A 72,089-nucleotide genomic window follows, 5' to 3' on the forward strand; every position below is an offset into this window, starting at 1 on the left:
ATGGTTTAATCTAGCTTCGTTACTGTTAACTTTGATTAATGATGAGCAGTTCAAATTTACACTGAATTTTATAAACTAACACTCGGGTTTTTGGAAAACAGGTCATATACTCAGGTTCCAAAAACTGGGGCGTTACAGTTGGTATCAGAGCGAGTCTAGATAAACCAGGCCTTGGGAAAAACAGGACTTATATAACTTCAAATATGTCGAAGTTACATTGATAAAGCTAGAAACTTGAAACTAGGTTCCATCCCCTTATTTTTAGGGTGTTTTGTGAATTTAGGAACTTAAATTTTAGGGTCTCTTATAATTTTTAGGCTTAGCCATTTGAACTTAGAAACAAGAACTTAGGTTCCCTTGTAAAATTCAGTTGTGTAATATTGGGAACTAAACTCAGGAACCATAAACTCAGGAACCATAGGAAAACAAATACCCATCATGTTGTGCATTAAATCAAACATAAGCATCCTATAGACTTAAGGAATCATACTAGGATTTGTAATTTAAATCCCATAATCCATCTCTTTGTTTAGAAACAACATCTCTTGTATGTTCCAACAAATGGAAATAACTAATACTAAGAATATAGAATTTTAGGCGAAATTCCAGCCCTAGGCTAGGCTTGTTGAGACTAGCTTTGAAATCTTGGGTAAGTTTAACGTATATTAAACTCAAGCCCTCACGTAGAAATTTTAGACTCTCATGAGGATTTCTAGGATAACCATTGAGTTTAGAAATAAAATTTTAGGTGTTGTGGAAAGTTAGGTTAAGCACAACAACTCATAAGTTTAGACCCCTTGTAATCTATCTTGGAACACTAATGTAACCTTAAGATTATCGTAGGACCTCAATCGTAGGTTGAAGACTAGAAGACATGGGTCTAAGGATGCTAAAGGGTCACCTTAAGATCCTTGAGTCTTGTTTCACCTAATCGCAAGGGATAGGGAGTTGTTGAGTACCCATCGATGTGAACAGTAGTCCAGTCATACAATTCATATGATTTGTCTTACGATCTTAGGTTAAGACTTGTTTAAATTTATGAGGGCATAACCATAATGAATCTTTTCTTTTAACAAGATTATGGCCTCAAATTTCCATCGTTCAAGATCGCGAACTTCCCATTTGCTAACTTCGCTGACAGACAAGGTGGTTAGAGAAGGGAGTCCTGAGCACTCTCCTGCACCTCCAGTTAGGCCAAGTGGCGCTGAAAGAGAGCCTATGTCAGGAACTATCCCGTCTCAGTCGCCTGTGAGTCATGTGGGCACACCTCCACCAAACGCACAACCTGAAACCCCACCTGGTGATGTTATTAGTCAGCTGACTACCATTGTACAACAATAACAGGCTTCGATCTCCATACTGTTGGAGGCTCTCCAACATAATATGGGTGCATCGACCTCGAAGACAGAAGGAGTTAGTGGGGCAGAAATGTTTAAAAGGTTTTGAGGCTGAGGCCACCGTCCTTCTCAAGAGCATCATACTCAGTTCTAGCAGAACACTAGCTGAATAGAATGGCCAAGATGATGAGATCGTTGGGTTGTTCGGACGCCCAAAAGATTATTCTCGCCACTTATGCCTTGGAAGGCGAGGCCGATATATAGTGGGAAGGCATGCTAAGAAGAGTCTCATCTGAGTATGAGTGGACCTGGAATGAGTTTAAGAAAAGGTTCAATGAAAAATACTTTCCTCCGTGCTATCGTCACAAGAAAATATCCGAGTTTCTCAAATTGGAACAAGGGAATATGATAGTGTCACAATATGAAGCACGCTTCGATGAATTGTCACGATATGTATCAAAGGCGGTTGAGGACGAGGAATATAAATTGGAAAAGTTTAAGGAAGGCATCCGACCTGAAATCCAGTCAAGATTGTGCACCTTCGACTTTATTAACTTCACTGATCTCATGGACAAAGCCATGCGAATAGAGAAGGATTTCGAGCCGGGCCAGAACACGTGCTCTTATTCGAGGTTCGGAAGACGAAGCTAAGATGGCACCAATTACATCTCCTATGGCTGAAGAGAGGATGGAATTAATGTCTCACCCAACTCATTCTTTAGGTCAGGATAAACTTTGCTACTATTATGGAAGGCCAGGTCACTTCTTGAAATAGTGTTTTAAGAAATGACGAGATGAGAGGATCTTCCCTTCAGTACAATGACTTCAGCCACTAAGGTACAACCTTTATAAACCTTTCTTAGTAGTTACTAGATAGTTGGCAAGGATTATGAAATTTATGAATGCGTAATAATGCGATTATAACAATTAGAAATAAATGAACTATTGATTTTAGGACAGCACTCCAAATAGTTAAAAGGAAGTGTCAAAGCATAATGAACCATTTAGGCCTATTCCTTAGGAAAATAGGAAATTAAATAACATATCTCAAATGAATAAAATGATCGGGAACACGAATCGACGGAACCAGGTTTAAGCAAAGTATATGCGATTTGACGTGAATTCTAAATTCTAATGATTGTAATGATCTCAATGCCCTGATCAAGCAGAAGATCGATACTCACTGGGATTAAGAAGGATACTAGTAAACTCACTGCCCGGCTAGGCAGAAGTTTGGCGTACCAGGCTCAGGCCAACTATAACTAACTATTCGTGTTAACCCGAATGTTGAGAGCATAAACTACTATTCCTATTCTAAAATCATGTGAAATTGTCATTATGAATTTCAAATTCATATATATCAATAGAATAATCATAGTAATATTCCCCTTCACGTTATGTGAGTAAACCTTTAGTCCTAATCAACACCAAAAGAAATTGGTATGAGCATAATCGAATCTTGTGGTTGAGATTCTTCTTTAAGTGGGGTAGATTGTAACAACACTAGTCCTAGCAAACAGTCCTGAACACTTGTACATACAAACATAGTATACTGGGAAGGTAGTAAGTGATAAGGGACATGGTAAAATAGATTGTCCTCGTTCCTGTTTAAGGTATAAGTATTGAATTTTGAGGACAAAATTCTCTTTAAGGGGGGTAAATTGTAACACCCTGTACATTTCAGTACTCGGGTGTTACTATGAGAACTTAGCTTAATATAGTCACAAAGTCAATTCGTTTAAATATCCGCCTCCATTCAACTTGAATCCAACCATTAGAAGGATCTGCACTCTTAGATCGGGTCATTCGACCTTCTAAATATAGGATCGATGGTTAGATCTCCACTTATGCTGTCTTTAGGACATCTAGAACTATGAAAGAAGGAAGCTGAAATGGTTGCGTTGATAAGTCATAAAATCCAACTGTCAAGATGGTGGAGCAACTACGGGATTCGAGATCTACCGTCTAACTGAGATGTAGGGGAAAATAAATTATGTATATTATTTAAACTATATATATATATATATATACATATATATATATATATATATATAATATTGCATGCCAACACATTATCATATAATTGATGTATATTAACTACTATTTACATTTTATAATTTTAACTATATATTAATGTATTATACTATATATATCATATAAATACATCTTAATGTAAATTTTTGCTATATTGACATACGCACGTATAACCAAAGAAAAAAAATGCATCATAAATATTAATGATTGTAAATAAATACTTATCTATAACTATTAATGTATTATACTAAACAAATAGGTAAATGTATTTTTATTTACTAATGTTTATTATAATAAATATATAATAATATTGTATCAAGTAACTACAGTACACTTTGAATATTATTATTAATATTTACATATGCATAAAAGAATATATATATATATATATATATATATATATAATATTGAATACTTTATTAATTAATAACTAATTATTAATATAGAATGTACAATAAATACAATGTATTTTAAGTTGCATATATATTTATGATATACAGTATATTATATATTAATGTAATTAGCATTACATGATATATTATCTTTACACTAATGTTGAAACTAATGGACGGGCCAGATTTCACTTAGTGTCACCATGGGCCGCACAAACCACTAGTCAGGCATGAACTTGTCGTGTATGGCCTACCTAAGCCATAGATCTACCTCATTCTTTGGGTTGGGCCCTAATTTGACCTGAAAAAATGAATGAACTGAGTGGATCAGATCACAGACATCATTGTGGACCCCACAATTGCTGCGTATGCACAGCAGATACGTGCACCCGTTGTGCACTGAACCAAGGAGACCGGTCAGAGCAGCTTTGACCGAAAATTTCCTCAGAAGGAAATCCTTCCTTTCCTTTCCCGCAACCAGGCATTTTTGAACGGACGGACAGCTGTCCGTTTGTTCGAATTATGGCCCACGATCAAGACCTTGATGGACGATCTGAACTGTCCATCTTGTATAGGGCATGGAGAGGATGAAACTCTATCGAGTTTCAGTCGTTGGATTGCACACGTGTGCACACGACATCAGCCATAAATCAGGCTGAAAACACACCCACTTCCAAAAATGGAAAATCTCCGTTTTTCCTGCTTTCCACACGGGCGATCTGTGCGGCTGTACTTCCTTCCATCTCAGTCATTCACCACCATGCAATCCAAGCCCTTCAAGATAGGTTTTTAGAAGAGAAAAAAGGAAAGAAAAGAAAGAAAAAAGAAGAAGAGGGGAACAAGAGAAAACAGGTGCTGTTTCCTCCTTTCCTGCAACCGCGCCATGTTTCACAACGGCTCGCTGGGTGCGAGTTTACCGGCAAGGCAAGGGAGAGAAAGAGAAAGAGAGAGGGAGAATAGAAGCAGGGGGCGGAGGAATCGGCATCATGACCCAGCTCGACATTGGATCCAACATCAGGTATCACTGCTCACACCTTCCTTCATCTACAACCTTCAGAAAAAAAAAAGGGCTGAAACTAACCACTGATCAGGGCCGAGATCGGCCGCGTGTTTGGGCCGGAATCTGGCCATGATGAACCATAGATCTGGGCCGAGATCCCGGCCAGGATATAGCACTGGTCCGGAAGTGCAGTGGGCTGAGAGCAGGCCATGCATTGGGCTGTGGCATGGACTGAAACCAGGCCTCCAAAACTGGTCTAGGTCGTAGTCAGGGACCAGCCCCAGGTCGGCCATAAACTTTAGGCTGATCCATACTCCAGCTACAGCATGTGAGCCGAGCTCTGGCACCGTCCCAACTCTGTTGGCCTCGATTGAGATGCATCTCAATGCGCCACACCACATCGTACACGAGATGGGCTGCAACTGAGTGGGCCGCACCACATGCTCAGTGGGCCGCACTCTAGTCTAGATGCAACAGGCCACACCCTGAATGATGTGTTGGGCCGCACTTGAGACCGATGCATGGGTCGAATCTGTGCTAATCCCAGCCACAGGTTTGGGTCGAGCTAGCCACCTCTTGGGATGCTTTTGGACCATGGATCTGGGCAACAATGTGCAGCCAAATACTGGGCCCCGTCATGGAGTTGGTTGGGAGCCAATCTGTCCCATATATGGGCTTGGTTTTAGACCCACCGGCAAACACATACAACCCATCTCTCGGGCTGTGTAGATATTGCTGTGGCTGGGCCAGAAACGGACTGCCTAGCCCCATTTTCCCCCTTGTAGTAAAACAGCCGGGCCAGGACAAGCCCAGCCTGACCGGATTTTGTGGGCTGGGTCAAAGATCAATCTAGGCCAGCCCAGTTCTTGGACATCGATGTATATCACAACTCGGGACTTGTTATTGGACAGTTTCAGATCCAGTCCCGGCCACCTTGATACGGGCCCAATTTCATGTCTTTGGGGCCCTTACAATCTCAAGCATTCACAATAATTAAAATGCGTAGCCATTAGCAATTATCTATACTCATAATAGTTATTATGGACATTAATAATAATAATAATAATAATAATAATAATAATAATGTCATTATTAAATCTTAGTGCCTTGTTTTGTCACTCTCAAATGTTATTATTAATAGTAGGTCATAATAATAGTATCATCGTAACAATTGTTAGTACTACATTAGTCAATATAAATAATAACAATAATACTAATAGTTACTTCGTAATTATTAACTTTACATCATAGTTAATGGTACACCAATTAGGGTTCAAAATCCTAAACCTAGGTAATCCAAACCCTAGGTTAAAACCCTAACCCTAAATAGTGTGTAAGCTTGGGTCTGATTATACGATTTGCAATTGATGGTAGGAGTTGATTCCAAGAAAGTATGCATTTCTTAACGATGGTGCAGGCGGTTCAAGCATAAGGTGAGGACTCACCCTTTGAGCTTCCCACTCAAATTCATTGATTTAATCATAGGTGCTGCCTTAATCCCTTCCATTTAGTATCTCTTAAGTTACTTAATTGAGCTGCTTAACTTGATATATGAATATGTTAATATGTTACGCACCTGATTCCTGTGTTAGATACTGAATATATCTTTTTAACTACAGCAAGCATAGATGATTGATGATAAGATGCTTTCTTGAGTTGTACATTGTTAATTAACTGTATGCTTGATATTGTGATTTAGTGATGTAATGAATGAGACCTGTCATGAACTCACCATCTTGTGGTTCATATTTGACTTACGCGACTTGGATTGCACATATGCCTTATATGTCATGGACAACATGTTTGCCTTACGTGGGTTGGTTCGTTTATTTGCCCTCTGTGGCTTTGATGGGATGTTGACGCCATTCTATGGTTTGTTGGTTATACTTGTATATCTCGTTGATTTTCAGGTCATTATGCGGAGTTCGTTATTATTTTCGGGTGGAGCTAAAGTTCGCTTGTCGATTTTCTAGCCATCTTGCGGAGTTCATACGATTTTCAAATGACGCCAGAGTTCCCATGATTGGTTCTCTATTCATCTTGCGGAGTTCAATTGTACCATTATTTTCGGGTGGAGCTGAAGTTCGCTTATCAATTATCTAGCCATCTTGCGGAGTTCACGTACGATGTGATTTTCAGGTGAAGTAGATGTTTGTATGTTGGTTTCCTAGCCATCTTGCGATGTTCAGTCGTACCATGATTTTCGAGTGGAGCTGAAGTTCGCTTATCGATTTTCTAACCATTTTGCGGTGTTCACGTACGATATGATTTCCGGATGGTCTAGAGTTTATATGTTGATTGTCTCTTCATCTTGTAGAGTTTAGTCATACCATGATTTCTGAGTGGAGTTGGAGTTCGCTTATCGATTTTTTAGCCATCTTATGGAGTTTATGTACAATATGATTTTCGGGTGAAGCTGAAGTTCGCTTATCGATTTTCTAACCATCTTGAGGAGTTCACATACAAATGTGATTCTCGGGTGTAATAGAAAGTCGTATGGTTGGTTGTTTGGTTATCTGTACATATTTCCATGTATTACGATTGCTATTATATTTTTCTTATTTGATTGGTTTAATTTTTAAGTATATGAGTATGATTATGCAATGCTCTATTTAATATATCAAAATTTCATGAATTGTGATCTATATTGGACTATGAATGATGAGTGCACAATCTTAAAGGGTGTTCCTCACTGCAATAGCCATTGACGCTATCAAATTGTAACAGCTGATGCAGGTATAGATCGAGTCGATGCTGTTTACTGAGTTGCTAGAGCAGATTAGATAGCTGAGGAGCTAAGCGGGGTCCCTGCAGCCCATATTGACCCCCACCACTAGTTGATAGACTCATGCTTTTACTTACCTGAACTTTGTTATTTGAGATTGTATAAGTCTTGTAAGGGCACTACATTTGAAATTTTGTAATGACCAGAATATTTTTTTATACAATGCATGGTTTAATCTAGCTTTGTTGCTGTTAACTCTGATTAATGATGAACAGTTCAAATTTATACTGAATTTTATAGACTAATACTCCGATTTTTAAGAAACGGGTCATATATTCGGGTTCCAAAAACCAAGGCGTTACAACTTCAAAGATTTTTGGATGATGTGCAAAGAAGGTCAACCAAGTGACCTACATATAAGAACGATTTCCTCTTCAAAGGGAATCGATTGTGATCCCCCAAAGTTCTTTGAGGGAGTAGATTATTCAGGAGCTACATGGAGGTGGTCATGGTAGACACCTTCGGCGAGACAAGACGAGCTCTTATGGAGGAGTAGGATTACTGGTCGTAATTGGTACGTGATATGGGAAAAGCAATGCAATGTTGTCATGTTTGTCAGACCTCCAAGGGGCAATTTCAGAATATAAGCCTCTACACCCCGTTACATGTGCTTAACGACCCTTGGGGTGATTTGTGTATGAACTTCATACTTGGTCTCCCACAAACACAAGGTGGTAGGATTCGGTGTTCATGGTGGTAGATCATTTCTCCAAAATGGCACGCTTTATCCCATATAAGAAGACCCTTGATGCAACACACGTGGTGAATATATTCTTCAGAGAGGTCGTGTGGCTACACAGGGTTCCCAAGACCATTACTTCTGACCATGACACGAAGTTCATTAGCCACTTTGGCAGACCTTGTAAACTCGATTAGATACACGACTTCAATTCAGTAGCACCTACTACCCACAGACTGATGGGCAGACTAAAGTTGTTAATCACAAGTTGGGAAACCTCCTTCGATGTATTTCGATTGAAAAACTGAAGCAGTGAGATTTTGGCATTGTCTCAAGCGAAATTTGCATTCAACAAAATGGTGAACCGCTCATCAGGGAAGTCCCCGTTTCCAATTATTTATGGTCAGGTGCCTCGCCACACACTTGATTTGGTCCCTCTGTCTAAGCTCCCAGGCACGAGCATTGCAGCAAAATATATGGCAGATAAGATCACGGGCATTCATGCGGAGGTGCAAACCAAGCTACATGCCTCGAACGAGAAGTATAAGGAGCAAGCGGACAAGCATCGGCGACAAAAAGTGTTCGAGGTGGGTGACCACATTATGGTCTATCTACGCAAAGAGAAATTTTTTACTGAGACACACAACAAATTGAAGAATAAGAAGATTGGAGTGGTATTGATCATCTGAAAGATCAATGATACCGCTTACATTGTTGATCTTCCGGATGACATGGCAATCTCACAAACTTTTAACATCGCGGACCTGACCGAGTATCATGAACCAAAGAAGGACGAGTTCTTTTGAAGTGGAGGGGACTGATGTAGAGTGGGTCATGGACAGTTCATGGTCAAGATGGATTAGAAAAGGCCCGATCAGAAGCGAAGGTGATCCGAACCGTTAGAACTTAAAACGGAAGTATCTCACAAACCGGAATGAGATATTGTATGTACCATATATGATTTTGGGGTAGGACGAGCTAGTTTAGCCACCCAACCTTACCATGCTAGGTTACCATGAAAAATTTGTGAAATACCATCAAATCGATGGTCTAATCCTGTTTTAATTTCATTTTTATTATTTATGTAGTAAGTTTTAGTTCGAGTATAACTCTTCATCCGTTGGGCTTTAGGAGTTGCACCCAACTTGAAAAGTGCTTAGAATAATTAGGAGAACACTATGGTTCAGCCAAATATGACACTTACTATTTTTGGCTAAAAACTATGTGCACTAGTAGGAATCACAACGGTCTATAAATAGTAAGTTTAATATTTATAGTAAGTCACGAATTCTAGGAGTTTTAGTTATAGTTTAATTTTGAAACTTCTTCCATGGCTTAGTATCCCTATTTGGGTGTAAACTCATTTATTCATTCATCAATCAAATTACGAATTTTATATAATTTATTTTCTATTTTCCTTGTTTTTACCTCAAGGATTCAAGAAGTCTCTATGAGGAGTCCAGTGAAGCTCCATGGATTCGGAGTAGCTATCCTTGAGGAAGACGGTGATCGACTTCATCACGTTCATCCCTGCGTTACAACCTTGACCTTTAGCACATGAGAATATTGACCTTTCAAATGACAACCATGACCCTTACCACATTACAACCACGACCCTTACCACATTACAACCTTGACCCTTACCACATTACAACCATGACCCCGACCTTTACCACATTATAACTATGACACTTACCACATTACAATAACGATCCCAACCCTTATACAACCACGACCTTAACCCTTATAACATGACAACCTTGACCTTTAGCACATCAGAATATTGACCTTTCACATAACAACCTCGACCCTTACCACATTACAACCACGACCCTTACAACATTACAACCACGACACCGACCTTTACCACATTACAACTATGACCCCGAACTTTACCACATTACAACCATGACCCTTTACCACATTACAACCTCAACTCTTACGACATTATAACATTGACCTTTAGCACATGAGAATATTGATCTTTCACATGATAAACTGGACCCTTGCCACATGATAACCTGAACCCTTACCACATCACAACCATGACCCTTACACCATTACAACCACAACCCTAACCTTTACCACATTACAACCACGACCCTTACCATATTACAACCTCGACCCTTATCACATTACAACCACAACCCTTACCACATTACAACCTCAACCCTCAACCCTCAACATGAAAACCTTCACACTTAACACATGACAATATTGACCCTTCAAATGATAACTTTAACCCTTAACACATGACGACGAACTAAACCCTTAACAAATGACAACCTTGACCCTTAACACATGACCGCCTCAACCCTTAACACATGAGAACCACGACCCAAACCCTTAACACAACCTCAACCCTCAAAAAGATGATATTTGTTGCTTGTCTTCCGAGATAATACATTACAAAATTTAAATTTTATCTCCTTCATTGTCTTCCACATGATAACCACAACCATCCTTATCTATCTCAAATTCCTTTTGACATTCACTTCTCCCATGATAACAATAATCACTGTCATTCCTCTCTATCCACAACCAAAAGTAGCTTCCATCTATAAGAAAATGCTATTATAAAAAAATAAAATAAAGAATTAATTTAAAATATCTTCTATATATCAGTAGCTTGCCCATATGCTGGAGAAGTTGATGGCGGTGAATGTACGCCGGAAAATGCATTCAAAAGGAGTGGTGGTGGTTCATGGGAAAATATTTTTGAAAAAGAAGAAGAAGCCCTAGGAAAACTACAAAGAAAGAAGGAAAAAAAAAGCTTTGTACAAAGACTAAGTTTCAAGGAGGGGCAATTTAGTCCAAAAAAATTTCAAAAATCTATCAGATGACTACCCTCTGAATATTTGAAACTTCTTATCCATTTAGAGATTTTTACCATACCTCAATGCTAGTATGCTCAAAATCCCTTTTTTTTAAAAAAAAATGGAAATTATTATGGGAAAAATGGACCGACCAACTAAGGCAGGCCAGGTCACCACTTCAAACAGCTACAGGCGTGACCCAATGGTCTGACCCTCATCTCCCCGACCAAGTGTAGAGAAAGGTTGAGCTCGACCTTTCTGTGCAAGGTTGGAATAATCATTGATCAACCATGCTCTGAAAGAAACAAACTACTCACCTTACGTCGACACATCCCAGGTAAGCAAGACCCGCCCTCTATTGGATCTGACTTGACCTCAATTACATGAACTAGGTCAGATCGCCTCAGGTCAGCACATCCTAGTTCGGAAAGCCCCACCCTCCATGGGATCCGACTTGACTTCAATATCATCTATCCGTGATCTCAGCTGAAAATCTAGGAGACCGATTCTACTACGGATCTACCCGGGATTTTAGCCAAGGATCCAAAGAGATCCTCCGGCCAAGCAAGGAGTCTGAATCCTGCTATGATCCATTCCTATCAAAACGGGAAGACGCCCTCTATGCCACCGCCTCTCCCCATCTATAAATAAGAGTACCCAGGATGGTGAAAGATATGCACAATCTCTAACCTAAAGTTCTCCTTTCGACTAAGATCCAGATTCCATATTTGACTTAGGCATCGGAGGGTCCCCTGTACAAGCTAGGGTCTTCCTTTCTTGTTCTTTGTGCAGGTTCACGGGTCTAGGGAGGGCTAACCATATTTCTGCATCAATAGTTTAACATCATCTGTGGGAACGACATCGAAAGTCGTTCTCATCTCTCCAGGTCGATGCCGGTAAAAAGGAAGAAGAAGACAGCCCCCTCTGCCGCCACCCTGTTCTCGGGCCGCTAGAGCAATCCACTAGCCACCGAAATTCTTCTTCCCAACTTCAGGCTGATTCTGCGCTCGTGGGACCAATGCAGTGGTCTAGGAGCCGAGGAGGTTGCTTATCTCCCTCGAACAACAAGTTGAGGCTCTGAATAATAACTTGAACTCAATGAAGCGATTATTGGAATAGTTGCAACCTCACCCCATTCAAAAGACTGGAAAAGCTTAAAGACGAGCGACTACAGATGTCACGCCCCAAACTCGGAAACCGGGCTCACGAAATTTTCGATCACCGAATCCTGTGTCAACAGCCTCCGTAGTACCCCATTCTCGGGTCCCAACGTCCATACGCTAGATTCCGATCCTGGGATCCTACAAGGAGGATTTTCCAATATACATTTAACTCGTAATAAGCATAACCACAAGTTTACCCAAATCATAAAGGCAACATCATCATCACATATCCACTAATATAAACATTTGAATACAGTGCTGAAAGGGAAATACATATGTTAAAAATCAAAGCTCCAGAAGTCCGCTGCATGCTCCAAGCTCAACGCTGCTGCAACCTAATGCCACCTGCACGCATCTATCATGCATAAGCTTATAGAAAGCTTAGAGGGTGGTGAAAGTGTGTGCGCAAGGTAAGTGCTAAGAATGCAATACAATGCCATAAATCATATAACATCGGTAATACAGGCAAGATCATGAATCATACGATATCAGAGTAAGCGAAAATACTGACAATCCATAAATCCATGAATGCTATCAGCCATACCAAGGCTATGCGATGCAAAAACGTATTAAGCCAATATCATATGCTGAGAATGCGAGGCAATATGCAAATCATGCTAAGTCTGTCTAAGCTATATAAGTGCTGAAACATAACAACCCAAAATGTCATATGCCGCGGATGTAAAGTAATATGCAGTGCGAATGAAATGATCAAGCTGGAGTGAAGTCGGGATGATAATACGTAGTATCACAAGCTATGGGGTCTATCACAAAGGACTTCTATCCAAACCAGTCCCATACCTAAATTTAGATAGTCAAACCCAATGTGGTAGACTCCTGATCTTTAGGTTAGTCACGCGCCCAACCGAAATCCTGGCCATGCGAGGGTACACAACAATTAGTTGTGCACCACCAGCTCGAGTGGATAGTGAATGAAATGAATGCATGAGTATGCAACTCCTGCTTAATAAATCCACATATCAGTATGGTTCCTCTTTAGGAAATCATCGGGTTCTTTACACTCCAAACCAGATTGTCACCCCATCGCGTGCAACAAGGTGGGTGGAAGAGACCTCACTATTCCCCTGCCAATATCGGGCCCAACTCGTCGATAGCGGACCCATTCCTTGAACTGGTCAGACTCAGCCTAGCATTACTCCCTCCTCCCGAGTAGGTAAGGTCGTACCCCTTTCTAACCGACCATAACACAGTGGGAGATGAGGCCAAACGGTATACGGCCCTCATGCGCTCATGCATCCACTCGGTCTAGACGTTGGAGCAACCTCTTGAACCAAGAGGGTTCTGGGACTTTCACCCAGGGATATCTATAGCACTCCATGTAAAACAGATTTTTAGTGTCCCATCTGGCCATCCACGATGTGCTTGTGGAGGCTACGTCCCTGATGTCGCTAGGGTGCATGGTGGTCATCACAAAATGTGAGATACATGAGTCATGCCATCCAGTCATGCGTCAAACTCGCGCGTACCACGCGCTCATGTGGGGTAACTCCACCTATCAGGGAGTGCCATAAACAACCGACACTATGACATATGCAATGGTCAATCATATCTCATAACAAACATGCAGATGATGCGTATGTCATAATGTTATGCTATCACATACTCATAATTGGTATCAATAACAGGCTTCAATAATCGTCATCGACAATCGGCCTCGACACATTTAACCAATATTGCCCCCAAGGGGTGGCTCACATAGAGCCTAACATGTAGTGGACCCCTGGCCTCACAAAAGGGCCTTACATACAACACCATGGGCCTCCCTCAAGAGCTTATTACACATCACGATGGGCCTTTCACATGAGCTTAACATACATCACGATGGGCCTTTCACATGGGCTTAACATACATCACAATGGGCCTTAAACACGGGCTGAATACACATCACAATGGGCCTCAGATACGGGCCTCATATACATCACACAGGTCTCGACAATCGGCCTCGGTAATCGAAATTGGCCTCGACAATCGAAATTAGCCTCAACAATCGGAATCGACACTTGGACTCGGCCTCGACAATCGGAATCGGCCTATACAATTGGCCTCGACAATCAGAATCGGCCTCAATACTCGGCCTCGACAATCGAAATCAGCCTACACATTTGGCCTCGACAAATCAGAATCGGCCTCGATACTTGGCCTCGACGATCAGAATCGGCCTTGACAAATCAAATCGGCCTCGATACTCGGCCTCGACAAATTAGAATCGGCCTATATAATCGACCTCGACAAATCAAAATCGGCCTCAATACTTGGCCTCGACAAATCAGAATTCGCCTCAACAATCGGCACCGACGACCAGCACATAAACAAGGCGGGGTCGATAAAGGAATAATAGATCAACCATAATATAAAGATCGGCCCTCGGCCGTGGTTATATCAGATCCGATAGCATGGAGCCATCCGTCTATGGTGAATGGGGCCTAATTATTTGGGTTAACCCACTAAGAGAATGATGAGAATGAGCCTGACAAGGCCTAAGGGAAGGTCACAATATGGACATCCAACCATCATTGCCCATTAGTGTGGACACCTAACCAACATTGCTCCCAAGGAGTGGCCCACATCAGGGATTCATACACAATGTATCGGCCATGCATACATCACATTGGGCCCCATCCATAGGCCTCTCATATATCGTGTTGGGCTTCATACAAGGGCCTCAAACTAGTCACAATGGGCCACGCCCATGGGCCTCAAATACATCACAATGGGCCTCGCCCATGGGCCTCATCCATGGGCCTCGAATACATCACAATGGGCCTCGCCCATAGGTCTTGAGTATATCAAAATGGGCCTCATATGTCAAGTGAGCCACATCACATGGGCCGCATTATTTGGGCCACACCAATGTACTTCATGTATATCAAATAGGCCGCCCTGATGGGCCTCTTGTATATTAAATCGGGCCTAATCAAATGGGCCGAAAGAATGAGCCGAATCAAATGGCCAAGTCGAATGGGCCGAGTTGAATGGGCCGAGCCCAACTTATCTATTTTTTTGAAATCAATGTAGAGTATTATATAAAAATGAATCATATCAAAAGATCAACTGGACCATACCATATCTAACCGTAGTGATAATGTTTTCTATGGTTAAATTCCATTGGGTCCCATCATAGAGTTTATTTCTCATCCAGTCTGTTCATAAGGTCACGAAGACCTGGATTTAGGGGAAAAAAATATCATAATGGTCCAAGCTTTGAAGCTCAAGGGTTTAATGGTAGACGTTCAAACCCACTATTTTCTATAATGTGGTCCACCTAATCCTAGATCTGTCTTATTTTTTATCTCAAGCCTTAAAATGAGCTTGCCAAAGGGTTGGACGATTTGGATGCAACACATGCATCATGGTGGGTCCCATAGGGATGGACATCATAAATAAAGCACATACATCAGTGTGGGATACATACATCAGTGGGTCCCACGTGGGGCCCACCATAATGTTTATTTTTCACCTAATCAGTTGGTAAGGTCACACAAACCTGGATTGAAGAGGAAAAACAAATTTCATAATGATCCAAAACTTCTGTCAACCTAAAAAGGGTTTCAATGGCAGACGTTCAATCCTCACTGTTCCCTGTGATGTGGGCCACCTGAACTCCAGGTACGACTAATTTTTGGAGGGGGCCCACAACTTAAAGGGGCCCACCAAATGCACGGACGTCAGTAGCAGCAGCCCTGCTGCATGCTTTTTTTTTTATATTTTTTTTGTTTTTCTTTGATTTTTTTGTGGTAAGGCCCGCATCAGGTGGATCCACTCCACCCATTGTATTCCATGGCTCAAGACAATCCAAACAAGCTCAATATTCAACATGTTTTAGCGGATGAAAAATCAAGGTGGGTCCTAACTGATTTGAATGGTAGAAATTACAGTTTTCTATGGTATGGTCCACTTGATTATCAGATTGGCTTCATTTTTCGGCTCGCCACTTAAAATGAGCTGGGGAATAGAATGGACAGCGTGGATTAGAACCATACATCAAGGTGGGGCCTACATGAGTAGTCCACACAAGTCTTGGAATCAAACTGATATTTTTATTTTCATTGGAGGGTACACCAAACCGCCAGTTCACACCTCACTGGCGTCTAGCGTCCAGGGACGCTGGACAGTTTTGGGTACAACACAAATTAAAGTGGGCTCCACCTGTAGACATGTTGTCCAGGTGGGCCACCAAATGGCTAGATGGTGTGGATAAGACATACAACAAGGTAGGGTCCATCCAAGTGGGCCACACAGCCACGTCATCACACACAATAGAAAAATGAAAGAGAGAGAGAGAGAGAAAGAAAAAGGCAAGTGATGGAGGGACCCCGACACTATGGGCCCTCCCTTTCCATGCATCACAACATACATCAAGCAGGTCCCAATACATGTGGGCCCACCAAATCAAAAATCAATAGTGGAGATCCCTTCTCCACCAAAATGAAAGGTCTAGATGACCTCTTTAAATCTAGAAAGTAAACATCATGATGGGGTCCATGGAGATTGGCCCTATCATGGAATGATCATGAGAATCATAGTGGGTCATCAGCCACATCTAGGGTCCAAAGTGAGATCCATACCATCAATCGGTAAGCCCTATTTGGCCCATCATCAAAACAATGAAATTTAGGCCTATAGAAACACCCACCATTCGATCTTCTTGGTCCGATGGAACGCCGAGCTCCTTGTGTCTCTCTTTGATGGAAGATGATGAGAAATGAAAGGCTAGAATGATGGATCTTGGGAGAGGAAGTGGGCCACACACAATTCACTTTTCTCTTGGAAGTGCTTGGACGTGCACTACTTTGGTTGTTTGAAAAAAGTGAGTTTGAGAAATGAGAGAGAGAGAGAGAGAGAGGGTTGTAAAGAGAGAGAGATGGGTGATGGAGTGATGGGTGTGTAAGAGCTATGTTGACTTTTTGGGGTAATTTGTGTAAGAGGGATATGAGTTGTGTAAGGAATTGTTGACTTATGGGGTTGCTTGGGGATGGGGTGTGAGGTGATGTGTACTTGGTTGAGGTGATTGATTGATGTGACATGTTGTAGAGATTCTCTTAGAATTCGCATGCGCGGCGTTTTCCTCGAACTGAACGCGAGCTCACATCTCCTAGCCTATGTATCGGACCAGCACGTGAGACGCTGCATCAGAACCGCGGCGATGGTGCGGTCGCTAAGGTACAAGTCTCAAATCGAGCTAACTCTGGAATATAGGATGCGACTCAAGGTCGCATAAAAACGCCAATAACATATCGCGGGTCATCGGAATTCAACCGGGAGGACCGTAGAAGCCTACGAAATAGTACGGTTAATGATACGGGTCTTACAATAGAAATACCCGACCCGTCCGAAATGCCAGTTGGCTCTCAAAGAAGCAGGAAGATCGGAACCTCAAAGCCATCACCCTCTCACATCTTAGGCATCGCTGCGTTGGCTGCATCTGACCTACACCACAAATTGGAGAAAAAGAAACGTAGAAAAATTCTTGAAGCAGTGGCCAAGGTGATGGATGAAAGTAGAGACCCTTGGCAAGTCGAGCTCACAACTTGCGAGGCAAGATAGGTGATATACGGTGGCCTACTGTCTGATCACTCTGAACCCAATCGAAGCAATACAGGAGGAGATCGAGCCGCTATTCACTGCTAACATCATGCACGCCCAACTACTACCAAGATTCTAAATGCCACAAACACCTTGTACTCCAGGACCACTACCCAGCCGAGCATCTGGAGTCTTTTAGAGCACGGATGAAACTCTACGGTGCATCAATTACAATCATGTGTCGAGCATTTTTCCTAACCCTAACAGGAGCAGCTCGGAAGTGGTTCTAGCAATTAAAGCCACAATCAATCAGCTCTTTCAATAACTCAACAAGGTATTCATTACCAAATTTATTGGAGGAAAAGAAAGACTTAAGCCAGCCTCCCATCTCCTCAATGTCGTCCAGAGGGACGAAGAACTACTGAAAGACTACATCAAACAATTTAATCTAGAAATGATGCAAGTACAAGGACATTCAAAGGAGATTGCTCTAACTACCCTGATGGGAGGCCTCGGGGAGGGAAGATTTCTCTTTTTGCTTGATAAAAACCCTCCGACGACAACGACCGACCTCCTTCATAGAGCTCAGAAATATTCCAATGCCGAGCAGCTTGCTAGTATACAAAAAGTTGTTCGAAACAAGGGAGGCTCGACCAGAGAAAAGCGACCTAAGAAGGAGCCAACCTCAACCACCAGTAACAAAAGAAGGAAAGATGACAAGCCCCCTAGGGGCCAGCACTCGAGCAGACGACCTGAGAGTAGGTTCAGCTCTTACACCCCTCTTAACACGACACCCGAGAAGGTTCTCATGGAAGTTCAGGACAAACGAATTCTCAAGTGGCCGACCAAGATGAAATTCGATACTGACAAGCGAGACAAGTGAAAGTATTGCTACTTCCATCGCGACCATGATCATTCGACTGGCGACTACTTCGATCTGAAAGAAGAAATCTAAGCCCTCATTCGTAACGGGCATAAGCCATTATTTTCGACAGAATGAGCAACCCATCAATAATGAACCCAATGGGGAAATCCAAACTATTTTCGACAGACCCACTGGGGGAGGTGACTCAAATAGAGCTTGGAGGGCCCATGCCCGAAGTATCAGTCATTGTAGCTCGGAACACCAAATCTACATCACAAACAGGCCTCTGAAGGAGAAGAGAATGACACCCTGCGATCTAGCCTTCACCAAAGAGGATGCCTGAGGTGTCCACCACCCCTGTAACGACGCACTAGTAGTAGCTATGACCATAACTAACCGCAAAGTGTTTCGAATCTTGGTGGACACCGACAGCTCGACAGACATCCTCTTCGCCGAAGCATTTAACAAGATGGGGGTCGAAAGGTCCCAACTTCGACCTATCAGAACCCCCCTACTTGGGTTTGCAAGGGATAAAGTCATCTTAGAAGGATCGATTCAGCTTCTGATCACCACGAGAGAAGGAGAAAACCAAACAACGACCATTATCGATTTCCTAGTGGTAGACTGCCCCTCCATCTATAATGTCATCCTCAGACGACCTTCCCTCAACACTTTTTGAGTAGTCATGTCAACATATTATATCACAATGAAGTTCTCGACCAATCACGACATCGGGCTAATCAAAGGAGATCGACAGGAAGGTCGACAATGCTACTCCTTGGTGTTGAGAAAACAACATTAGGCGATGACCATCACTTCCATCGATCCCCGAGAAGACTCTATTGAGAGAGGGCATCCAATGGAGAACCTCATATCAATTCTGCTCAATGAATCCAACCCGACTTGTACTGTCCAGGTCGGCTCATCATTAACCCTAGCATTGCGGGACGAGATGATATGCCTCCTCTAACGATATGCAGACGTGTTTACTTGGTCACATCGAGACATGCCTGGGATCAACTTGAAGATAATAGTTCATAAACTAAATGTCGATCTTGACCACCGACTAGTCAGGCAAAAATGGAGGGCGAGAAACTCCTCGACACCGAATTTATAGAAGAAATATACTACCCAGACTAGATAACCAACATTGTCCTCGTGAAAAAGTCCAATGGGAAGTAGCGGTTTTGTGTTGATTACACCGACCTGAACAAAGCCTGCCCCAAGGACTACTTCCCTCTCCCTAAGATCGACCAGGCCGTTGATAGCATAGCTGGACATGAGCTTCTAAGTGTCAAGGACGCCTATTCAGGTTACAACCAAATTGTGATGCACCCTTACGACAAGTAGAAGATGATCTTCATCACTGACAAAGGTCTCTATTGCTATAAGGCCATGCCTTCCGCGGCTGATGTGGCGTTGCATAGAAGAAATATAGAGGAGGCTCCTTGCCAAGGCAGAGCACCAATTAAGACTGTAGCACATCCTCTTAGGATCCCAAACCTTGTTGAGCTGCCTGGGGCTGCTCTAAATAAGCTACCCACCACCGCTGCTATTATGGCCAAGGTCGCTGCTCCCATGCTGGAGCATGTCCACGAGGGTGGTCTCCTACTCGCGAGTCTGAGCGGATGCATCCTGACACTCCTAAGGCAGGGGGAGGAGCTAGGTCTGCCCCTAGTGCTGGGGTTCCCGCACATGAGGCGGAGGGCAGTAGGTCGACCTCGAGGTTGGGCCCTTTAGTGAAGCTTACCAGGTGGGCATCTTGCCATGTGGACAAGCAGGACATGACCAGCTTTTTCGACCTTCACCCTCTGGATGTGTTGCATGAGTCGGCGATCTATCTCTTGAAGGTATGCTCTCGGACTGTTCATTGAGTCTTGTTTCCTTGCGTGGTTTGTTCTAAACTCCATTTTCTTTTTCAGGGGGCTCCCGCCCTCTTGTCTACCCAGCTGGTCTTCCAGGATGCTAGTCGTGGTTACGAAAAGCTCAAGGCTGATCTCTAAAAGATGACTTCCGAACTCCATGCCGTGGCTGGCGTCATGGATGCTGTCATGGCTCAGTCGAAGGGTCTACAGGGAGCTCTGCAAGCGTTGGAGAAGGGTCAGAGGGTCTTCAGGGCTCAGTTGGACAAGGGTCTCTTGGAGGGTGCCTCGAAGTAGTCGGCGCTGGAGGACCTGAAGTCCGCTCTTGCAAAGTCGAACTCCAAGTTGACAGAGACTTCGGCTTGGTTGGCGGAGCTCGAGGCTTTCATCCCTGAGAAAAGGTCGGCTGTGGTGGAAGCTTTCAAAGCTTACGAGGAGTGAAACGAGGAGCTCAATGATTATTTCAACATCAGTTATGCTCAGTGTGAGGAGCTGGTTAGGTTGAAGTATCCGAGCATCGATTTAGACGCCTTAGCAGAGGATGTCGTCGAGAATCCTGCTCCCATTAACGCTCCTACTTCTGCCGAGCCCAGAGATAGTTGGAGGTCATCTATCGCTACTATTTGGATAATGAGGCATAAAAGGGTCAATTTAACCATTAATGATATGTTAATCCAACCAGCATACTTAAAAAAATTTGCACAAGCGATCATTACAACAAAAATCTTTCATTGATATGATTAAAAAAGTACACCAATGAGTACACAAACAAAAAAGAGGATAAACTGAATCCTTAAGGAATGTCCATAGCCTTGGGCTTGATATAAGTAGGAGCTTCAGTGGGAGCAGGATTCTCGAAGACATCCTTAGCCAAGGCGTCCAAATCGATACTCGGATGCTTCAGCCTAACTAGCTCTTCGCACCACGTATAACCGAGGTTGAAATAATCCTTGAGCTCCTCATTTCGATCCTCGGAAGCTTTGAAAGCTTCCACTGTAGCCAACCTTGTCTCGGAGATGGAAGCCTCTGCCAACTGAGTCAAAGTCTCCATCACTTGGAGTTCAACTCTGCAAGAGTGACCTTCAGGTCCTCTGGCGCCGACTGCTTCGAGGCACCCTCCAAGAAAGCATCATCTAACTGAGCTCTCAAGATCCTCTAATCCTTATAGAGCCTCCAACTAAGCCAGCATCCCTGGTGCCAACCACGGCCTGGAGTTTGGAGGTCCTCTTTTGGAGATTGGCCTCGAGCGTTTTGTAACCATGACCGACATCCTAGGAGACCAACCGGGTTAACATGAGGGCGGGAGCCACTTGAAAAAGAAAATGAAGTTTAAAGCAAACCATGCAAGGAAACAAGACTCAATGAACAATTCGAGAACATACCTTCAAGAGATAGATCATCGACTCACGCAACACGTCCATAGGGTGAAGGTCAGATAAGGCAGTGATGTCCTGCTCATCCACATGGTAAGATGTCCACCCGACAAAGTTCGCTAGAGGTCCCAACCCAAAGGTTGACCTGCTGCCCTCCACCTCATGTGTGGGAACCCCAGCGTCAGGGGCAGACCGAGCTCCTCCCTCCGCCTTGGGACCATCACGTCCCCTCAGACCCGCGAGCAGGAGACACCCCCCGGTCATGGACATGCTTCAGCACGGGAGCAACGGTGGTGGGCAGCTCGTCCAGAACAACCCCAAGCTGCTTAACAGGGATTGGGATCCTAGGAGGATGTGCTACAGTCTTAACCAGTGCTCTGCCTCGAGAAGGAGCTCCCTCCTTATTTTTTCTAAGCCACACCACATTGGCCGTGGAGGGAAACTTCATCCTCTTCATGGGGCGCAGATTGCCAGACATACCTACATAAAACAATAATGTTAGCATACAAAGAAACCGGACTTGAGGAATGATAAGCGAACCTAGTTGAAGCACAACATACCTGCTCTCGGGTCAATTGAATTATATTAGCATGGAAGAGAGCTAAAGGAGTGGTCAACTTCCTCCAATTCCTCAAGGAAAGCTTCAACAATCTCGCACGAGCAATACATTAAAGCTGCGACATGGAGCGCTCGAGCTAGACATGAGGGAAGCTTGCCGCAAAAATCAAAAGCATAAATCAGCACAAGTCCAAACCGAATTCAACCTACTTCAGTTCAGTAATGCCTAACTTGGAGTCATAAATTCAGCATTACCACTGATCAACGAGTCTGCCCATACCTCAGATACAAAGAACCACTTATCCTTCCACCCTTTGTTAGATGCAGGGTTGTCAGTTATAAGGGCCTAGCCTTGGTTGGCCCAGGCTGAGAAATGGTACCATCCCAAGTTCACAGAGTTGACCTTCACCCTATATAGATACAGCAACTCATCCACTGACAGCTCGGGGTAATCGAGCTGCTACTAGAGGACACAAGTCCTGATCAATGACCTCCAAGCGTTCGGGATCAACTGACATCGAACTAACCCCAAGATAGACATGACCCTCTAGATGACAGAGTGCAAGGGCAAACGAAGGCCACATTGTAAAGCTATGACATAAACGGCTAGCTTGCCCTCACAATGATGGCCTGGTACTTCTCCTACTTTGGTTGCTCTAAGAACCAGCGACTCGGGGATCTGATAATCCTCCCTCACTCGAGCCAGGTCAGCCTCCGTCATGGTGGACCCAAAGGTGCCGACCTCCTTGAGCTCACCAGGAGAACCTCTCGATCCCGGTTGAGCTCCCTCCTCACCCAACCCCTGGAACCCCATCTCCTCATCCCCCTTGTCTGAGGAGGAGGGAAAAGTTCTATTCACCCAAGTGTTCTCGAGGAAATGGTATGAATTGTTATGGAACGCCCCTGACACCAACCTCACTCTAGACCAGTCTGACATACCAATCAACTAAAAAAAATGACACTACGAAAGCTGAAAAAGGAAAAAACAGACCGAAAGAGGAAAAACTGTCGGAAAGAGGGAAATAAAAGGGATTTATAACTTACTGGAAATCGCCTAGTCTGGTGGAAAGCAAGAGAAATGAGAGGAGTGGAGGGATCTGGGCATTCCTCCACCCTTTATATCCATAACCAGCCCGATGCATTTAGGGCCCACAATCAATGCCTCAGCACGAGGAGCTGCAACGTCGCATGCAAACATCCCCACTGTGAACCACGTGGCAGGTTCTTAACCCAAGTGCGATCTTGAGCACTAAATTGTAGCCAGTTGGCATATAGTAGTATGCCCAGCAATCGAACGGCACCCTCTTTTACTGAACCAGAAACGCTATAATCAATGACTTCACTTCAAGAAGCGCGCTCACCGCCTTCCCATCATTTGTGATGACAGAGAAGCAATCTGCCCCCTCGACCTCCCGACCTGCTTAATAGTAAAGTTCCGCCTGATCTCGATCTTGTTCCTAACTTTAACCCAACCTGGCCAAGATCAATCTACTTGTCAAGTCCACTACGTGAACTAAAAAGTAGGGGGGCTTACTGTTATGAGAAAAATGGACCGACCAACAAAGGCAGGCTAGGTCAGCACTTCAAACAACAATAGGCACGACCCAATGGCCAGACCGTCATCTCCCTGACCAAGTGTAGAGAAAGGTCGAGCTTGACCATTCCACACAAGATCAGAATAATCATTGATCGACCACGCTCTGAAAGAAGAAAAAAAAAAAAAACCAACTCACCTCAGGTCGGCACATCCCAGGTTAGCAAGACCCACCCTCTTTTGGATCCAACCTGACCTCAATTACTTGAACCTGGTTGGATCACCTCAGGTTGGCACATCCCAGTTCGAAAAGACCCACCCTCCATGGGATCCGACCTGACCTCGATCTCATATGTTCGCGATCTCAACCGAAGATCAGGAGACTGATTCTAATACGGATCTACCCGAGATTCTAGTCAAGGATCCAGAGAGATCCTCCCACCAAGCAAGGAGTCTGATCCTTCTATGATCCGTCCCTACCAAAACCGGAAGACACCCTTTACGTCACTGCCTCTCCCCATCTATAAATAAGAGTACCCTCGATAGTGAAAGGTATGCACAATCTCTAACCCAAAGTTCTCCTTTCAACTAAGACCTAAATTTTCTGTTTGACTTAGGCATTGGAGGGTCTCCTGTGCGAGCCATGGCCTTCCTTTCTTGTTCTTTGTGCAGGTTCGCGGGTTTAGGTAGGGCTAACTAGATTTCTGTATCAACAGAAACGATCTATGATGGGGAAAATTTCAAGAAGGTTCCAAAATGGAGTGATGACTTCAAAAGAGGTGCTCATTAAGATTTCATAAACTAATAAAGAATATTATCTTTAATGTTTATTTTAAATAACGATGCATTGACTTCAAAAGACATCCTCACAAAGATTTCATGAACTAATAAAGAATAGTATCTTTAATGTTTATTTTAAATAATGATGCATACACCCTTATCCATAGCTCAAGTGGTAGACTGAGTGAAAGATACTTCATTTCAACACTGAGGTCTTGGTATTGATTCCCAGTGGTGGTGCTAACAGTGAAGTGTGAACTGTCAGTGGTGCTTATAGTAACAAGCTAACAAAGAAAAATAATAATAATAATAATGATGCACGGACATGAGCTGAATGTCAGCCTCATGATATTTGATTTCTTGTATTGAAATGAGGCAATGAATGGTTGAGTATTATGATTAGTAATAATTATGATATTTGTGTGAACAAAATATGTTCCTTCCCATCGAGTCACCCACGACTCAGCGGCTGAGTCTAGTAAAGTTGGGTTCGTAAAGCGTAAAGCCGGGGTATGAAATGGCGGGCGTTGTTCTGGCAGTCCGCTGGGCTATTGCCCCATCCTGCCAGCCTATATAAGTGAGTGGGCATCTCTCTTCACCGCCGGGGAAACGAGAGAAAGCTAACGGTCTTCAGACTGAATTTCCCAAATGATAACTCATGAATGCTATTGATAGGAGTGGTAGCAACTGACCTCACGAGAAGTCATTGCCGCTAAGCAGGCGTTAGTAACATTGGGCCACCAACGGGTTGTGCGCTGGTGGGGGCGAGTTGCCACTGGGTTGGGGCTATGTAGACTGGGCTGCTACTAGGCATGTGTTAGTGGGGTCGGGTTGCGGACAGGTTGCGCAGCGGCAATGGCAACCCACTGCTAGGGGAGTGTGGCCACGCCGTGCGCCGCTTGGCCATGGCTATGTGGGCATCGGCAGACTAGGCCATCAAAGGATCATGGCTCGACTGGTGTCGATGGCGCAGGCCTACCGAAGGATCGCAACTAGGCTCGCACCAGGCCGTTGATGGGCTACCATTGCGCCCTACCGGACCATGGATAAGCCGTCTCCGGTCCGACGATGAGCTGTGTGGAAGCAGCCGAGGTACTTTTTTGGTGTTAGCATGCAGGAATGTAAATATAAGCGTGATAGTTACACAACAATCAAACCATCCAAATCGTTAACTCTAACTCTGAATGGTGGGTGTATGGATGGAGCCCCACTTATTACATGGATCAGATCTCACGTAAGCGCACAACATTGGTGGTGGGTGTGTGGCGTGATAAAGATAAGGCATGATATCACATGGGCTGGTGCCGATTATTATATCTGGTGCCAAACGCGAGAGATATTGTCATTATGGTTGTAATCTTCAAAAAAGGACCGTATCCAAACTATACCATATAAAGCATGGTACCACGTAGATAAAACCAAACCGACTCGGAGCCGCATATGGCATTCAGAGCTGAGAAAGCATGTTGAGCATGGTGTGGCGTGGTTTGTACACGGCCTTCATAGGCTGGGCCCTAGGCATGGTGAGCCCAGCCCCTTCAGTCATGTTCATCTTCTCTTCTCCTACTCGTTCCCACTCAAAGCATTGGATTAAGGTTCCCAATGTCAGGCCCACCATCCGCATAGCCAAGCTCGCACCTGGACACACCCGCCTTCCGCGCCCAAATGGGATGGACTTCAAGCCTTCCTTTGCCCCTTCTGGGCCTTGAAACCGCTCCGGCTTAAAATCGGTGGGGTCTACCCATAGTTTGGGATCTCTGTGAATAGCCCACACATTGACTAATAGCATTGTGCCACGTGGCACGTCAAAACCTCCAAGGATGGACTCTTCAGATGACTCATGAGGCAGTAGAAGTGGGGCCACCGGATACAATCGGAGAGTCTCGTTGATGATGCAATGGAGGTATGGAAGCTTGGCGAGATCCGATTCTTCTAACAAACGAGGTCCTACATGCATGTCCAGCTCAGCTTTAGCTTTTTCCAGCACATCTGGATGGTTCAGTTGAAGCGACATGGCCCATTCTGTGGTGAGAGCTGACGTTTCCGTTCCAGCGGTTAGTAGTGCCTGATCACACATATTCCATGCGAGATGTCACACAATAATCTGATCAAATTTTTGTACGGGAGCATTTGGATTCAGTTTACCAGTGAAGCCTACAAGGCTGAGTAATCCTAACCATTGACATTTGGGCTCCATTTTGGATAGTCCATGCACCAGCACACAGATGGAAATTTTTCATAGCCATCCTAGGTAGGGGTGTACACCGAGTCGAGCTGGCCTCAGCTCGACTCGGCTCGGCCACTAGCTGACATTAGCTTGAACTCGGCTCAGCCCGGTTCTCGAGCCTGACTAGCCAGCTCGGCTTGGTTCAGTCAGCAGCTCGGGCCAGTTCTAGCCGAGTTTGCCTTTGCAGCATTTTCACAAACACCTGAACGATACCTTCAAAATCTCACTATATTGCTCAACATGTTTTCTATTACTGTAATGCCAACACATCACAAGATCTGAATCATTAAATCATACAAAATAAATAAATAAATCCAATACAACATATTCCACAGGGAATCCACCTTTACACGGATCTGATCTTTCATTCCTTGTTCGCTTCATATCTAAATCCAAAAGGTCCAAGAAAGACGGATTGAAATTGTTTATGTTTTTAGAATGTAAAAAGGGAAAATCGAAAAATAAAAAATAAAGTATTTCTATAAGTGTTGTTTAAATTATTTTTTATATACGTGGAGGTGGTGCAGAAGTCATAGAGCTTGCCTCTGTAGGAGAATATGATGATAGGGAGCTTAGCATCACAGAGAACAAATAGCTTGCCTTCTGTTGCACCCGTCCTCTCCCTATTTTTCAACAAAAAAAAAAAAAAAAGTAGCAGAGAGTGTGGTATATGTAGAGGAGAAAGGAGTTGGTTAATGTCTTGATGAGGATTTATTTGCTACTTAAAAGACATTGGTTAGTTAATGTCTTTTTCACAATTTATTTGCTACTCATTATCTTTGGGTGTCTACATTTGTGCATTATAATCTTCCAGATTTTGAATTTTTTTCTCACCTCGTTGAGTCATTTCATCAAACAATTGGTGAGTGACATCACTATCAAAGTAACCGAGTCACCGAACTAGTTCGATCCAAGTTCGATTTGAGTTGGGTTCGATCCGAGTCGAGTCGAGCTGAGGCCTGCTCGAACTCATTTTCAAGCTCAAAAAATCAACTCGACTCGGCTCGAACTCAGCTTCAAACCGAGTCGATTCGGGCTTTTTCAAGTTGAGTCGAGCGAGCTAACCAAGCTAGCTCGGTTTGTGTACACCACTAATCCTAGGCGTCCAAATGAATAGATGGCTAAGAAAGAGCATGCAACAATGGTTCATATTCAACTAAAAATAGAAAATACTCTCTCTCTCTCTCTCTCTCTCTCTCTCTCTCTCTCTCTCTCTCTCTCTCTCTCTCTCTCTCTCTCTATATATATATATAGAAATTGACGGTATTGGCCTCGATGTATGGTCAAATTCCCTGAACAGATTCAACCATTCAAATATTCCAAGGGTGGCCTTGTGACAAGCTTCCAAAAATTGCTTGGACCAAAACATCCTTTGTCCTCGGTTCAATAGTTGTACAGTTTTTCAGTGAATAAGAAGTTACGTCGTATTTAATGACGTCTACGGAACCCTTTTTTGGGCGTGGGCAAGGCCCAACTCATGGGGCCCGCACTGATGTATGTATATAATCCATTCTGCCCATCCTTATAATCCATTCCGCCCATCCTTATTGCCATGTCATTTTAGGGATAGGGCCCAAATATCAGCTTGATCCAGGGCTCGTTGAAAACTACGATCCATACAGTATGACAACCACTACCCATATAACATGGCAACTATGACTCATGCAAACCACAACCCATATGGGCACACATTGATGTATGTGTATAATCCATGCCGCCCATCCTTTTTGTCGTGTCATTTTAGGGGTAGGGCCTAAATATTAGCCTGATCCAATGCTCATGTGGGCCATAAAATAGAAAATAATGATGACTGTTGAAACTTTCCAAGATCACTGTAATCTTTGTTAGAAGTGAACACTGCCCAAGTTAGGACTTTTCGGGCCCACGACAAGCTGGCTGACAAGGTGGATGGATCGGATCACCCCATTGTGGGCCTTAAGGAAGTGAACACGTTAAAAATGATGATTCATACAACATGACAACCATGACCCTTATAACATGGCAATTATGACCCATGCAAATCACGACCCAAATGGGCCCATATTGATGTATGTGTATAATTCATGCCGCCCATCCTTTTTGTCGTGTCATTTTAGGGGTAGGGCCCAAATATCAACCTGATCCAGCGCTTGTCTGGGCCACAAAATAGAAAATAATGGTGACTGTTAAAACTCTTCAGACTTACTGTGATGTTTGTTAGAAGTGGACACTGCCCAAGAAATGACTTTTTGGGCCCACGACAAGCTGGCTGACAAGGTGGATGGATTGGATCATCCCATTGTGGGCCTTAAGTTATGGTACTAATGGCTTGGTAGAAAAAGAAATGAACACGTTGAAAACCACGATCCATGCAACATGACAATCATGACCCATATAACATGGTAACTACGACCCATACAAACCACGATCCAAATGGGCCCACAATGATGTATGTATATAATCTATGCTGCCCATCCTTTTTGCCGTGTCAGATTAGGGTTAGGGCCCAAATATCAGCTTGATCCAACGCTCGTGTGGGCCACAAAATAGAAAATAATGGTGACTGTTGAAACTTTTCAAGCTCACTGTGATGTTTGTTAGAAGTAGACGCTGCCCAAGTCAGGACTTTTTGAGCCCACGGCAAGCTGGTCGACAGGTGGATGGATCGGATCACCTCATTGTGCGCCTTAAGTTATGGTACTAATAGTTTTGTAGAAAAGAAAGTGAACACGTTGAAAACCACGATCCATGTAACATAACAACCACAGGCCATATAAGATGGCAACTACGATCCATGCAAACCATGACCTAAATGGGCCCACATTGATGTATGTGTATAATCCATGCCACCCATCCTTTTTTCATGTCATTTTAGGGTTAGGGCCCAAATATCAGCCTAATCCAGCACTCGTGTAGGCCATAAAATAGAAAATAATAGTGACTGTTGAAAATTTTTAAGCTTATTATGATGTTTGTTAAAAGTGGACATTGCCCAAGTTAGGACTTTTTGGGTCCACGATGAGCTGGCCGACAAGGTAGATGGATCGGATCACCCCATTGTGGCCCTTAGGCTATGGTACCAATGGTTAGGTAGTAAAGGAAGTGAACACCTATAAACCACGATTCATATAATATGACAACCACGACCCCATATAATATGACAACTATGACTCATGAAAACCACGATCCATACAACATGACAGCCACGACCCATATAACATAACAACTACGACCCATGCAAACCATGACCCATATGGGCCCACATTGATGCATATATGGGTCGTAGTTGCCATGTTATGTGGGTCATGGTTGTCATGTTGTAAGGTCGTAGTTTTCAACATGTTCAGTTCCTTTTCTACAAAACCATTAATACCATAGCTTAAGGCCCACAATGGGATGATCCGATCCATCCAGTTTGTCGCCCTGCTCGTCGCGAGCCTAAAAAGTCCTAACTTAGGCAGTGTCCACTTCTAACAAACATCATAGTGAGCCCGAAAATTTTCAACAGTCACCATCATTTTCTATTTTGTGGCCCACATGAGTGCTGGATGAGGCTGATATTTGGGCCCAACCCCTAAAATGACACGACAAAGAGGATGGGCGGCATGGATTATACACATACATCAATGTGGGCCCATTTGGGTTGTGGTTTGCAAGGGTTCGTGGTTGTCATGTTGTATGTATCGTAGTTTTCAACGTGTTCACTTCCTTTTCTACAAAACCATTAGTACCATAGATTAAGGCCCACAATGGGGTGATCCGATCTATCAACCTTGTCAGCCAACTTGTTGTGGGCTTAAAAAGTCCTGACTTTGGCAGTGTCCACTTCTAATAAATATCACAGTGAGCCTAGAAAGTTTCAATAGTCACAATTATTTTCTATTTTGTGACCCACACGAGGGCTGGATCAGGCTCAATTTGGGCCCTAGCCCTAAAATGACACGACAAAAAAGATGGGTGGCATGGATCATACACATGCATCAATGTAGGCCCATTTGTGTCGTGGTTTACATGGGTCGTAGTTGCCATGTTATATGGGTTGTAGTTGTCATGTTGTTGGATTGTGGTTTTCAACGTGTTCACTTCATTTTCTACTAACCATTAGTACCATAGCTTAAGGCCCACAATGGGGTGATCCGATCCATCTACCTTGTCGGCCAGCTTGTCGTGGGCCCAAAAAGCTTAGACAGAGTCCACTTCTAACAAACATCACAGTAAGCCTAGAAAGTTTCAACAGTCACCATTAGTTTGTATTTTGTAGCCCACGTGAGCGCTGGATTAGGCTGATATTTGAGCCCTACCCTAAAATGACATGGCAAAAAGGATGGGCGGCATGGATTATATACAAACATTAATGTGGGCCATATTGGTCGTGGTTTGCATGGGTCATAGTTGCTATGTTATATGGGTTGTGATTGTCATGTTATATGGATCGTGGTTGTCATGTTATATGGATCGTGGTTATATGGCTCGTAATTGTCTTACTGTATGGATCGTGATTTTTAACATGTTCACTTCCTTTACTACTTTGCCATTGGTACCATATCCTAAGGTTCACAATGGGGTGATCCGATTCATCCACCTTGTCGGCCAGCTTGTCGTTTTGCCCAAAAAGTCCTGTCTTGGGTGGTGTCCTCTTCTAACAAACATCACAGTGAGCTTAAAAAGTTTCAACAGTCACCATTATTTTCTATTTTGTGGCTTATATGAGCACTGGATCAGGCTGATATTTGGGCCCTACCTCTAAAATGACATGGCAAAAAGGATGGGCGGCATGGATTATACACATACGGGCCCATTTGGGTCGTGGTTTGCGTGAGCCGTAGTTGCCATGTTATATGCATTGTGGTTGTCATGTTGTATGGATCATGGTTTTCAACGTGTTCACTTCCATTTCTATCAAATCATTACTACCATAGCTTAAGGCCAACAATGAGGTGATCTGATCCATCTACCTTATCAGTCAGCTTGCCGTAGGCTAAAAAAGTCTTGACTTGGGAAGTGTCCATTTCTAACAAACATCACAGTGAGCCTAGAAAGTTTCAATAGTCACCATTATTTTCTATTTTGTGGCCTACACGAGTGCTAGATCAGGCTGATATTTGGGCCCTACCCCTAAAATGACATGACAAAAAGGATGGGCGGCATGGATTATACACATATATCAATGTGGGCACATATGGGTCGTGGTTTGCATGGGTCCTAGGTGTCAAGTTATATGGGTCGTGGTTGTCATGTTGTATGGATCATAGTTTTCAATGTGTTCACTTCTTTTACTACCTAGCCATTAGTACCATAACTTAAGACTCACAATGGGGTGATCCAATCCATTCACCTTGTCGGCCAGCTTGTCATGGGCCCAAAAAGTCCTAACTTGGGCAGTGTCCACTTCTAACAAACATCACAGTGAGCTTGGAAAGTTTCAACAATCACCATTATTTTCTATTTTGTGACCTACATGAGCGTTGGATCAAGCTGATATTTGGGCCTTACCCCTAAAATGACATGGCAAAAAGGATGGGCAACATGGATTATACACATACATCAATGTGGGCCCATATGGGTTGTGGTTCGGAGTAGCCATGTTATATAGGTCATGGTTGTCATGTTGTATGGACCGTGATTTTCAACTTGTTCACTTCCTTTACCACCTAGCCATTGGTACCATATCCTAAGGCCCACAATGGGGTGATCCGATCCATCCACCTTGTCGGCTAGCTTGCCGTGGGCCCAAAAAGTCCTGACTTTAGCAGTATCCACTTCTAACAAAATCACAGTGAGCCTAGAAAGTTTCAATAGTCATCATTATTTTTTAATATGTGGGCCACACGAGCATTAGATCAAGCTGATATTTGGTCCCTAGCCCTAAAATGACATGGTAAGAAGGATGGGCGGCATTGATTATACACACACATCAGTGTGGGCCACACGAGTTGCGCCTTGCCCACACCCAAAAAAGGGTTCCGTAAATATGACATATTTTCTTATTCACTGAAAAACTATACAACTACTGAACCAGGGATAAAGGGTATTTTGGTCCAAGTAATTTTCAGAAGCTTGTCAGAAGACCACCCTCAGAATCATCCAACCATTGTCTAATAAACCCCACCGTCTTCCGGTACAATTTCTTTCAATCATCATTGTCATATCCATTAACTTTGTTGATATGCCTTGAATTGGAGAATACAAGTCTTTGCAATAAAGCAAATCCTCCATCTTAGCCTTCCATATGGTCCAGTTAGAACCATTGAGGCTGATCATCCTTGATGAGTCACATTTCATAATTCAAAACTGATCCCACTCCGTTCAATGAACTTAGCTTTGATACCACTTTGTTGGGAGCCTTGCACAAAACCTTAGGATCTAGTCTCCCAAAAACACCAGAATTATGGGATAATAAAGCAATGAAATAAATCAAAGTATAAACCACACGACACAAGATTTTTACGTGAAAAACCCTCAAAGAGGTAAAAACCACGGGACCTTGTCTAGATCAACAATCCACTATGAAGTAGAACGTTACAACCGATCACAAGCACACACCGTTTGGATCAAACCTTGGTCACTCACATAGGAGTGGATAAAAAATAAGAAAATAAAGAAAAACGGAGATATCTCATCGATTACGAGGACGTAAAAGCGCTAAGATGTCAAGTGCACAGTAGATTACCTCTACGAGCAGAGCCTCCCTTCCACAAGCTTCATCTTTCTCTTTCTCACTCTCTCTCACACCTTTGATAGCCTTAAACCCTTTAGCAAACTCTTGCAAAGCTTTATGAAACCCTCTTGAATCACCTAGAAAAGCCTTAGGCACCTGCTATTTATAGTTTAGGAAACTCTCTTTCACACCCTTGCGAAAGCTAGCTCAAAATTTCGCATCCCGTAACCTCAACTAGTCGAGCAGAGTCCTAAACTGGTCGAACACTGTTCATTCAACTGGTCGAGCACTGTTCACTCGACTGGTCGAGCCGACCCTCGATTAGCCAAGCACTGTTCACTGAGCTCACTGGACTTTCTGTCGAGTGACCCTCAACTAGTCGAGCACTGTTCACTCGACTGGTCGAGCCGGCCCTCGATTAGTCGAGCACTGTTCACTGAGCTCACTGGACTTTCTGTCGAGTGACCCTTGACTAGTCGAGCACTGTTCACTCGACTGGTCGAGCAGTGCAGTAAAATACTCCAATTTTCAACTGGCTGCACTATCTCTCCTCTGAACTGAGGAGGAAACCACATCAAATCTCTCCCTTTCTGACTCAGGAGGAATTCACCTTCTTCAAGCCAACTAAGTTTCTACAAACCTCAAACTTGCCCTTGAGCAATGCCTTGGTCATCATGTCTGACCCATTACCATCTGTGTGGACCTTCTCATGCTATAACACCTTTTGTTCCAAAGTATCCTTGATCCAGTGATACATATCTCTATTTGCTTCGACTTGGTGTGCTGACTTGGATTCTTGCTCAAGTGTATAGCACTTTAAGTATCGCAATAAACCATGTGCTGCTCCTACTTCAAGCTAAGTTCTTGTAGGAACCTCTTCATTCAAAGCATCTCTTTACATGCTTCTGTGACTGTAAGGTACTCAGCCTCTGTCATCGACAATGCTACGACCTTCTGTAGCTTGCTCTGCCAAGAGACCGCTCCCCCTGCAAACGTGAACTTGAACCCCGCTGTAGACTTCCTAGAGTTTATGTCACCGTCATATCTGCATCTGTGTAGCCCTCTATCACAGGTTTTCCATCACCATAGCATACGCTCAACCTGAATGAGCCTCTTTGATACCGCAGTATCCACTTCACCGCTGCCCAATGCTCTTTGCCATGATTGACAAGATACCGGCTGACAACACCAATCGCATATGCTATATCTGGGAGTGTATACACCATAGCATATATCAAACTTCCTACCGCTGATGCGTAGGGTATCTTCTGCATCTCATCCACCTCTGCCTTCGTCTTGGGACACTGCTTGCTGCTTAATCTAAAATGACCATCTAATGGAGTACTGATTAGCTTCGCTGCATTCATATTGAACCACTCTACGACTTTCTCAATATACCACTCTTGTGACAACCAAAGCTTCCTACTGTTTTTGTTACGGGTTATCTTCATTCCTGAGATCTGTTTAACTGGGCCCAAGTGTTTCATCACAAATAACTTGCCCAACTCCTGTTTCAGCCTGTTGATCTTCTTGATGTTTTTTCTCATGATAAGCATGTCATCAATGTATAATAGTAGAACTAAGAAATCACCATCTGAGAACTTACACGTGAACACATAGTGGTCCGACTCCATTCTGTCATACCCATGCTGTAACATGAATGAGTCGAACTTCTTGTACCATTGTCGTGGAGCTTATTTTAGCCTATACTGGCTCTTACTCAGCCTACACACTATATACTCCTTGCCCTTGACTTCAAACCCCTCTGGTTAATGCATGTAGATCTCTTCTTCCAGGTCACTATGGAGAAAGGCAGTTTTAACATCTAACTACTCTATCTCCAGATCCATGCTAGCCGCTAACCCAAGTAACACCCGTATGGATGTCATCTTCACCACTAGTGAGAATATCTCCTCGAAGTGTATACATTTTCTCTGACTGAACCCTTTCACCACAAGTCTTGCCTTGAACCTCGTCTATGAATTCTTCTGCTCAGTCTTCTTTCTGAACACCTGCTTGTTGCTTAGAGCTTTCTTGCACTTAGGCAGTTTCACCATATCATAGGTGTGGTTCTTATGCAAGGATTTCATCTCCTCTTGCATAGATTTCAACCACCCCCCTTATGCTCGTCAGCTAGAGCCTCAGAATAATCTTCTAGCTCTCCCTTATCAGTAAGCATAATGTACTCATGCGGCGAGTACTTCTTAGATGGTTATCCGTCCCTAGATGACCTCCTCACTTATGGCTCAACAAGTGGATCAAGTGGGGGCTTCTCCCCCAGTCTATCTTCTGTAGAAACTCCCTCGTCCTCTACACCTTGTTGTACTCCCCCGTCATCAGGCACCACGGGAGGAATAACCTGATCCATGTCTTCTAGTTCACCTAAACTAGGCTAGTTCTTCTCTGGCTTACCAATGTCCTCTATACACTGATCTTCAAAGAATACGACATCTCTACTCCTGACGAGCCTCTTCTCGATCAGATCCCACAATCTGTAACCGAACTTTTCATCACCGTACCCCAAGAACACACACTGTCTGATCTTCATTTCGACCTTGGACCTCTCATCTTTTGGTACGTAAATGGATACCTTGCATCCAAACACCTTAAGATGACTGTACGATGGATCCTGTCCAGTCCACACCTTTTCAGGTACTTCTCCATTCAACGGAGCTAATGGAGACCTGTTTATCAGATACACTATCGTGTGCATTGCTTCTCTCCAAAACACCTTGGGTAACTTCGCATGGGATAACATGCATCTGATTCTCTCAACAATTGTGCGATTTTATTCGCTCAGCCACACCATTGTGCTGGGGGGCCTTGGGAACCGTCTGTTTATGCTGTATACCCATAGACTTACAATACTCATAAAAGTCACCGATGTATTCACCACCATTGTCAGTGCGGATGCACTTCAATGATCTACCTGTCTCTCTCTCGACCATAGCATGAAACAATTTAGACACACCAAAGACCTCATCCTTGGATTTCAAAGCACAAACCCAAACCCTCCCAGATGCATCATCTATAAAAGTAACAAAATACAATACCTTACCCAAGGTTTTTGTTCATAGGACCACAAACATCAGAATAAGCCAAATCTAGTGCATGCACTTTATTAACATGAGAAGCAGATTTAACAAATGAAACTCTATGCTATTTTCCTGATAAACAATCAATACAGGTTTTAAGAGGTGTACCTGTCACGTTTGGAATGAGCTGCTTCCTCGCTAATAGCTGAAGCCCTTTTTTACTCATGTAGCCTAAAAGCCTGTGCCACATGTCAATGGTTGAATCTTCCACTACGTTCAACTCACCCTTGCACACACTGACACTTGTTTTGTAAAGGGTGCAATACTTCTTTCCTCTGGCTGCGATCAATGAACCCTTGATGAGCTTCCAGCGCTTACCAACAAATCAGCTTTCATAGCCATCATCATCCAACCTTCCCGTTGACATCAAGTTGAGGCGAAGGTCTGTGATATGCCTCACATCCCTGAGAACCAATGTGCAGCCCACATCAATTTTCACACAAATATCACCGACCCCTAAGATCTTCGATATGCCAAAATTTCCTATCTTCACAGTTCCAAAGTCACTTGACTTGTAGCTTGTGAAGAAGTACCTGGGTGAAGTGGCATGAAATGAGGCTCCCGAGTCTATCACCCAGTCGGTGTCCGGACTCGTAGCCGTGAGACAAACATCATGATCTATAGAAAGAATAACTATAACGTCGCCATCAGAAGCAACTACAGTGGAATCTGATTCATTTTCCTTCTCCTTTCCTTTTCCTTTCTTGTCGTTCTTATTCTTACGACATTCATGCTTATAGTGGCCCTTTTTGCCACAATTCTAGCATTCATTGTCCTTTGTGGTACTCGACTTGCCTCTCGATTTATCTCGGGCCTTCCTACCCTTTCTGTTCTTTTCTTTCCCCTGTTCTTGTGTCACAAGGGCCTCTTGCTGAGTGGACCCCTGAGACTTCCTCCTCGTCTCCTCATTGAAGAAATAGCTAGTTACCTGTTCCATGGACACCTTTCCGTCTGGCGCAGAGTTGCTTAGAGATACCACCAATGTCTCCCAACTATCAGGCAATGAGTTAAGCAATAACAAAGCCTATAATTCATCGTCCAGGACCATCTTCATACCGGAGAGCTGGTTCAATATATTATTGACTTCATTAATATGCTCAGCTACAGAACCACCATCTTTGAACTTGAGATTCACAAGTTGCCTTATCAGAAAAATCTTATTGCCTGCAGTCTTCCTTTCATACAACCCTTGCAATTTCAATTATAAGCTAGCGGCTGAGGTTCTCGTAAACTCATAGTAGAATACGGAATCGTCCAACCATTGTCTAATAAACCCCACCACCTTCCGGTACAATTTCTTTCAATCATCATTTGTCATATCCATTAACTTTGCTGATATGCCTTGAATTGGAGAATACAAGTCCTTGCAATAAAGCAAATCCTCCATCTTAGCCTTCTATATGGTCCAGTTAGAACCATTAAGGCTGATCATCCTTGATGAGTTACCTTCCATAATTCAGAACCGATCCCACTCCGGTCAATGAACTTAGCTTTGATACCACTTTGTTGGGAGCCTTGCACAAAACCTTAGGATCTAGCCTCCCCAAAACACAAGAATTATGGGATAATAAATCAATGAAATAAATCAAAGCATAAACCACATGACATAAGATTTTTACGTGGAAAATCCTCAAAGAGGTAAAAACCACGGGACCTTGTCCAGATCAACAATTCACTATGAAGTAGAACGTTACAACCGATCACAAGCACACACCGCTTGGATCGAACCTTCGTTACTCACATAGGAATGGATAAACAATAAGAGAACAAAGAAAAATGGAGAGATCTCACCGATTATGAGGACGTAGAAGTGCTGAGATGTCGAGTGTACGGTAGATTACCTCTACGAGCAGAACCTCCCTTCCACAAGCTTCCTCTCTCTTTTTCTCACACTCTCTCACACCTTTGATAGCCCTAAACCCTTTAGCCAACTCTTGCAAAGCTTTAGGAAACCTTCTTGAATCACCTAGAAAAGCCCTAGGCACCTGCTATTTATAGTTTAGGAAACTCTTTTTCGCACTCTTGCGAAAGCTGCCTCAAAATTCCGCATCCCGCACAAAATCGGACTCAAATCTACATAACCTCGACTAGTCAAGTAGAGTCCTAGACTAGTCGAACACTGTTCACTCGACTGGTCGAGCCGACCCTCGACTGGTTGAGCACTGTTCACTTGACTGGTTGAGCTAGCCCTCGACTGTTCGAACACTGTTCACTGAGCTCGATGGACTTTGAGTCGAGTGACCCTCGACTGGTCGAGCACTGTTCACTCAACTGGTCGAGTAGCGCGGTAAAACACTTCGATTTTCAACCAGCTGCACTATCTCTCCTCTGAACTGAGGAGGAAACCACATCAATATATATATATATATATATATATATATCTTCCAATAAAGGAAGTTTGGCACATGGGCCATCCACAATCAGACTCATGGTATCACTGGCCCACTCAAAGCAAGGTGCTTTTGCAAGTATTTTGAAATACTTGTGCAATGTATTCATTTCAAGCGTTCGCATCCGTGGCTCTACAAATCGTCTTCATCTTTCTATGGCTGAGATCTTTCTAGTAGAAAATTTGAGTAGATGTGTATAAGAGAAATGCTCATGTCCATCCAGTGGAATGGTAAGTTACCATCCAACCAATGGTATGTTCCAACTTGTCATTTGTGTGTGTGACATCCAATCTTTCTCATAGCTTTCCTCCACTGGGATCACTTCATCCATTTGGTGGGAAGCAATGTAGAAAATGATGAATAGCTGCCGATATAATAAAAGTACATTTTGGCTGTGTTGATTGCATGATATCCTAGTATGTTTGTTGTGTATGTTTGTTGTGTCATGTTAGAATATTTCTCCAAAAATAATGTAACTGTAAAGCTCAAGTAAAACAAAACACAAGAAAATTTGGAGAGGATTCACATAGCATTGAAACCATGAGCCTTCTCCCGTTCTCACCCTGAATATAGCCAGCACCTTCTCTGTAATCTCTCTCATTTTTTCTTTCCCTTTCTGATGTCTCCCACTTTTTCTTTTTCTTTTTCTCTTCCACCTGATCCCGTAGTACGTGCATTGCTAGTACTGCTTCCCTTACTCTTAAATAAAAGAAATGAAGCTTTCAAATTGGAGTGCATTTGCATAGGAAACTCTAAAAAGGGAGTTTGTTTATGATACTCTTATGCCAAAGTTTTTTATCCTTCCTTTCATTTTGCCCTCGACTTTTCCGCCTCCCTTATTGTCACGTGCACTTAATAACTGAATACATACAGACTAAATTTCTACTCACGCAACTCTGATGTTCGCATTAATTCTTAGCCTAAGTTTCGACTCCTCTCTCACTCTAGTGCCCGCACACATAGGCAAAACTGTAAACATCTCTTTACTTACTCGATGTGTGCAATATTGATGAGATTCTGAAAATCTCAGGATAATATTACAAAAAATACACTAATAGCATATCATGATGAAAAAACTTCAAATTTTTGTTATATAAATATCAATTAGAAGATAAAAAACATAAAATTTAAAAGTGAAATGTCCAAGGCTATTAGGGCCCATTTGGAAATAAGTTATTACTTTTTATACTTACACTTACAGCAGTAAATAAGTAAGTTTGGTTTATGATTAATTATAAGTAATTTTTTTATTTAAAGTTTTTTCTAAGGGGGTTTGGATAGTAAGTAACTTTAGATAAGTTACTTATACCTCAAGTAGCTTATCTTGGTTTCTACTTATTAAATTGAAGTGATTTAGTAGCTTTTAAGTATAAAAGAAATGTGACTTATAATTGATCTTAAACCAAGCTTACTTTTCTCAAATAAGTTATTTATCTACTCCTATTAGTGGAAAATGTAACTTATTTGGTGATATCCAAATGGGCCATTAATCACTTTAATTTAATAAGTAAAAATCAAGCTAAGTTACTTGAGGCATAAGTAGCTTATCTTGACTTACAATCCAAATGCCCCTTACTATTCTAATCAACAATAAATTTTCACTACTCCGGGCTTAGAATTGTCAACCAATCCTATTAATTCTTGGTCTGTGACTTAGCAGTTAATTGCTAGTGCGCATGGTTTTAAGCCATGGGAAAAGTTTCGGAATCAAACTACAACTAAAAGTCTTATAAATTGAGACTTACTATAAATAGTGAACTTACTATTTATATACGATCATGTTGTCTATTAGTGTGTATGGTTTTCGGCCAAAAATAGTGTCCTATTTGGTCAAACCATGATGTTCTCCTAATTATTCTAAGCACTTTTCATGTTGGGCGCAACTCCTAGAGCCCAACAGATGAATAGTTATATTGAAACTAAAATTTAATAAGAATAGCAAAAACGAAAATAAAACGGGATTTCGACCGTCGATCTGATGGTATTATACAAATTCGGCATGGGCAACCCGGCATAACGGGGTTGGGTGGCTAAAGTACCTCGTCCTACCCCAAAATCATATATGGTATGTCCGATAACTCATTGCAGTTTGCAAGATATGTCCATTTAAAGTTCTCACAGTCCGAATTACCTCTGCTTCCGATGAGGCCATTTTTTATCCATCTTGGCTATGAAACTGTCCACGACTTGTTCTACATAACCTATTTTATAATTGAAAGTAAATTCCAATTACAAAATTTTGATAAAATTTATTTTATTTGTTGTTTTAAGATTTATCAAAAGTATGGCCTACTTTTAATTGTCCACTTCTCCAATGATTTAACATCTAGCCAATGACCAAACTGTCTAAGTCCATGATTGCCTTCCTGGTGGGATGATCGGCATCTATGAAACGCTTAAAAATGAAAATACCCATATGCTGAATAGTCCATTTTGATCCTTAAAAATGAAACCATGCACTTAAGTGAATGGAGTTAAACTTAGACCGACTCTCAGAAGTATTCCCATTGAACACCAAAACAGCTAAAATCATGGGTTAGCACATCACGACGTGGTGTGATGATCTACGCATCTGTCACACCACATGACGATCCAGACCGTTTACCCAGTCCAATGCGGCTAGTTTGAGTCGATTCAGACTCGGTACAAATCGATCAGGTTCGATACCACGAGTCGTCCCACAATCACCCTAACTTGGGTGAGTTGGGCCGATGCATCCTCGACTCGGCCAACTCGGGTAAGTCGCAACTCCATTGGAGAGTTAGTCGATCCGAGTATAAAAATCATCCACGGGTCACAAAACTCAAAAATCACTCCGTCCGTACAAGCGAGAGTAGGAAATTCACTTTCGTGTGGACGGCGATGTCTCCATCAACTCAGATCCTTTCAAATAGCCCATGGCAGGACCTCAGATGAACGAACGGTCTGGATCATTGCGTAGCAAGATAGAAAACGGATTTTTATGGGGGAAAGGATTGGCTACTCCCGGTGCTCTGTGGGCCCCACCATGATGTATGTGTTTCATCCATGCTGTCCATCTATTTTTACAGATCCTTTTACAATATGAAACCAAAAATGAGGTATGTCCCACTCTCAAGTGGACCACATTACAGGAAACATTGTTGAATGAGCGTCAACCATTAAAAACATTTTGGGGGCCATAAAAGCTTTGGATCAAGCTGATTTTTGTTTTTTCCCTTCATCTGGGCCTCTATGACCTGATCAACAGATTGGATATCAAATAAACAGTACAGTGGCCCTTAGGAGGATTTTAATGGTGGATATCCAATCACTATTGTTTTCACGTGGTGTGGACCACCTGAGAATTACATACCTCTAATTTTTGGGTTCAAGACTAAAATGATCTTTAAAAATGGATGAACGGAATGGATGAAACGCATACATCATGGTAGGGCCCACAGAGCACCGAACACCAGCCACGGGGCTGGCGGCAGGGAGAGTAGCCAATCCGTTTCCTTCTTATCGAGAGAGATGTGAGAGATGCGAGTATTACCGACATCAAACCTTTGATGATCTGATCAGTATAGTACTCAGGCTCTGTTTCTTGCAACGACAGCAGAACATCTATGAACGTCTTCTCCTTCTTCTCCACCTCAACTTCTACTCCCATTGAGGGAGAGAAATCGACCTTCTTCTTCCTCCTTCGACGTTCGTCGATCAGAGTCTGCATCAACTCATCCCTCCGCCTCACCACTCTCACCATCCTCTTCTCTACTCCTTCAAAATCCATCCAACCCAAAACCGGCACGAAATCCCTGAAATTCGGTGATCCGATCAACGTCGACGACTCACTTGTGATCTCATGGAACCGCTTCGCCTCTTCCAAATTGACCACATTCTCTCCGTAATACCGTTTTCCGGCGATCATCCCCATCATCACATTGAATGTGAGCTCCGAGAACCTCGATTTCAATTCCACCACCGATATCCCCAATTCCGAATCCCGGAACAGGTCTTTCATCAGGGACCGGACCTCCTGGATTCGGACGGCGGAGAACATCTGGATGCGGTTCGACGAGAGGATCTCAATGGTGGCAATGCGGCGGAGATTGCGCCAGTGGGGGCCGTAGGGGGCCCACCCGATGGCAGTGTAGTTGTAGCCGAAGTGCTTGCCGGCGCTGAGGCGGGGGCGGTCGGCGAAGATGATGTCATTCTTGGAGAAGCATTCCTCGGCCAAAGACGAGGAGGAGATGATGAGGACGGGGCGGGAGCCAAAACGGAGTGAGAGAATGGGGCCGAAGCGGTTAGAGAGATTGGTGAGAGAGCGGTGGAGAGGTTTTTTGAGGAGGTGGAGATGGCCGAGGATGGGGAGGGAAGGTGGTGATGGTGGAAGGTTCTTGCGCTTCTGGAGTAGGCGCTTGGAAATTGAGAAGAGGAAGAAGAAGAAAATGAGAACTGAAATTGCTAAGAAGATATCCATGTTTTTTTTTTTTTATGAGGAGGGAGGAAGAAGAATCGTCTTTATAGCAGCTTAGGACGCCTGCGAGTTGCGGAAGAGGATCGTGTGGTGTGTCACACGCCACCGACCTCAGTGGTGTGTTGACGTCACCAAGTTCTGAAGGCCCCACCATGATGTATGTGTTATATCCACACCGTCCATCCATCTTAGGAGATGATTTTAGTGTATGATTCAAGAAAAGAGGCAAATCCAAAGCTCAAGAGGACCACGATACCAAAAGAAGTTTTAGCAATGACATCCACCATTGAAACTTTCTAGGGCTTACAATGATGTTTATTTGCCATCCAACCTGTTCATGAGGTTACACAGAACACAGATATCAAGATCCAAAACTTAATAAGTTTTCAGTGCTCCATTGCTGCTTTAATTTTATCGCGTGGTTCACTTGAGCTCCGTATCTGTTTTATTTCTGGTTCCCTGCCCTAAAATGATCTCCGAAACAAAATGGAGGCAGGGAACCTAAACATATCACCGAGGTTGGCAGACCACGCAATCCTCTTCCAGGAAACTCCGCGGGACCCACTTTGGTGATCTCTGTGTTTTATACGTGCTGTCCATCCGTATTTCCCGCTTTTAGGGCATGAACCCAAAAACGGAGTAGATCCAAAGTTACCGTACGAGTTCTGTTACGGCATGGCCCAAAAATAAGCAAATCCAATACACAAGTAAGCCACATGATTAGAAATAATGAAGATTGAACATTTGTTGAAACATTCCCAGGCCATAGAAGTCTTGAATCAGGCTTGTTGTACTTTTATTTATTTATTTATTTATTTATTCATTTACGGTTCTTATGAGAACCAATAAAAAAAACGACACTTATCATTGCAAGAGAAGTATACAACATGTAAAATTTGCTAAAATATTTTGAGCATATGATGTGTAATTACAGTTAACATTAGTTGGATAATACATGTCATGTAAAGACTAAGCAATGTCAAGCAGTGAAAGATGCAACGTGGTCAAGAGAAAAGCAATATTGAAGCGGTTACCGAGATAAGTGTCCAAGAAAAGTCTAAAAGGCTAGAGTAGTGTCGAAGCAATTGTTGAAACCAACTAAATGTAGAAAGAAGCATATAGATGGCTACCTCAAGATGATCCATAAGTGATAAATGATTTCAATGAAGCAAAATGTCTTGTACCAACTTAATCAAACAAATCAAATCTATCAATTATCATTTATGTTGCTTAGCATAATATGTTGGAAATTATACAGATTGATATAATTTCTGTATAATGTGGAAACCAAAAATTGCAAATAAATCTGAAATATAGACAGGCTGATGCATGTCTGAAACGCTGTCCTTAAAGCGTTATTTGCCCCTACTCAAGTGAATTGAGTATGCTGATAGGTTACAAGCAAATCGCTTCTAGGATACGACGAGCCTGGAGTGGGTTTGTGCTCAGCAAACATGAAGGCCCACCTATTGGAACTCTATTACACTCAGTCTGGTAGAAATACAATAAAAGAAAAATCCCAGAAGAAAGAAAAAGAAGAAAATTATGATTTAGACCATTGCACCGGTCAAGTCTTCAGCCACTGGTTCAATTAAACCGTTCTAAACCACACCGCCGGTCTGTTCTTCTTGGAAAGGTTTAACCATTGCTATCTTGTTGGAATTTCTAGAGTATAGAGAGAGTAGTGATTTGTCTCAATTCGTATGGTAGTGTTGGATTGGGTTGTGAGATGGTTCAGAAACACATCCAAACCCTCCTTTTATAGGCTATGGTAGCTAGGAGTTATGGTCCAGGGAAATAAATCCCATGACCGTTTTCTGGCTGTTAGAGAAAACTAACCATTTTATAGCCGTTTTCTGACTGTTGTGCATGGGCCATTAATCTACTGCATGCTGACTGTTGTGAGACAATAGCTAGCCATTTTCTAGCTGTTGGGCTAGCCATGCAGCAGTTTCAGCTGGACCCTGCACTTATGACATAGCTGTCAAAGTGCGTCACTAGTGCCTCTACAGCCACACTGCCTCACATGCCCACGCCCTCACACCGAGCCCGTGCCCGTGCCACAGACCGAGACCGAGACCGAGACCGAGCCCATGCCCGTGCCCATGCCCAAGCCCGAGCTCGAGCGCGCACGCGCGAGTGTTCCAATGCATAGCCCATGGTCCCTGGAATAGGTAAGTAAATATTATAATACTTCACTGTTTTCATTTAAACCACTTTTTCTTCTCTTCCCTTTCCCATGTGAGACTATTCTTAAAAACTCGCAACAGGTGTTTTTCAAACATATTATATATTATATTATATTTATTTTAAAATATATATTTTATATAAAATCAACATTTTTTGTAACAATCCCCCACTTGATTTTTATCAAATATATTTTCTCGGTTAAGCATTTTTGCCAAAATAATCAGCTTATATGCATAAAGAAAGATATCTTTCGATTTTAATCTTTCCTTAGTGTAAGTATCTCAAAACTCTGTCGAAATGGCTGGTAGTCATAGCGTTGAACCAGTTATTCCTAGATAACAGAGTCAGAGAAACCACACACATATTTGCTATGTGTTTGTTAGAGTTTCCACAATCTTGCTCAGCACAATTAATGGTCATGTGCTTATCCTAATTCATGAACGATCCCAAGAGAAAACTCCTAACTCTCATGAGAGACGACACCATCTCTACGTTCATATAAGTGAAATCCTTCCAGTGTCTCCTTTACTATAAGACACTTGTATAGACTGGATTTCATTAAGAGTTCTAAGACTCAACCCTCTTTCATAACGTTCAGCACTTATCTATTATGGATGAAGTTTTATAATTTAGTGCTGAAAACTTTCCATATATCAGTGACTTGTTCTTACCTATTAAACATAAAATTAGAGATTTTTTGACTTTAGGTTAGGTGACCATCACTGGTGGAACTTTAGTTGAAGAGTTTTAACCTCATCCCTGTAGATGTAGCTTTACTACCTCTTTCAGTAGAGGTTTAGTAAAAGGATCTGCCGGCTTATTGCTTAATTTCACATAGAAAATAGTGATGATTCCATCTCGAAAGTAATGATTCCATCTCGAATCAATTGTCTGACATAATCATGTCGAATACTAATGTGTCTAGACTTTCCTTATATGTGCCACTATAGGCTCTAGCTAATGTGGCTTCACTATCACAATGTAGTGACACAACCGATATAGGCTTTACCTAGAAAGGAATTTCTAATAGAAGATCCATTAGCCACTCAGCCTCTTTGCCTGTTGCAGCTAGGGTTATAAATTCAGACTCTATAATCGAGTGCGTTATGCAAGTCTGTTTCTTGGATCCCCAAGATACAGCTGCATCTCTAAGGGTGAATACCCACCCTATAGTAGACTTGTTATCCTCTGCACTTGATATCCAGCTCGTATCAGTATATCTTTCCAATACGGCAGGAAACTCTAAATAAAATAGTCCTAAGTCTTTGGTTGTTTTTAAGTAACTAAGGACTCTACTAATTGCATTCCAGTATTCAGTACTGTGGTTACTAGTAAACCTATTAAGTTTACTCACAGCATATGCGATATTAGGTCTATTACATTGCATAACATACATAAGACTCCCTATAGCACTCGCATATTCTAATTGTGCAACTGTTCTTCCAGTATTTTCTTTTAGCTTGATACTTGGATCAAATGAGATTTTTGCTTCCTTTATATTTAGATGGTTAAACTTATGTAGTATCTTCTCAATATAATGAGATTGACATAAAGCATAACCCGCACAATGTTTTTTAACTTTGATACCTAGGATGGTATCAACTTGTCCAAGATCCTTCATTTTAAATACGGAAGATAAAAACCTCTTTGTTTCAGTCACACCTTCCATTTTATTACTTATTATTAACACGTCATTAACATACAGATAAATAATAATGATATAACTACCATATACTTTAGAATATATGCATTTGTCAGCTACATTATGCTTGAAACCATGAGATAATATTTTTGAATCAAACTTCTCATGCCATTGTTTTGGTTTGTTTTAATTCATACAAAGATTTGATTAATCTACATACTTTATTTTTATTTCCTAGTAGAACGAAACCTTCAGGTTATTCCATGTATACCTCCTCATTGAGGTCACCATTCAGGAATATGGTCTTTACATCCATTTGGTAGATGTGAAGACAATGTATAAAAGCTAGCGCAAATAATATCCTAATGGATGTTATCCTGGCTACAGGAGAGTATATGTCAAAATAATCTATCCCTTCTTTTTGTTTAAAACTCTTAGCAACTAATCAAACTTTAAAGGTTTGGATAGTTCCATTAGTGTGATATTTCTTCCTAAATACCCACTTACAACCTATGGGTCTAGAACCAGGAGGTAAGTTTACTAGTTCCCATGTTTGATTTGACAGTATGGATTCTATTTAATCGTTTATAGCTTCTTTCAAGAAAGAAGAGTCTCTAGAGGATACAACTTCTTTATATGTTTTAGGATCATCTTCTATAGTCATCACTATAGGTATTTTTCTAATAACATTTTCTCTATCTCCTTCTGCAAGATGGAAAATGACACGTTGTGAGTCTATGTAGTCATCTCCTAGACTCTTCTCTATTCTTGTCCTTTGACTCCTACGAGGTTCAATATGAGCTTCCACTATTTGTGAAGTTGTACTATCTGGTTCTCTATCAGGAGTTTGGATTTCATTATCCTTTAACTCCAAGGATAGTGAGCTCTCAAAGAACTCAACGTCTCTCGATTCTATTATTGTATTAGACTCTATATCTAAAAGTCTATAAGCTTTACTATTTTGTGCATACCCTACGAAGGCGTACTTAATAGCTCTTGGTCCTAACTTAGTTATTTTTGGATCAGGAGTTCTGCAGTATGCATGACACCCCCACACTTTTAGATATCCTAGGTCAGGTTTTCTACCTCTCCATATTTCATATGGAGATATTTTATATTTTTTAGACGAAATTCTGTTTAGTATATGGCATGCTACAAGTAGTGCCTCACCCCATAGATTTAGTGGCAACTTTGCTCTTATCAGCATTGAGTTGACCATTTCTACTAATGTTCTATTCTTCCTTTCAGCTATTCTATTTTGTTAAGGTGTGTATGGCGTTGTACATTAATGTATCAGTTCATGTTCTTCATAGAAGTTATCAAATTCATTTGAGAAGTATTCTCCTCCTCTATCACTGCGGAGAATTTTTATCTTCTTATTTAGTTGATTCTCTACTTCTGCTTTATATATTTTAAACATGTTTAATGCTTCATCTTTGCTCTTTAATAGATAAACATACACATATTTAGAGCAATCATCTATAAATGTTATGAAGTACCGTTTACCTCCATGAGTAAGAATGTTGTTTAACTCACAGATATCACTATGCACAAGATCCAATACTTGAGACGATCTTTTAACACTTGGAAAAAGTTTCTTCGTCATTTTGGATCGTATGCATACTTCATATTTATCGGTTTCATTATTTGTGTATGAGATTAAACCATTCTTAGCCATGAACTTCAAAGTACCTATATGGGCTAGTCTATCATGCCATAGTCCAACGTATTTAACCATATACGCGGAAGTGCTACTTTCATTTAAAGAAAACTTAACCATTCCATTACAAGCATATCCCTTTCCGACAAAATTTTCATTTTTAGACAGAATCAGTTTACCTGACTCGTACACCACCCTAATGTCTGGTTTTCCCAGAAGATCCCCAGAAACTAAGTTTCGCCTCATGTCTGGGACGTGCAATACATTAGTCAAAATCACTTTCTTTCCAGAAGTGAATATCAGTTCGACAGTTCCTTTGCCGACGACTTTCGATTAGACTTCATTACCCATTTGGACTTCTTGACCATCAGTCAATTCCTCATAGGTTTTGAAGGCCGATTTGTCATAATACACATGTACTATGGCGGCAGTATCATACCACCAACCTGAAACTTTTCCTTGGATGGTATTCACCTCAGTGATCATAGCCATAATATCGCTTTCTTCTATTACACTTGCCTCTGTTTTAGACTTGCGATATCGGCATACTTGAGCATAGTGCCCAGTTTTTCCACAGACGTGGCATGGGCCTTTGAACTTTCGGTTATTCTTTTGGGTGTTTTTCTTGAATTTCCCTTTATTGGGTTTCAGGGAATCGTCTTTCTCAATATTCTTGCTATTAGTGTTCTCTACTACATGTACCTTGGACGAGGCATTCCCGTTATCATTCTTTCTATTGCAGTTACGGGATTCTTCCTCAATTCTAAGGTGCTTCTGAATTTGTTCCAGTATTTAGTCCTCAGTTTTATGCAGCAACTTCTTTCTATAGTCTTTCCACATCAGAGGCAATTTAGCGATTATAGCCCCGACTTGGAATGATTTGGGAAGATCAATTTTTATCACTTTGATTTTGTTTACTATTAGCTGCAGTTCTTGGATTTGGGGCAGCAGTGGTTTATTATTTACCATGCTGAAGTCAAAATACCTGGCGATGAGCAACTTGTTGGTACCTTCTTCTTCAGCCTTGTATTTGAACTCCAAAGCGGCCCAGATATCCTTTGCTGATGATGTCTGTTGGTACAAATCGTATAGGTGGTCGGAGAGCGCGTTCAGAATGTGTCCTCGACACAAGAGTTCGTCTTCAGCTCGTTTGGTGTGGGCAGCCACCTGTTCAGGTGTATCTGTGTCGGATGCTTCAGGTAGCGCTTGTAGATTTGGATCTAATATGTAATAGATCTTCAGCGCCATCAAGAGAAATTTCAGCTTGTCTTGTTATCTTGTAAAATTGGTTCCATCGAACCGACCAAGACGTACCAAGTCCTGATTCATCAACTTGATGGATGAAACATTGTCGGCTTTCATCAAATAACGCTTTAAGATTGCTGGAAATTATACAGATTGATATAATTTCTGTATAATGTGGAAACCAAAAATTACAAATAAATTTGAAATATGGACAGGCTGAAGCACGTCTGAAACGCTGTTCTTAAAGCGTTATTTGCCCCTACTCAAGTGAATTGAATATGCTGATAGGTTACAGGCAAATCGCTTTTAGGATACGACGAGCCTGGTGTGGGTCTACATTCAACAAACACGAAAGCCCACCTATTGGAACTCTATTACACTCAGTCTGGCAGAAATACAATAAAAGAAAAATCTCAGAAGAAAGAAAAAGAAGAAAATTATGATTTAGACCACTGCACCGGTCAAGTCTTCAGCCACTGGTTCAGTTGAACTGTTCTAGACCACACCGTTGGTCTGTTCTTCTTGCAAAGGTTTAACCGTTGTTATCTTGCTGGAATTACTGGAGTTTAGAGAGAGGAGTAGTAAGCTGTCTCAATTCGTATGGTAGTGCTGGATTGGGTTGTGAGATGGTTCGCATCATGCGAAGTGCAAAGTGCGCCACTAGCGCCTCTACAGCCACACTGCCTCACATGCCCACGCCCTCACACTGAGCCCGTGCCCGTGCCTGAGACCGAGACCGAGATTGAGATCGAGCCCGAGCCTGTGCCCATGCCCGTGCCCGTGCGCGCACGCGCGGGTGTTCCAGTGCTACGCACTAGAACACACAAGGTCCATAGTCCTTGGAATAGGTAAATAAATATTATAATACTCAACTGTTTTCATTTAAACCGCTTTTTCTTCTCTTCCCTTTCCCATGTGGGACTATTCTTAAAAACCCGCAAAAGGTGTTTTTCAAACATATTATATATTCTATTATATTTATTTTAAAAAATATATTTTATATAAAATCAACATTTTTTGTACCATAATATATTATTTATGTTCCTTAGTGTAACCAGTAGCCTAATCTTATATTAAGAGTAGCAGTAATCCAGTGGCTGTAATCCTTAATTGGAATATTCATTAATTGTAATCCAAGTCTATGATCCTATGCTGGACGACTTCATACAAGCAGTTCTCTCAGAAAGGTGTTTTGTTGTTACTCCTTATAGTCGACTATAAGTGTTTCTTTTTTTTTCCTCTTTTGCATCTAAAAGTCCTTTCCTATCGAAGGCAATTGGTGCAACTCATTTTTTGGAGGACGAATCCTACTTCTGATAATCTCTTGATCATTTTAAACAACATCTTACGAGTGGTTGAATAGGTGACAGGTCTCCTCAGATCTCGGTCATATTCAGTCGTTACTTTCATATTTGCCTATTTTGGTGCTTAGGGTCAAAGTTGTTCGGTTAAAATCAAGTTGCATAATCGATTCTAGCATGCTCACGCATAGCACATGTGATCGAATTTTGAAACCGAGAGCAATAAGTTTTGGTATGCCCAGTGGGAAACCTGATTTGGTAAACATACTAGTGTGAGCCAATTTTAACTAATTAATCCAACTATGAAGATATGAGTTGAAGGGTTACCCAAAACTCTTCCGAGGCAAATGAGCCCTCAACACCTTTTACATTGCCTCCACCCAAGGAAATGCAGGTGCAACTGATAACATCAAAATAATGCATATTTATACTCTTAATTATACTAGTTTCCATGCATTCAAAGTACTTAATTGATTAACTAACACTACTTTGTACATGCGATGTAATCCAGGAAACAAAGATAAAATCATACCGAAGAAAAATGATTAAAGCTAAAAAAATTGATTAAAAGAAGATTTGGAGATTAGGAAGTCATTAATGAAGAATTCACATACCAAAGATCCAAGAAAACCAAATACAAAAGGTGGAGAAAAGTTTGAGAATCACACCATGGAAATAACAAAATAAATAGACGGTTCAGTACCACCTAGGTTAGTTCTGTCCAACCGAAAGTACGTAAAATAGTCTAACAACAAATGGTGATTTTCGAAGATAATTCAGCTTTACTTTAGGTGCGATCGAAGCCAGGTTCATGCCATCGAAGTAATGTTTGGTGCGACCTAAGGGTGACAAAGACTTCAGATGCAAATCAAAAAAATGTGGCTATAACCGAGAGTTAATCTGATGCGACCGAAGCCTAAATTCGGTGCAATCGAATGTCCTAACCGGCTACAGCCGAAGCATAACCAAAGTACATAAATTAAAGTCAGTACAAACTTTTCCTATTTAAGGAGGTGTTTTAAGATTTCCTATGTATGAATGAGGGTAGAAGTTGTAAAGCAAGGAGTTGTGAAGCCTCCAAGGAGTCCTCATTCTTCTCTAATCATTTGGTTCTATTTAGTTTTTATTTTTTTTTCTTTTTGAGTTTTAGATCAATCATGTCTTTGATTTGCTAATATCTTAGATAAGGCTAATGGATGAATATATGATATTTAATTTTTTTCTTCATTGAAAGTTAAGGGTTTTATGTTGAATTCTGATTGAATGTGATTAAATTCCTAAATTGGAAAAGCAATCAATTTATAAAGTTGTTTGATCTATTGTCTCTTTGGAGTATATTAGATGATTTTAATTCCCTGTAATAAGATTACATAAATCTTCATGAGAGATTAAGCCTATCATGATTATAATCAATGTTGGATGTTTTGATTGATATTAATGTGTTATCTTTCTATTAGACTGGATTGGAATCAAGTTCTAGTTGAGTTATCAACTCAAGAAGACAAATTGAATTCAAAAGTCTATTAATTGGAGATTCCTAGATCCTTAGTTCTTTTTATCATCATTTTCACAACTTTATCCCGTTGAATTAAGAACTCATACCAACCATTTTTCTTAGATTAAAATCTTAGCATATTCTCACCAAATTTCCTATGGATCGACATTGGTCTTTCCGAGTAATTATTACACCACAACCATATACTTGGGGTTGTCAACCCTTGGGTTCGATCAAATTTTTGACGTCGTTGTTAGGCAATTTGTGCTGAAAATACTTCGGTTTAGGTTAGGGTTTCGATTTCGAGGGATTTGCTTTTAGGTTTTAATTCTAATAAGTTTAGTTCTATTTAGGTTGTTACAGATTTGTTTGGAAACTAACATTGTTTGTTTGGTTTTTGTTTCATAGCATCATTAATTCTAGTTCTCCTAAACTAAAATTTTGTCAATTCATTGGACACACAAAGTAAGAAATTATTTTTAACTGAGGTACGTAGTTTTTCTAAGACGATTCTTATTTGTTTAAATATTGTCCAGACCAAATCATTAAGAGATGTGTTCTAAATAATGAACACTCTAGTGTTATCTCTTTCAATCAATCACAAGTTTATAGATGTCATTTTTTTGGCAAAGAAAACCACCGCTAAGATTCTTCAATGTGGTGTATATTACCCGATGATGTTTAAAGATACCGATGAGTTTTGCAAAGCATATTTGCCATGTCAATAAATGGAATAAATGTCACGCATAAATATGATGCCTAAAAATCCTATCTTAATTGTCGAACTTTTTAATTGTTGGGGTATTGATTTGATAAGACATTTCCCCCCACCTTTTAGATATCTTTACATCCTTCTAATTGTGGATTATGTTTCCAAGTGGGTGAAGGCGATTCCTTGCACACCTACTGATCACAAATTTTAAAAGAAAATTATCTTATCAAGATTTGGAACGTCGGGATTTATAATTAGTGATGGTGGTCCACACTTTTGTAATAGAGCATTTGAGAACTTAATTAGGAAATATGGTATCACACACAAAGTGGCCACACCCTGTCATCCACAGACAAGTGGCCAAGCTAAAGTTTCCAATAGGGAGATTAAACGAATATTAGAGAAAACTATGAATCCAATATGTAAGGATTAGTTTTTAAGGCTAATTGACCTGTTGTGGGCTTATAGGACTGCTTTTAGAACTCTTATTGGAATGTCTCCCTATAGACTCATCTTTGGGAATTCTTGTCACTTAATAGTGGAATTTGAACAAAATGCATTTTAGGCCATAAAGAAGTTTAATTTCAACATTCAGAAAGCCAGTACACTACATAAGCTTTAGCTTGAGTTGGAAGAAATTAGGAAAGACATGTATGACAATGCAAGAATTTTTAAAGAGATGATGAAAGTGTTCCATGACAAGGACATTTTTAGTAAACCAGAAAGTTCTCCTTTATAATTCTCGTCTCCACTCTTTCCTAGAAAATTGTGATCCAGATGGATCAACCCATTCATAGTAAAGACTGTTTATCCTTATGGGGTTGTGGAAGTTGTGAATCCTAAAAATGGTAATGTGTTTAAAGTAAATGGCCAGATATTGAAACCGTTTATGGAAAAAATTTGTTCCAAAAGAAGAGTCCATACTCTAGAAGATCATGTGTATCGAGACTGATCTCCTAGTTTGATGGAGATACCTTTTCCTTGCTTTCTTAGGATTTAGTTTCTTTCGGTAGAATATGAAATTTTGTTTCATAATTTTTTGTTGCTAAAACGTCAATCTTTAAAGTTTGTTGTCATATGTCGCACTTCAGGTACTTGTTCCACTTACTCCTCTTTATTTTGTTGTTCTCATGTTATTTTTATGAAATATATTCTATATAATGAGGTTAATGTAGATTTTATGTTGGGAGTAGGTTTATAGAGATTTTTAGAGTTGAAAATTCTAAATTAAAATAAATTAATTAAGAAATGAATTATGTAATTTTAGATAGTCTTAAGAGATAAAATTCGAGAGTTAGTATTTAATATTTTTAAAAGCCTAAATTTTGGTTACTTAATGAATGTTAACGATTAAGTTCATTTTAAAGAGATTTAGTTGAAAATTTTTGAACATTAATTGAGTTATGAATTCATGTGCCACATCTAATTTACACATTAGACCTAAATTTGGACACTGAATTGTTAAAATGATGATTATGAAGAATGCTACGAACTAAGCCTAGGGAATTTGTCCATCATGTTTATTGAGAAAAAGTGAAAAACAAAGAGTATTACCCAATTAAAAAAATAGTTTTCATTGAGAAGGGCTACTTATTAAATTGTTTATGAAAAGATTGTTTAAAAAAAAAAAATAAAGAAGTAATAGTGTGAAACCTAGCCATTAATGGAAAAATCAAAGAGCTGAAAGAGTGAATTGTTGAACTATAAAATAAGTTCTAGTTTAGGGTTTTGGTTGATTTGTTCAATTATTTGATTATCATTATAAGATTGAAGGTAGAAAAACTAGATCTATGGTGTTGTTAAGTCTTTCAAAAAAAATAATAAAATAAAATAAAAACTGAAGAATTGTATTCATGAGAAGTAGAGATGTACAATCATTTGGACAGGCCCCAACAAAAAGGATCCGGGCCACACCTATCATGTAGAATACGAACGAGCTATACAGGGAAAACAAAAAACTGAGACCAAAAGAGTATCAACATAAGGGGGCACAGGGCCAATGGGAAGAGAGACACTACTGCTAACAGAACCAACAGCCCATGTGGAGGCAGAAACTGAGTGGGTCACGCTGACAGGGGAGGCAACCAAAGCTAAGACCCTGTACAGAGGAGTTAGCCTATCCATAACCCTTTAAGTCTGGATACATAATACATTCATGAAACTCAATGTTGGGAATTCTTCAATTAGATGATCATTACTTGAGTTTAATCGAAATATTTATCAAAGTATTTGAATTTATGTGAATGATATGTTTGATTTTGTTCCCTCTAAATTGGATTAGGTTGAAATTATTTAAGATTACAGAATAGGTTTCTCTTTAGAATTATTTTTAAATTCAAAATTTCTCGCATGTTTTGCTACGGACTAGCAAAATGCTAGTTGAGGGTATGATAACATCTAAATATTGCATATGCATTCTCTCAATTGCACTAGTTTCTATGCATTCAACGTACTTAATTGATTAACTAAAATCTAGCTTGTACATGCTAGGTAATTTGGGAAAGAAAGATAAAATCATGCCGAAGAAGAAAGATTAAAGCTGAAAAAATTAATCAAAAAAAGATTTGGAGATTTGTAAGTCACTAATGAAGAATTCATATGCCAAATATACAAGAAAACTGAATACAAAAGGTGGAGAAAAGTTTAAGAATCACACAATGTAAATAACAGAATAAACTGACTACTCAATGAGACCTGAGGTTGGTTCGGTTCGACTAAAAGTGCACAAAACAATTCAGCAGCAAATTGTGATTTTTGAAAATAATTCGGCCCAACTTTAGGTGCGACCGAAGCAAGGTTCAGTGCCACCAAAGTAATGTTCGGTGCAACGTAAGGGAGACAGAGACTTCTTGAGTGAAGCTTGGGTAGACCGCCTCACTGAAAGGAAGAAGGTGGGTTAGAGTACAAACATCCATGACTGGAGGGCTCATGGGACCACAACCGAAGTAGAAGGTGTTGATTGATTAACTCTAAAAAGTCAAAGCCATGGTTAATAGATTGGCATATGTTGGAAATTCAAAGAGTGAGTATAATGTATTCATAAATGCTGACTTGTCTCCATGTATCACCATGTTGTTAAAGTACCCAATTATATGATTATAGCAACCCTTTCATTAATTTCGGCCAAGATCATGGAGTTGTGAAGGCATTTGCAGGATCAGGTAATTAAGATTGAAATAGTAATCTTTCCCCTAGAGAGCTAGGAAAAAATTGATCCGCTACTGAGATATCTTGGTCAGTGATTTCGAGGTGGAAGGTTGGTCCAAGCGAAAGGAATGTCATGTTCTAGTCAATGAGGAATGGAGGAAACAGCGCCTAGCTCTGTAATGAGGTATTCCTAATGGAAGGTTGCAAGGGAAGAAGGCAAAGAGGCAGTCATGGCAACAACAATAAAAGCCTTGGGTTGTGAAGAATTTGGGAAGAGGAAGGAAGAGGGTTAAGTAGGCAAGAGGCATAAAAAATCAAAGTCAATTCGAAATGCCATATATGTCAGTCAGGAACGCTCACATTAATGACAAGATCATTATGACTTATATATTGTATGATTCAATCGTTTGTTAGATGTCACAACAATAGCCATTAGAAAAGCAAAACTGCCATTGGGTTTTCATCCTGATCAAGCATAATAATAGGAAGTTGACATGTGAAAAGAAGGCCGGTCACATTTATTGCATTGAACAATGGACCACCATCGCTTTTACCTTTTTGCTCAAAGGTGAAGCGACGTGAGGGGCAATTTTGTACCCTATTTTTTACCATTCCTGGAAGAGTCAATCAAGAAAGGATATGTGTCATTGAACGAGAAGTATATACAACACGTATAAGATCTGTGAAAATATTTCAAGTGCGCGTTGTGGAATTACAGTTAACATTGGTTAATTAGATAATATACGTCATCCAAAGATAGAGCATGGCCGAGCACTGAAAGACGAAACATGGTAAGCAATGTTGAAGTAGTTATCGGGATAGGTGTCCAAGAAGAGTTTGGAAGGCCAGAGTGGTGGTGAAGTAATTGCTGAAACTAACTGAATGTGAGAAGCGTTTAAATGGATATCTCAAGGAGATCTATAAATAGCAAAGGAGTTCAACCATGCAAAGTGTCTTATACCAACCCAATCAAACAAATTAAATCTATCAATTATCATTTATATTCCTTAGCATAATCTATCTTTTACGTTCCTTGGGAGTAATAGTAATCCAGTAGTTGTAATCCAAGTCTACGCTTCCATGCTGGATGACTTCCATTGTAATACAAGAAGTTCTCTAAAAAGGTGCTTTGTAGTTACTTCTTGTGGTCGACTATAAGTGTTTCCTTTTTGTTGACTTTTGTATATGAAAGGCCTTTTATAGTGAAGGTAATTATTGTGATTCATTTTTAGAGGACAGACTTTACCCTCCGATAATCTTATCGCCTGATCATTTTAAACAATATCTTACGAGTGACTGAATAGGCGACATGTCTCCTCGTATATCAATCATATACAGTTGGTGTTGTTGTATTTGTTTACCTTGGCATTTGGGGTCAAAGTAGTTTGTTTGGTAAGTACCATGCACACAGGGTCAAAGTTCTTTGGTTGGAATCAAGGCACACATTCACTTCTAGAGCACCATGCATGTCACACATGATCAAAATTTGAAAACGAGAGATAATACAGGCTAATATTTTTGTTTTCTAAGTTCATCCCATCGTAACAATAATGACCACATGAACAATATAAATTTTGAAAACGAGAGGGAACACAGGCTAATATTTTTGTTTTTTCAGTTCATCCCATCCCAGTAGTAATGACCATATGAACAACACGGATGGCATATAAACATTATGGTGGACCCAGGGAGATTTCAGCACTAAACATTTCCTTAGCCACATTTTCCTCCCCTGAGACACGTGAGTTTTGGATTTACCTCATTTTCTGGGCCATGTCGTAACATGATCGATAAACGAATGGATGGGGTGGATTCTCATAAACATCACTTAACCAAAAAAAAAAAAATGAATGGATGGGGTGGATTCGCACAAACATCACAGTGGGCCCCACCTAAATTCTTGTCACTTGTTGTAGCAATCCGCTTCCTTTGTCTAGGACGCAGATTGGCTTGTAACTCCTGCACCATTCAGGTAGTGGTTGAAAGCTTTGTGGGTCCACCATAATGTATGTGTTTTATTCATGTCGTTCATCCATTTTGGCAGCTCATTTTAGTGCATCAGCCCAAAAACGAGTCAGATCCAAAGCTCAAGTGGACCACATTATAAGAAACAGTGGCTACTAAATGCCCCTGTTGAAAACTTCTTAAGGTCTGCGGAAGTTTTGCACCAAGCTGAAATTTCTATTTTCCCTTCATCCAGATTTATATGACCTTATCAACACGCTAGATGATAAATAAATATTGCATTGGGATCCTTGAGAAGTTTTTAATGGTAAGTCCTGCCCTAAAATGATCTGAAAACATGAATGGACAACGTGGAAAAACACACACATCATGGTGGGCCCACAAAACTTATCCACCGACTACCTCGCTGTTTCAGGGGTCACCAGCTAATCCGCATGGGTTTGTCCGAGCTTGCAGATGACGAGGGCCCCACCTCAGGCTAACTTTGTGTGGATATAAAAATAATTTTAGAATATGTTAAAAATATAACAAGAATGAAAAAAGGTTCCAATCAAGCATTATCCGGTATAAAATAAACACTATTTTGAGAATACATTTACAAACAGTCAGATCCCTATCTTATAATTGAAAGTAAACTCCAAAAACACAGTCGTCACAATCCTACCATCTCTGATTTTTATATACTTTATTTTAATTGTTGTTTCAAGATTTACCCAAGTATGTCTTACCTTTGATTGTCCATCCTACGTAAAATTTATTCTGATTCAATGATCTTAACATCTAGCCAATGACTAAACTGAATAGTTGTAAGACCCATGTCCTAGTCCGTACCGTTCCGTTGGCTTCTGCGGTCCTTTTGGCCAAATTTTGGCAATCCTCGACCCGTATCCGACGTTTGTACACGATCCTAAGCCGAGACTTGCATGCCAAAGTCAGCTCGAACCGAAACCTGTACCTTGGTGACCGCGTCATCGCCGCGGTTCCAACATCGCGACTCGCACACCGACCCGATACCCAGGTTAGAAGATGTTGGCCCACGTTCATTTCGAGGAAAACGCCGCGCGTTACAAACCTCAAGGGAATCTCTACAACATGTCCCATCAATCAATCAATTAATCCCATCAATCAAGTACACCTCACACATCAAGTCAAGTACAGGCAACCCATACCCCTATCCTTACCTCTCTCTTATACAAGCTACCCAAAGTCAACCCTCACATCACTTCATCCATCACTCAATCCATCACTCCATCACCTCTTATCATTCCCATCACCTCACTCTCTCTCTCTCTCTCTCATTTCTCAAATCTCCCAAGCAACCCAAACTCCATACGTCCAAGCTCTCTCCCTCCCAAACAATAAGTATGGCCCACTTTCCCCTACCCTCTCATCTCACATCTCAACCGTTCATTCATCATCTACCACCATCAAACTTGAAGGCAAGGAGCTAAGGAAGCTAGGGGAGCAAGAAGGAGGCCTAGAGGTGGGTGATTCATCGTTTATTTCAACTTTAAGGGCCCACTTGTTGTGGGACCCACTTGATGTATGTGTTGTATCAATAGAGGGCCCATAGTGGCGGGGTCCCTCCTCTCTATCCTCGTCTCTCTCTCTCTCTCTCTCTCTCTCTCTCTCTCTCTCTCTCTCTCTCTCTCTTTGAATGGTGATAATGATGAAGGGATAAGTGTGGCCCACCATAAATCATATATTTCATGTGGGACCAATTGGATGAATGTGTTGGATCTATGCCATCCAACCCATTAGCAAGCCAAGATGAAAGAAAAGACCAATATCATGGTGGTCCAAACAGGTGGGCCACGTGCATGTGGGACCCACCTTAATGTGGACCCACCACAATGTTGTGTATCCATGTCGTCCAGCGTCCTGGACGGTGGACAGTGGCTAACATGGAGTGCGTGTACTGACATGGGCGTGTACTAACAGCTAACAAAAAATGGGTTCTTTTTTTATAAGTAGGGGTGGACTGCCCATATAGGCCCCACCTTGATGCATGTACTTAATCTAAGCCGTCTATCCCATCTCCCAAATCATTTTAGGTGTTGAGCCAAAAATGAGGCTAATCCATCTTCCTGGCGGGCCATAGTTCGGGTAATAGGATTTTCACCATTGAAATACCGCCTGATGTTTCGGTACGCCAAAACCCAATCAATGTTGGGCTCGATTCGTTTGTATTGAGCCATAAAATCCAATGGCTAGGTTGGATTTGTCTGAGGTGGGCCCCACCTACCAAAAACCACCGGACCTACCGTTTTCAAAAAAAAAAAAAAGAAAAGGGAGCAAGGTAGCACCTGCTGCTGCCGCTGTCAGTGGGCAAACAGACGGATGGGCTGGCCCTCATGGCCCCAGCTGTCGGTCCCACCATGATGCGTTTCGAACATCAACATCGTGCATTTAAGGTGTCCCCTTTAAATTATGGGATATCCCAAAAATCAGTCGTATACGGAACTCAGGTGGGCCACACCATCTAAAATCATGTGAAGACATGCCTAAAACATATAAAATCACTTGGTGGGGCCTACCTAAAATTTGGATGTGGCTGAAACTTGGTCCGAACCCTCAACCAAGTGGGACACACATAATGGGTGGGCTAGATTTGCGAACCACATTATGATGGGCCCCTGACCATGACCCTATGAACAGTTTGGGTGGCAAATAAACATTCTAGTGGGCCCCAGTTTTCCTAGGTCCACGTGACCTTTTAAATAGGTTGGATGTCAGATAAATATCACAGTGGGCCCAGGTCACGTGTGACCTTATCAAAGGGTTGGATGGAAAATAAATATTACGGTGGGCCCCTGGATCCCTGTGACATAACAATAGTTAGATGACGAATAAAAATTACAGTGGTCCTTGATGATTTATGTATGTATTATATTATAATATGGTATATTATAATATATTATATTATAGTATATTACAGTATAATATATATACAAAGGGTGGGCCACGTGAATGGGACCCACCGCTGATGTATGTGTTCATGTTCCACCATCCAGATGGAACGGTGGCTCACCGTGATATGTGAGTAACTCCACCATGTACATGTATTTCATCAATGTTGTCCATATGTTTTATGTCCACGTTGTCCATCTTATATGAGGTCTACCTTGATTTGTTTAAGGCCCATTATTGAGGCCGACTTTGACTTGTATGAGGCCCATTATGATGTATGCAAGGCCCATGTGATTAGGCCTATCTTAATGTAGTTGTGGACCATCCGTTGGGGCCCATTTTGATATATACGAGACCCATGTATATGAGGCCCATTTAATGTATTGAAGGCCCATGGGTCGAGGCCCAATGGGATGTACATGAGGCCCATTATAACGTGATTCTACCATGGTTTACGTGTTGACTATTATAGTGGGCTATGCCTTGGGAGCAATGATAGTTTGATGCCCACATTGTAAGGATAATGTTAGTTAAACGTCCGCATTGTCACTCTCCCTAAGGCCCACTGATGGGCCCATACTTGTAGTGAGTAAGCCGTCTAGGCCCATATCCCTTATGCACGAGCCCGTCACCCTATGACATGTTTAGATCCATGATACATGATCATACGCATCATATGTACGTCTGATATGACGAGTGACTAATCATAGCATATGCCTTCGAGCGGATTGTTTATAGGCTCCCTGATAGGCGTAGTTGCCCTACATGAGCGCGCGACGTGTGCAGGATTGTTGCATGTTTGGTAGGGTGATTCATGTACTTACATTTGTGTGATCATGATTATTGTATGCCTTAGCAACATCAGGACCATAGCCTCTACAGACACATCGTGGGTGGCTGGGTTAGATACCGAAAATGTTTAGTTCTAGTATATGGGCGTCATAGATGTCCCTGGGTGAAAATTCCTAAACCCGATGGTACCAGAGGATGACTCCAACATCGAGACCGAGTGGATACACCAGCGTGCAAGGGCCGTATACCAGTAGGCCGCATCTCCCACTGTGTCGTGGTCGGTTGGAAAGGGGAGTGACCTTACCCGCCTGAGTGAGGGGACAACTTCTAGGTTGAGTTTGACCAACTTGAGGAATCGGTCCGCTATCGACGAGCCGGGCCCAATATTGGCAGGCGAATAGTGAGGTCTCTTCTACTCTCCCAGTTGTGCGTTCGGATAGGGGCGGCAAGCTGGCGTAGAGTATACTAGACCCCGGTGATTATTCAGACTGAGAACTGTACTGATTTGATGCTCTAGTGAGGAGCTGTACTGATATATGATGAGGATTGGCATGCTTGAGTTGCATCTCGCTTCGCATGGCTGTATTATGGCCGATAGCATTCATATCTTGCACTGCATAGCCTTGGGACGGCTGATTACATTCATGTACTCATCAGCATGATTCCGCATTACTCTGACCTTGCATTCTAAGCACACTTATATTACGCACACACTTACACCACCCTCTAAGCTTTCTATAAGCTTATACACGATTAATGCATGCAGGTGACGCCAGGACGCAGCCGTAGCCTCGTCAGAGTTGGAGCGTGCAGTCGAGCTTTTACGTTTCTGTTATCATTATCATCTTGTATTTCCTTTTAGACGCATTATACTTAGAAGTTTTGATCATAGTGGATTTTGTGATGGTGTTCTTGTGGTTATTATTCATGGGTTATGTTGTGGTTTCACTCACTACGAATCAGACTGATAATTATAAATCCTCCTTGTAGCATCCCAAGATCGGAACCTGGTGTATGGGTGCTGGGAGCCAAGAATGGGGTACTACGGAGGCCACTAGCACTAGATTCGGTGATTGAAAATTTTGTGAGCCCGGTTTCTGAGTTCGGGCATGACAATAGTCTTTATTGATTACCTCCCTGTTGGGATGGTGGACATCTGTCAAACGGTTAAAAGTGAAAATACCCAATAGCTCATTTTGACCTAAAAGTGTTTCTTACTTTGGGAGCATGACTAAAGAAGAGTGAGTAGGCTCCATGATTCAGATGTTTAATTTAAGTTAATATATCATGATTATGATTTCTATGTGCCTGCATGTGAAGCATGAAATGCTTACAGAATATTAAATAACTCTTTGAAGATAGATTTCAGAGTCCCATGTGACTTGTGCAGTCGACTCAGACATGGTCTGACCCCATCTAATTAGACATTACAAGTTAGAATGGAAAGTAAGAGGTGTGCTCAAGTCACCTTGAACTCAGCCAAGTGCCCAGCTCAACTCGTGATCGGTCTGAATAGGCTGAAAACCATACTTTCAAGTAAATGGAGTCAAATTTGAACCTACAAGTATTCCCAGTGAAGTCTAAAGCAGCTGAAACCATGGGTGAGCACATCACGGCGTGGTTTGGTGATCTAGGCATTTATCCGACAACATGACGATCCAGGTTGCTTACTGAGTACTATGCGAATAGTTTGAGTCAACTTAGACTTAGATTAGGTTCAATATCATGTGCATGAATCTAAATGGTTAGAAATCGTCTACCTGAAAACAATTCCTTGGATATAATGGAAGACAAATATGGAGGCTTGAATGTTGGATATTCCCGAATGCGTATCACGTTGTGGGAAGGAGGTTGTATGGCTTTCACTGGTGTAAGAAGAGGTCAATGAAACACTCTTCTTTAAGAAAAATCCACACGGTAAATGGTGTGGCAGTAATGGAAGCCGACTTCTTCTCCTTCACAATTGATCTCTCTACACTTCACGAATTGGTGCTTGAAATCTATCTGATCTCACTTCTAGTTGTAAGTCCTTGATGCATTTTATAGAAATGCAGCCACGATAGTTATCAAAACTGCATGAGAAAACTACTCATGTAGTTTGAAAACTGCCAGAGTAATGGGCAGTCAATTAACCTGTAACCGTCACAACCCATCTCTCTATCTTCTAGTAGATGGGACCCACTTAGAAGACACATGCCTTAGCTACATCTCTTACTCAAACAAGTTGGGCATCAACCCAACTAATGACCAAAACTCAAGCTATGTAACAAGTCATCAAAATATGAAATACAACGTGCAATCAGCTGTGAATCGCATAATATTAGGAGAGAACAAATATGTTAAGTTTCCATCAACTGAAAATAATGTATGTCATCTTTTGTAACACTAACCTTCCCTAGACTCATCTCAGTTACATTAAAAAAAAAAAAAAAAAAAGGATACTCTCTAACCTCTCATGGGCACTTATAACCCAAGTACTTGTCCGTTTATTTGTTCGCAGCCATGAGTTTGAACATGCTAAGGGACACATTGGTTAGTCATGTACTCATCTTGCTCACGTAAATACATATGTTAGATAAACATGTAAGCTGTAAAACTATGCAGTCTTCATGCAATGCTCATACCTATCTATCTTGGCCTAAGTTCTTTCTTAGATATGTTTTGTTATACCATTTTCTATATGGTAATTAGAAATAAGATAGATTAGCAACATTAAGCCTCCATTTCAAGGCATAGCCCATAGTCATAACAACACAAGGGTCACCTATGCACCAATAGGGTTGTACATGAACTGAGTTAGCTCGGTTAGCTCACTCGACTTGACTCGAAAAAGCTTGATTCAACTCGGTTCGAAACTGAGTTCGAGTCAAGTCAAGCTGATTTTTTTAGCTTGAAAAAATTTCAAATTGAGTTCGTGCTTGCCCAAGCTTGACTCGACTCAAATCATACCTAACCCGAATCGAACTCGAATCAAACTAGTTCGGTGACTCAATTACTTCGATATTGATGTTGCTCACCACGCGTTTGATGAAATGACTCAACGAAGTGTTGGCTGGTGGCAAGGAAGGTATGTTTCATTAAACAAATACCCCTTTTTTCTTTATTTTGATGTTGCCTACAAGGTGTTTAATGAAATACCTATAAAATTGCTGTTGTTGTTTTACATATAATGAGAATTTGAAGGTGTAGTCCATGTGTTTGTGAAAATGCTGCACAGGCAAACTCGTCTCGATCTTGGCTCGAACTTAGCTCGAATCGGCCTGAGCTATTGACCGAGACGAGCCAAGCCGGCCAATCAAGCTCGAGAACTGAGCCGAGCCAAGTTCAAGCTAGGGTCAGCTATTGGTCGAGCCGAGTCGAGCTGTGCCAAGCTTGACTCAGTTCGACTCATGTACACCTCTACACACCAGTTTTCTCAAATGGAGGAGAAACTCAGATCAATTCCCCATCCGCTGTAGGTATTTTCGATCGTCTCTAGCACATGTTTTATAAAAAGGTATGTTACCATGGAGCTCCTGAGTAGTATGTCAACCTTTAAACCGTACAAATTTTAACCCATTTATTGTCCATGCACTTAGTCCAAGCCACTTAACTCAATTGCTCTTATAAGAGCATTTATGAAGTCTCATATCTAGCTTATTCAGCCTGTATGATCCCAGTAGGAATGGTTATACACAGTCATCAAAGGACCTCATCTCGAACCTAGTTCGAGGTGAATGGGTAGACATAATTGATTTTGGAGTTTTATTTTATAACTGTGAATGTGACAAAATAAGTAGCAACAATGGATGTCATGTAATGATGTGTATGCTTGTATGTTTATGTGGAGAGAATTTAGAATATAATAAAATATGACATGTAGAAACTATTTGATGAGTGAAATTATGTACACGTGGTGTACGAATCACGAACCATAACTCGGGTATGAGGGTGCACACTCTGTATCTGAAGTACGGGGAATGATAGAATGGTATCTGAGACTCTTTCTTTTAATTAGAGTAACTTGTGTTAGTGCACTTATTTGTGCACATATTTATGTTTTAGAGCAGGTCGCGGACAATTTCATGGCCAAGATGGACCAGAAAAGACCTAGTCGGCGACAGAAGTGATCTGGACCGTTAGAACCTTAAAATGGGCATATCTTGCAAACCGAAATGAGTTACCGGACGTGCCATATATGATTTTAGGGTAGGAGAAGCTACTTTACCCACCCAACTTTGTTACGTCATGTTCCCCACACCAAATTTGCAAGATACCATCAGATCGATGGTCGAAATCTTAGTTTATTTTTGTTTGTACTATTTTTAGCAAGTTTTAGTTTGATTGTAACTCTTCATCCGTTGGGCTTTAGGAGTTGTGTCCAACATGAAAAGTGCTTAGAAAAATTAGGAGAATAACATGGTTAAGGCAAATAGGACACTTACTATTTTTGGCTGAAAACCATGAGGTCAAGTGGAAATCATGGCCATCTATAAATAGTAAGTTTACTATTTATAGTAAGTCACAATTCCTGGGAGTTTTAGTTGTAGTTTAATTCTGAAACTTATCTGTAGGGTTCATGTCTTTATTTAAGAGGTTATAAACTCATTTTTTTTATCATCAAGCAATTTATTTTGAATTTTAGAAATTTATTTTCTTATTTTCCTCATGGATTTGAGGTATCTTTGTGAGGAGTCTAGAGAAGCTCTGTGGATTTGGAGTAGTTATCCCTCTAAGGAAGATGGTGCTTGACCTCAACACATCCTTCCCTGCATCAGTTTAGTATCAAAACGAGGACTCCCCTTGGGCCGATGGCAAATAATGAAGGTATGGGCCAAAATTTTGTGGATAGTGATCCAAGAATATAATTAACAATCTTCTGGAAAGAATGGAAGCTTTCCACTGGGAGAGTCAGTTGACCATGCATGGGCTACGGGCAACCCTCGAACGTATTAAAGATATGCCAATTTCGTCCCAAGCTCAAGGTGATTCTCAACTGCCCGTGATTGTTGTACGGTAAAACCTCAATTTCTATAAAGCACTACCACTGGTAAATTGTAGGGTTATTCCATATTATTCGAGCTCTAGTGATGAGGACCTCGATGAGGCTTTGCCCGACAATCAGCCCATGTAGGCGATCAACTAGATCAATTTGAAAGGGATTATTGAGGTAAAGCCAAACTTCCTAGCTTTAATGACTTATTATGTATAAAAGATTTCCTCGATTGGATAGCTGAAGTAGAACGATATTTTGATTACATGGACATACCAAAGCATAAAAAAGTGAAATTAGTAGCATTCAAATTAAAATTTGGTGCTTCTGCATGGTGGGAGCAGTTAAAACTCTCACGTGCTCGAAAAACAAGTAGCTCATCTAACCATGGCCACGAATGAAATGTGTAAGACCCGTATCCTATCCCGTATTGTTCAATAAGTTTCCCTCCACCATCTAACGTCTATCTCTCTCTCTCTTGCTTTTGTTCTTGATGATCATGATGATTGTATCACCCACTTGATCCATGCCGTCAATGAGATGGACCCCACCTTGATATTTGTGGCTGGTGGGCCACGTGTACGTGGACCCCACCTTGATGGACGTATAGCACTCTGGCCATCCAAGCTGTGGAGCGTCCAACAGCAAAGGCTGCTGAACTGCATTAAGGAAGGCAGAAATATCAGCTTGATTCAATTTCTGGTGGCCCGCCCACGTGGTGCCACCTTGATGCATGTATTCATCCCTGCCGTCCACAATAGCATAGGATGTGTGGGGCCTGCTGTGCTTTTGTGGTGATCCACACCATCAAAATCATGAGACCACCATGATATAAGTTTTATCCAGGCCGCCTGTGCTTGGACGGTCCTGTGGGACCCACGCATGATGAATGTATTAAGTCCATAGCATCCAGCGTCTGGACGCTGGACATGCTGAATGCTGGACATATTATGTTAATATATGTATAGGTATGTATATATTATAATATTATATTATATTCTATTATATTATATTATATATATAACATACTTACAGATATCTCTGTACGTGTGGGCCCCATGTGGGACCCACCTTTTGGAATTTTAGCTGGCCAACAGGTAGCCATGTGGCTGTTGCACGGTGGAATAAACCCACACCATCCATCTATCGATGGGATCCACCATCTTTGTATATGTTTCATCTGCACCGTCCATCTAGACGGTGCAATGTATGGCCCCACCATGGTGCGTGTTGCATCCACACCGTCCATCCTCTTGGCAACAGCTGGCTGTCCATCTGCTGGATGGTTAGCGGCTTCACCATGATGGATGTTTCCCATCCAAACCCTCCATCTGTCAGGGACGTGGGACCCACTGCAATTAACGTCAGCAAATTCTGCAGGTCCCAAGTGATGTACATGTATGTCTCAGCCGTCCTGATGGTGGGACCCGCTGCTGGACGATATTTGGATGGTGCTGATACACATGGACAAGGTTTGGATGGTGCTGATTTATTTGGACAATGTTTGGGCAGTGCTAGTCATCATTAATGAGCCATGTGCACCATGCATTGATAGTGTATAGTGATACACATGTACACCTATGACTACTTAAATGAATTTTGGTGTAATCCAAGCCCACTTGAGGCCCATTGGTTTGGCTCCTCCATGGGGCCCACCTGGATGTACTTGTGGCCCACATCAGGCGGCCCAATGTGATGTATATGTAGCCCTTGAGTGAGACCCATCATGATGTATTTTTTTTAGCCCATGTGTGGGGCCGACCTGTTTGTAATTTAGCCCATGTGATAGGGCCCACTTGCCTTGTATTTTGAGGCCCATATGATGGGGTCCACCTGCTTGAATTTGAGGCCTATGGGCAAGGCCCATTGTGATGCATTCATGGCCTAAGGACGAGGCCCATTGTAATATGAATTAGGCCCATGCTGTGTGGCCCACTTGATGTATTTGAGGCCTAGGTATGTGGCCCACTTGATGTATATGAGACCTATGTGTAGGGCCCACATGCTGTGTGTTTGAGGCCCATATGCAGGGCCCACCTGTGATATATATTAGGTTCATGTGTGGGGCCCACCTATTGTGTATTTGAAGCCCATGATGGGTTGTGGCCTGTTGTGAGGTCTTCGAGGCCTATGAGTAAGGCCAGACGTGATGTGTTTATGGGCCATATGATGAGGCCCATTGAGATGTATTTCCAACCCATTTGACTTGGCCCATTTGATTTGACCCGTTGATACGGCCCGATGTTATATACATTGGCCCATAAGTGAGGCCCAATGTGATGTGTATATGCCCCATGAGCGAGGCCCATGATGATGTGTATTAGGCCCTTGTGTGAGGTCATAGGCCCACTATATGTTTGGCCCTACGAGGACCGCTCCTTGAGAGCAATGATGGTTAAATGTCCACATTGTTGGGCAATGATGGTTTAATATCCACATTGTGACCTTCCCTTAGGGCCTGTGAGGCCGATTACCAATTCTGATTATTGATCGATCCCGATTGTCGTGGCTGAATGCGATTCTGATTGACCTGACCGATTTACCGATTCTGATCATCAATCTATCCCGATTGATGTGACCGATTTGCCGATTTTGATTACCAATCGATTCTAATTGTCGTGATCGATTGCCGATTCCAATCGACGTGACCGATTTGCCGATTCTGATTATTAATCGGTCCCGATTGCTGTGGCTGAATGCCAATTCTGATTGATGTGACCGATTTTTCAATTTTGATCATCGATCTATCCCGATTGTTGTGACTGATTGCCGATTCTGATTGTCGTGACCGATTGCCAATTCCGATCGACGTGACCGATTTGCCGATTCTGATTATTGATTGATCCCGATTGCCGTGGCTGAATGCTGATTCTAATTGACGTGACCGATTTCCCGATTCTGATCATCGATCTATCCTGATTATTGTGACCGATTTTTCAATTCTGATTATCGATCGATTCTGATTGTCGTGACCGATTGTCGATTTCGATCGACGTGATTTATTTGCCAATTCTGATTATTGATCAGTTCCGATTGTCATGATCGATTGTCGATTTTGATCGACGTGACTGATTTATCGATTCTGATTATCGATCTATCCCGATTGTTGTAACCGATTTGCCAATTCTGATTATCGATCGATCCTAATTGTCATAGCAGATTGCCGATTTTGATTGATGTGACCGATTTGTCGGTTCCGATTATCGGTTGATTCCGATTGTCGAGGCCAAGTATCGAGGCCGACTCCGATTGTCGAGGCCGAGTATAGAAGCCGATTCCGAGTGTCGATTTCGATTGTCAAGGCCGATTTTAATTATTGAGGCTGATTGTCGAGACCTATATGATGTATATGTGACCCGTAGTTGAGGCCCATTATGATATGTATTCGGCCTGTGTGATGTATATGCGGTCTGTGTTTGAGGCCTAATATGATGTATATGCGGCCCGTATTTGAGACTCATTGTGATGTGTATTCAACCCATGTTTAAGGCCTAATGTGATGAATATAAGGTCTTTGTGATGAGGCCCATTATGAGGCATTTGAGGGCCAGGCGATAGAGTCCATTGTGATATTAGGCCCATGTTAGAGGCCCTTCGTGATGTGTATTAACCTCCTGAGTGAGGCCCATGACATTGTATATTTGGCCCTTATATGAAGCCATGGGTCCACTATATGTTAGGATTTATGTGGGTCATTCCTTGGGGGCAATGTTGGTTAACTGTCCACATTATCGAGGTCGATGGTCGATGCTAGTTATTGATACTGATTATGAGTATGTGACAGCATAACATTATGATACATGCCCATATGCATCATCTGCATGTTTATTATGAGATGTGGTCGACCATTGCGTATGTCATTGGGCAAGTTGTTATGAGACTCCCAGATAGGTCGAGGTTATCTCACATGAGCGCATGGTATGCGTAGGATTAATGCATGACTGGATTGTATGACTCATGCATCATGCATTATGATTACTGTACGCCCTAGCGACATCAGGGCTGTAGCCTCTACAGGCATATCGTGGATGGCTAGACGGGACATCGAAAATTTGTTCTAGCATCGGGCTGCATAGATGGCCCTTGGTGAAAATTCTTAAACCCTCTTGGTACCAGAGGACGCCCCAACGTCGAGACCGAGTGGATATATGAGCGCCTAGTGCCGAATACTAGGAGGCCGCGTCTCCCACTGTGTCGTGGTCGGTTGGGAGGGGGTGTGGCCTTACCCGCCCGAGAGCAGGGGGCATTGTTAGGCTGAGTTTAATCAGCTCATGAATGGGTCTGCTATCGACGTGCCAGATAGGTATTGACAGACTATTGGCCAGGAAGATAGTGAGGTTTCTTACACTCACTTGGACTGTGCGGTTGGGAGAGCGGCAGTGCCATTTGGAGTGTACTAAACCCCGGTGATGATCCCAAAGAGGAACCGTACTAATATGTGGATTTATTGAGTAGGAGTTACATACTCATACATTCATTTCATTCACTATCCACTCGAGCTGGTGATGCGCAACTAATTGTTGTGTACCTTTGCATGGCCAAGATTTCG

At 41.7% G+C, this 72,089-nt stretch overlaps 1 protein-coding gene across 1 annotated transcript; it reads right to left on the minus strand.

Annotated features, from left to right (window-relative positions):
* Positions 1–26,006: 26,006 nt before the first annotated feature.
* Positions 26,007–43,546, minus strand: LOC131228568 (cytochrome P450 81Q32-like). Its single transcript, XM_058224320.1, has 2 exons — positions 42,586–43,546; positions 26,007–26,787 (listed from the first exon to the last, which is right to left on the minus strand). The coding sequence occupies exons 1-2, from the start codon at positions 43,510–43,512 to the stop codon at positions 26,170–26,172; spliced, it is 1,545 nt and encodes a 514-aa protein (XP_058080303.1). The 5' UTR covers positions 43,513–43,546; the 3' UTR covers positions 26,007–26,169.
* Between the last annotated feature and the right edge of the window lie 28,543 nt (positions 43,547–72,089).

The sequence above is a fragment of the Magnolia sinica genome, chromosome 16 (assembly GCF_029962835.1).
Source record: "Magnolia sinica isolate HGM2019 chromosome 16, MsV1, whole genome shotgun sequence".
NCBI classification, from domain to species: domain Eukaryota; kingdom Viridiplantae; phylum Streptophyta; class Magnoliopsida; order Magnoliales; family Magnoliaceae; genus Magnolia; species Magnolia sinica.

Excerpts from the sequence above, each read along its gene's own strand:
- LOC131228568 (XM_058224320.1), bottom strand. The coding sequence starts at position 43,512 with ATGGATATCTTCTTAGCAATTTCAGTTCTCATTTTCTTCTTCTTCCTC. Across the intron at positions 26,788-42,585 it reads TCATCAAAGGTTTGATGTCG|GCACTACTAACCGCTGGAAC; the intron begins GTAATACTCGCA and ends ATGTGTGATCAG.